Below are 72,089 nucleotides of genomic sequence, written 5' to 3'. Positions count from 1 at the left end.
GACAAAAGCTATTACGAATTCAGTGATGCTTTTACATGTATTTACAAATAACATGTATTTTAAGTAAGTAACGTATATGTGAGAGACATTGTATTTATGTAATCTACAACTTGGAGTGTAAGTGGCTTAATTAATTCCTTGCAACAGTTCTGCAGCCTCCGATTGGCTGAAGCAGACAACTTGGGAACCAGAGCTCACTAGGATGAAGAGACGAAGCTCAGCAACATATTTCAAGGCCAGGTTTTACTTTGCAGACAGTCTTGCAGAATGAAGTCAGTTTCCAGCGCCAGTGTGTCTTGTTCCAAATGTATCCGTGGCGCTGCTACAGTTTGGTATGCAGCCAGCCAAGAAGTTAGGAGCTTACTGGTATAAAAAATCGAGAGGTAGAAGAGGGGAGCCATGCTATAATAATAGTCTAGTTTGGGGGGAAATAAGCTAGTTTTTTTTTTTAATCAAAAGACTTCCTTTATAAAAGGCTATAAGGAGAGTAGAAAAATAAACAAGAAAGAGTAAATTTCTTTCTCTAAAGGGTATTCTCCACTTACCAATATGTACAAGAGCTTGAAAACATCACTGGACAGTATTTCTGCAATTTTATCTAAAGATTACACTCTACATAACACAAGGGAACAGATGTCTAGTATATATTCTTAAGTCTCCCCAAAGGATTTTCCTTATTATTTATGAGTGTCAGTGTAATTTTGCACTTGCAATTGAGAGGACACATGTTTCTATGAAGACAACATTCCTGACTCACCATCAAAGGGACACAAGCTTTGTGCTCTTCTTCAGGAGAGAGTGTGGGGAGGCCTTAACTATGAGCCTTTGAAAGGGGGTCAATAGACCTGTTCCTTGGCATTATCATCTCAGTCACAAACAGGTATTCTGCAGCAAAGACCTTCATATTCCTTTCATCCTCTTTTACCTTTAACTTCCCCCCCCCCACCAAATTCTCTGAGCTCTATCTGAAAAATATGAAGGCACAAATGTGAAACAGCTTAATTTTGTATAAAGCATTTTAAAACTGGTTTATTTATAAAATACATAACATGTAATGTTTATGTACCTCTATTTACTTAGTATCTCTTCTTTTCATATCATAAAACAGATTGGTACAGAACAGTCTGTGAAAATCAGCTACCTAAGCAAAGACTTCAGGCTGTGAGTCAAAGACTTAAGAAAGCAAATCACCCTATTATTAGTTTCTTTCAAATTTTTACTTTATCTTAAAATAGTTAACATATATTTTTAGTTAAAATGAATTAAAATTCATGTGGCTAAGACATGATATCAATTGAAAAAAACTGAAGCTATTCTTAAGGCGTATAATGCCAATTTGGGGTATTTGCTCTTTCAAAATAATCCTTGGTTATATCTGGGTCACTCAGCTTTGTATTTCTAACGTCAAATACAGTGTCTGGTACAAAGAAAAAAATCAAAAGTAACAAAATGTTAATTTGAAGTGGCTTTCTTATAAAATTATTTCAGATTACTAAAAAAGAAGTACAAAAACCATCTTTTTGTTGACATGCTTATTTTGACTCTAATAAATTATGTTCTCCAAAAGCAAGATGCAGTATATAATCATATCATCATTACACGTGTTCTTTGTGAACACAGCTTCTGTCAAATGGAGAGGAAGCATTGTCAGCGTTCGGAAAATGCAAGAGTTCCAGAATTTTTTGTACAATCTTCAATTACTAGGAAGTTCCACTATTCAATTCTCTGTAAAGTCCTTTTCAATTAGAAAAAAACTCCAAGAATTTGAATCTTCTATTTACTTCTCGAACAAAATATATTTTTAAAAAGATTTTGTCCCCAAAGAAACTAACTTACAAGTTCGGCAGAAACTCCTTTTATCCCCTCTCTGTATCTTGGATAACTGAACATTGGTAACGAATGTGGGAGAAACTACAAAGCTTCAAATTGTTTGAAGAAAGAAGTAGGAAATTCAGAGAAGTTATTAGAAATTACCGTAGAAATTAGAAACCACAGAAGAATAATACTAAGGATAGTAAGTAGGAAGCAATCAGCAACTTTTTTTTGTCTATTACTAAATTCTAAAAAATGAAATACATAAAGACAACAAATGCTTTAGAACAACTGAATATGATATCCTCCTACTTGCAGATGATTACACTTGCCTCTCTAGATCCAAGGGTTTCATTTTGCCTTTGACCTTAATTCCATGTTAGTTTTGGGATCCCTGCAGTCACCTTGTCAGTCCATATCTGCTTCCTCAGAAAACAAATTCATTGTTGATGCATCCCTCCTTAAGACTTTACCACTTACGATAAGTTTAATTGCCTTCCGGAACCATGGGTAAAAGAAAGCATATATCAAGGGATTCATAGCTGAATTATAATACACACACCACACTAAAATCTCATAAACATAAGGAGGAGTTATAAAATTCATGTAAGCATCAATCACGGCATCGATAATGTATGGCAGCCAAGAGACAAGAAATGCTGCCATAGCAATACCCAACGTTTTTGCAGCTTTTCTCTCTCTCTTTGCTACTCGTTCCCTGTAACTCTCCGAAGACGACTGAGCTTGGCTGGCCGAACTTTCAATCTTCCTAGCCTGGTATCTGGCCACCAAAAAGATCTTACCGTATATAAACACCATGGCGACAGTGGGTATAAAGAATAGAAGGAAACAAAGTAGAACCCAATTTTGATTCAGTGGCGCCTGACAGCCTCCTACACAGGTGAGAGCAACTACTAAGTCCTCGATTCCTTCCTCATTGGCCCCAGTGTAAAAGATGGAAAAACTATAGGTGACAGAAAAGAACCAAGAGAGAACAATGCATATGCCTGACACGGAGACAGTAAACTTGGTGGGATAGGTCAGAGGATCAGTAACAGCAATGTATCTGTCAATAGAGATACAGCATAGATGAAATAAAGAAGCAAAACAGAAAGAAGTATCGAAACATGTATGAAATTTACAATAACTCTCCCCGAAGTACCAGCAGCTCTCCACAGACCTCACTGTGCTGAAGGGCATGACGGTCACTCCCACCAAGAAGTCAGCACAAGCCAGGGACGCGATCAGAAAGTTTGTAGGTGTGTGCAGCTGTTTGAAGTGAAGGATAGCAATAATGACCAGTAAGTTTCCAAACATGGCCAGCACAACCCCAAAACCGAGGACTGTGTACAGAATGGCTCGGGGACCCGGCGAGTACGCAGTTTTAACACAGGATCCATTCACGTTCTCATAGCAGAGCTCCACCGCGGCAGGTGGGGAGAGACTGTTCACCATTGCCCTCTTGTTGGAGTTATTTTAAAAGTGTCAAATTCCCTATGTCAGCAATTTAAAACAAGGAAATGTTAATTTCAAGAGCCTCTGGGAGTGGGGAGAAAACCTCCAGTTAAAATGAAAACTAGGAACTTTTCCACCAAGTGTTTTTTGGGTTTGTTTTTTTGTTTTTGTTTCTTTTTTTTTGCATTTTAACTATAACCTCTTGATCTTTCTAAAAAGTATCCCCAAGTTTTTAATATATCTAGAATGGGAACTTGTTACAGAAAGGCATTAAAATTATAGTCAAATTTTGTACAAAATAAGTAACTGGCAATGCATTTCGTCCAATGATATATATACATATAAGATATTAGATTAATATTCGATAATATTCGATTAATATATATTAGAATGTAATTGGCTCATCACTAGAGAATCCTTTTTTGTCATACTTTGCCTTTGGAAATCTCACCTGTAATCACCTGAGTTGAAAAATAATTGGGCTACCAAAGGTTGAGTTATATTTATGAAGTTATCTCCCCTGAGTGGCAGTAATGAGAAACTATACTTCATTTTTTCAAGAAGGAAAAAATAAATTACATCCCCTTCAAATTGTGACCTCAAAATCCCTATAGTATAGCATGTGAAGACCGAGGAAAGATTTAATCATAGCAGCTTGCTAAACTTATTTGGGTAATACAGTTCTTCTATTGCTTATATTTTCAGAGTTTTAGGGGTTTTTTTCCCCCTTTTTTAGTTACTCAGTTTGGACAGCTTGAGATGACTTGGAGAACTATTCTTACAAAGTGATACTAATATCATTTGTGTGTAAGTATTTTTCAGGCTAATGGCCAGTTTCAGATGTCTAAAATCAATAAGATTGATTCAAATAAGCAATAACTCCCCTAGGCCCTCACCTCCCCATTCTTAAAAAATAGTATAGTTTTAAACTTAGCACAAAGAAGGGGGGACCCTCTGGGTACACTGGAGGGATATTTCTAGATTCATCATGAAAGGAATGGATTCATGCTAAATTATCCAAAGTTCAAATAGAGAATGTTTGTTTCTCTAGTTATTTGAGGGTTATTCTTCTCCTGAGACACACAATCTTTTTTTCTTCTTCCATTTTTAAAAATTTAAACTAAATTAATTAACATACAATGTCTTATTGGCTTCAGAGGAAGAGGTCAGTGATTGGTCAGTCTTATATAACACCCAGTGCTCATTACATCACATGCCCCCGTTATGTCCATCACCCAGTTATCCCATCCTCCCACTTCCCTCCCCTCCAGCAACCCTCAGTTTGTTTCCTATGATTAGGAGTCTCTTATGGTTTGTCTCCCTCTCTGATTTCATCTTTTATTTTTTCCTCTTTTCCCCTATGATCCTCTGTTTTGTTTCTTCAATTCCACATACAAGTGAGATCATAGAATTGTCTTTCTCTGATTGACTTATTTTGCTTCGCATAATACCCTCTTGTTCCATCCATGTCATTACAAATGGCAAGATTTCACTTTTTGGATGGCTGAGTTGTATTCCATTGTATATATAAACCACATCTTCTTTATCCATTCATCTGTCGATGGACATCCAGGCCCTTTCCGCAGTTTGGCTATTGTGGACATTGCTGCTATAAACATGGGGGTGCAGGTGCCGAGGCACACAATCTTAAAGCAGTTTGCAGATCTCACCAAACAATGGTTGAATAATTAATTTTTATTTTATTTAACCATAAAAAAGTATAATCTTACAACTAATCTTAATTTTAATCTTTGAACTAGAGACTGGAGTACTTATATTGCCATTTTCCCATACCATAGGTTTGACCTTTGTCGAAAGTGCAGAATCCTAGAAAAAGCTATATGCACACACAGAGGTGTGGATACTCCCTGGGTAGTAGATTTCACTAGTCTGTACATTTTAAATGTTTGTGTGGGGGTGAGTGTGTGGTGGCTATGTATACACTTACGGTATTTTCAGGCTTTGCAATTCTATGAGTTTTAAATCAGTTCATTTTTACTTTTATTTCCCAGTTTCCTGCCTTACTTAGGCCCTCACAGGTTTGATGGCATAAATCTATGTCTCATGTTTACTCCTGGGATTCCCTACACGGATGCACCCATGTGCTCACAGGTCAGTTACCCAATAAAATCACCATTTGATAAGCCCAGCATTTTCTTCTTCTGCCTTGGTGCTCCTGATAAAGTCTGCCACATCTCCTATTTTATTCTCAGTCTGACTTAAGGAACCTTACCACTGCCACTGTAGATGGTGCCCTGCCTGAAAGTCTGAGTGTCTATGTTAAGGATATTGTCTCCCCAACCTTCAGATCTCCTCACTTCATTGGTGCCCAAGTAATGCTGTTATTGCATAAAAAAAAACCCAACCAAGCCCTTCCTCTGGTCTTCATACTTGGGCTTTAGAATAGCAGACTTCAGTCTTACAGAAGGTCTTAAAATGTGTCCTTCCCTAGAAGCAAAGACACTTGAGAAGTAATGAGCACTCCGAAGACCCGCATCTTGGTGTTCAATACCTTATACCAGTAAAATGAACTAGAGCTTCTCAAAGAAATGTTTCATCCAAGCAATGGGACAAGAAAAGTACAGGAAGAAACTGGAATATATTTTTATATCAGAAAATAAGAGATTTTTTTTAAATGTTGACATTTTACAAGGACACTGTTGCTAACTTGAATAGACTCCCACTAACCAAGTTTGGGATAATTCGTGTGCCAAAAATAGTGAGAGATAGTAAAAGGTTATATAGTGGAAGGGGGGGATCCGTGAGGTCATACTAATGATAGATGATAGATAGATAGATAGATAGATAGATAGATAGATAGATAGATAGATAATAGATGATAGATAGATAGAGGAGGGCCATTCCTTACAGCAGAATACCAAGCACAACTGATATTATATACGGAGAATGTGCTAGAGCTGGAACATCATAATTTTGGAAGCATCATATTAATATTGATTAAAGCAAGAATCATCAATTGATGCTAACTCTTATAATAGGAGAGGGGAATTTTGATGAGAGTCAGATATTTATATGGCATAAAACATCAACTCCCAGAGATTGCTTATTAGCTGCAAAAGAAAAAAATAGTAGCTATCCAGTGGAGAAATCAAATAAAACTTTGGGAATCAAATTAACATCATCCATGAGGAGGACGGGGCCACATATGCCCCTGGAGGGCTGCCCTGAGAAGCACACAATAAAACGTGTATATTATTCCAGCCAAGAACGCATAATTGGAATCTAATCATGAAGAAATTTCAGGCAAACCCAAGTTGAGACACATTCTATTTTTAAAAGGTGGGGAGGGGGTGGGTTATATACTTCAAAAATATTTATGTAATACAAGACTGAAGAACCTTTCCAGAACAAAGGAGACAGAAGGGCAAGACAACCAAAAGAAATATGGGATCTTAGAATGGAATGTATTACTGGGCCAATTGACAAAATCGGAATATGAATGGTAGATGGTAAAAGTACTGTGTCAGTATTAAATTACTGAAATATTAAGGGGTAAATGGCCGTGATGTATATAACTTACTCTCAGTTGGTTCAGAAAAAACATTACACACACACATTGATGAAGTTGGAGGAAAAGAACAAATGTCAAAGCAAATAGAGCAAAAGTTTAATAGGTGAACCCAGGTAAAGAGTACCTAAGTGTGGTTCACACAACTTTGCCCAACTTTTCTACGGGTTTAAAATGATTTCCAAATAAAAACTTTCTTTTGCAAAAAGCAATTTTGAAAATTTGGACCTTTAGTATCTTCATTTTTATTTTTTTTTTAAGATTTTATTTATTTGAGAGAGAGAGAGCAAGCACAGGAGGAGGGGTAGAGGGAGAGGGAGAAGCAGACTCCCTGATGAGCAGGGAGCCCGATGTGGGATTAGATCCCAGGAACCTGAGATCATGACCTGAGCCGAAGACAGTTGCTTAACCGACTGAGCCACCCAGGCGCCCCTGTATCTTCATTTTAAATCATCATCACGTGCAAGCCCCTCTCAAACCCCACCATCTGGCCCACAGAAAAGCTCTCCACAGCAGCGGTTTAGCTCCCTGCCTGTTAACCAACCGCTCCTGTCCCCACCACCGCTGTAACTGCAGAAAGCCTTGAGACACATGCCGTTTTAATATAAGGCTACTACCGTGGACACCCCCAAAGCATAACACTTCAAATCCGCATTCTGATTTCTGGCAATTTCATGATTTCTCTGGGAACAATAAAGGACATAAAATTACAGTCTTCCTGAGCGGCCACAGTTGTTGAATAGGGAAGAAGAGCTGGCCCCATCTGACAGTCTGGGCTGTGAATCATGGAGGAACTTAGGAAGCCGGAGAAAGGGAAATAGTAATTGTGCCTCCACCCCAAGTTAACTCTGAAGTGGTTTGGGGGTGCCCAGAATATAATCCCTCACCCACAGGACCCAAATCTCATGTAAGGAACCCAGGCGTTGTGGGGATATTCAGAGACCATACAGTGAAAGCCATTAGTAATTGCCAGAAAACAACCACATGTCATTGTTATAGCTGTAAAAAATTAAGACATTACCAGGAAAGAGTCCATAAGGAAGGCAGAAATGAGGTTCAAAGATGGAAAGATCTAGATGGAACATTCATGGACAGGCTTTTCCTTTAGAAAAAGAATTCAAAATTACAAAAGCCAAGTTAGTTATGCACATGAAGTTGGAAAAAAATCACAACAGTTTCTTAGCTTCTACCTAAGAACCTAGGTAAACTTGAGCCTATGTGTCGATCTTATTACCAAGCACCTGATGTGAGAAGTGCTTCCCATGACTATCCTCTTGAAGATTGTTTCTTCACGTAATAATAACTGTGGTCCTTGAGGGTTTAGTGGTGTATCATCCAGTGGAAGAATGCTTCCATATTAATTTCAACAAATTGAGCAATCATTTCATTGAATTTGAAGCTGAGATTGTTATCTGGTCATATTGGGCTCCTTTTTTTGTTTTGCTTCAAAGGTTTTATTTATTTATTTCAGTGAGAGAGCATGAGCTGGGGGAGCAGCAGGCAGAGGGAGAGGGAGAAGCAGACTCCCCACTGAGCAGGGAGCCTGATGCGGGGCTCGATCCCAGAACCCTGGGATCATGACCGGAGCCAAAGGCAGACGCTTAACCAACTGAGCCACCCAGGTGCCCCTCATATGCAAAGAAGCATAAAAGAAGGGCAGGGTATTCACTGCTGCAGTAATCACCCTGGGCCCTGCTGGGCGGTGAGCACAGTAAAGGGTGTGGCTGGAACCCTTGAACCAGGGGAAAATGTTAAAGGAATAACTTAGTCCAATAAAAGTGGGATTTCTAAAGGCTCAATTTTCTCAGAAATGAAGCACCGTCACTGAGGAGAGAAACCTAAGAAGCTAAGGTCGTGGCTGAAGGCAAAGGAAGATGGAATCAGTGGTGGGAAAGAAAGAAAAAAACAACTGTCAACCACATCCCTGTGACCAATTGTAGAAAAGGGGATAGTTTCGCTTAACCTAATTTTCCCAGCTTCTTAATTTTAAAATGTGTATTGTAAATTACTTTTTGCATTTCTTTATCTCCCTCTATTTCACTACTTTCTATAGGGTGTATTAGTGTTGTTTAACTTTATAATTTAGTCGGTAAGTTATTGACTATTGAGAGAGAATCATATGCCATCCAGACATCGTGAACTTGGAGCTGGAAGCAATAATTGGGAGGACTGCGTTGCCACTTGGGTAAGAGCTGAATGTGTGTTGGGTTATGTGAGGAGTATTATTTCAAAGAAGCACTTTGAAATATAAGTATGGGGAAAGGACAACGTTGACTATAGAGGACATGTATTAATTTGAATGCCCAGTATTCAAATATTCTTCCTATTGTGAAGATACCAAGCAAGGGGAACTCAAGACCCATGGTAAGATCGTCTCCCTACACACCATCTGAAGTGTTAATGCACGTATCCACTCAGAACTCGGGTGACAGAGTCTTCACAGCAGCCGCAGTGGAGTCAGCAGAGGGTGGTAATGTCGTCCCGGGTTCAAGGTGGCAGAGGTCAGCTGAGAGTGAAAGTTCTCCTGGTAGATTCTTCCTTTGCTTCCTCTGAACCTGGTTCTCCTGCCTTCCTGGAGATGGGGGCATCAACCCTAAACCTTTCTAATGAGCAAAATTACTGCATGAAACCATTTAAAAATGGATTCAATGTTACGAGTGAGAAAGAATGAGAATTCCAGGTTGATGACTTGCTTAGGGGCCAACATAACCCAGCGGAGGACGCGGTTTGGGTAGAGGTGGGGCGGGGAGAGGATTTTCAGGTGGGATTTGTTGAAGCTGAGATGTTCATGGATGATCAAACTGGGAACTGCCCAGCGGACAAATGGATAGATCCATGTAGAAGTGAAAGACTAGAAAATGTTTTTAGGGACCATCATATGTCATAATCAATCACTGAGGGAACTAACAGTGCTAAGGGAATGAATATTATGAATCAACTATGTGTCAGGCATTTACTGTCACTATAACACAATAAAATTGCAAGTCTGTGACTGACTTTACAATTCCATGTTATGGGATGAATAAAATTTTCCAAGATGCTGGATTTATTTTATAGAGCATTGAAAAAATTAGGTATAATAATGGTTCTGAAATTTCTGTTGTTAGATTCTTTGTTGACCAAAATCTTATTGATACAATATTTCCCGTCACAGAGTTCAAACAGTATTAGAGGTTTTTTTCAACAATTTAAGAAATTTCCCTTTCTTGACTAATCAGTGTCAAACATATCTTCACTTGGGATAGTTTCTTTGATTTTAAGAAGAAGCTATTTCTACACACTGTTTTCTTGGTTTTGAGAGAACCTAATTTATAATCTAGAAATCATATACTTTAATATAATATAATATAATATAATATAATATAATATAATATAATATATATTATGCTTGAAAATAAGATCCCCAAAATAATAGGTAAAAGCATGAAGGGGAAGGGGCAGATGTCTTCCTTACTGAACTATTTTAGAGGAAATGTCTCCGTTCTGTTTTATGACCCTGTATTTTTGAGTATGATTCTGCATTTTTACCCATACTCTGCTGCCCCTTAGTGGTCACTCTGAACACTACTGGGCTCACCAAACAAAAGCTAAGTAGGTAAATGCCCAGAAGGGAAGCGTCTATTTAAAAATGAGCTCCTTCTTCTCACAAAATTAGCTCCCTGCTCCCAAAAAATGAGCCCCACACCAAACACTTTGAAAGCATCAGTTAGGTGGCTATCTACTCTCTCCCTTCCAAGTCACCACTGCATAGAAACAGAAAATTTTTTCCAACTTGGGTCTTTATCAGAATCCCCTGAGGTTCTAAGTACTCCAGGCTCTCCGCCCAGAAGTTCTCACCTCTAGCACTGAAGTAAAAACCTGACGTGTGCTTTTCTAACCAAGCACCCCATTTGATTCTGTCATTCTTCTACAGGCTCCTTTTTGAGAAACACGGTTCCAGGGGAGTTAGCACAGTGATCAAGGACAGAACTCTAAACTTAGATCAGAAAATTTAGGTCTAGAACAGACGCCTGGGTGGCTCAGTCAGTTAAGCGTCTGTCTTTGACTCAGGGCATGATCCCAGGGCCCTGCGATCAAGTCCTGCATCAGGCTCCCTGCTCAGCGGAGAGCCTGCTTCTCCCCTTGCCTGCTGCTCCCCCTACTTGTGCACTCAAGCTCTCTCTCTCTGACAAATAAATAATCTTTAAAAAAGATCGAAAATTCAGGCCTGTTCATTCCACTCATACTTGCTGAGCACATTCTGCGGCCAGTTACCCATACTAGGTGCTAAGAATGCAGATAAAAGCCACAATCCCCGGCCTGAACAAGTTCATAGTCTAGTTTGGGAGGGGCCAAGTAAACAGTGCTCTGAGATAAGAACTCTGGAAAGAGGGAAGAGGAGTACTCTGAGAGATGAGGAGGGGGTGAGGGGAGGGCCCTGGGGAGAGCCAAATGTTAATGCTATTTACCAGGCGGAGCGTCTGAATTGCCTTCGCAAGGACAAGTGGCACTTCAGTTTCCCACTTCTGTGACCCTGCACACACACCTCCAGACTCTCTGAGCTTCTGCTGGTCGCTTGCATAAGAAAAGGACAGGTTATATGCCTGTGGATTTGTAACTGGGTGGGTGTTTCTGGTACTTTCCACTTTTTCTTGACAGCGTGCTTAGCAGTTTACAGTGTTTGCAGTGTGATAGGTAAAATAAAGGACCCCAAGATGCCGTTCACTGACTCCACACAGATCCCCCCACTGTTTCATGGTCCCATTCATACATGGACTCCAGATGCCTTAGAAAGAGCAACTGGCTATTCTTCCAACTAAAACAGGTAAGATCCTCACTGCTCACTGAATTTCCTTAATAACTTCACAATAATCTACCAAACAGAAAGCTGTAATGCATTTTTGCTTAGCCTTGTCATTGATCACAGAACTTCAGTTAAACCAAAGAAATGTTCAGATGGAAAATAGGATGAGACAGTGTGAGAGGAGAGGAAATGAGTGAAATAGAGTGAAGGGGAAAGGATAAAAGACAAAGGAAAGGATGGTCATTCTCCCCCCTTCACAGCCCCGCACGGCAACCACCTGCTCTTGAGGTCCCCCCTAAAGCAAGCTCACTATCCGTGCACGGTGGTTTTTCTTGCCCACAGCTCCGGTAACAATGCGAACCCTTGCTGAGCACGAATCCTGTGCTAGGCATTTGTCTGGAGACAAGGACTTCTCGGTGCCTTTTTATCTCTATCTTCCTCAATTCAGTGGCTTGTGAAAACGGAGGCAGGAAAATCATATTGATGACTTCAGGAAGAAAAAAAGGAAGTTGGAGGGGAAGTGGTTTAGCAAGTTTTGAGGACAAGAGTCATTGGAGCTTGTAACTGGGCATATCCAGAGCCAAGTCTCAGCTGATAATGTCCTACACTGTACCTAAGCTGACTGACTACTGCAGGAAGTTCTTTGCTATTTTTTAACATTCACACTTTTAAAAATAATCTTCAATAATCTATCATTCTGATCCTTAAGACTGTATTTTTTTAAATTGGGATATAATTGGCATTAAGATGGTTTTAATTCTAGGTATGCAACATATTGGCAATGAGAACTTTTAACATGCGCTCTCTTAGCAACTTTCAAATATACAATACGGCACTATTAACTATAGTCACCATGCTTCCCTGGACTTATTTATTTTCTAACTAGAAGTTGGTAACTTTTGACCACCTTCACTCATTTTCCCCACCTCCAACCCCCTGCCTCTGGCAACCACCCACCTGTTCTCTGTATCTACGAGTTTATTTTTCATTCTACATACAATTGACATCGCACAGTTTTTGCCTTTCTCTCTACGATTTATTTCATTTAGCAGAATGCCCTCAAGTTCCATCCATGTTGCAAATGGCAGAATTTCCTTCTTCATATGGTTAAATAATATTCCATTGTATATACACCACAATTTTTTATGCATTCACCTATCAGTGAACACTTCGGTCATTTCCATGTCTTGGCTATTATAAATAATGCTGCAGTGAACATGGGGGTACGGATATCTTTTCAAGCTAGCGATTTTGTTTCTGTCAGATAAATACCTGCAAGTAGAATCACTGGATCACACAGTGATGTTGTTTAATTTTTTGAGGAACCTCCATACTATTTTCCATAGTAGCTGCACCAATTTACATTCCCACCAACAGCGCAGGAAGGTGACCTTTCTCCACATCCTCACCAACACCTGTTATTTCTTGATTTTTGGTAATAGCCATTGGACCATGAACAAGGTGATATGTCCTGGTGGTTTTGATTGCATTTGCCTGATGATTAGCGATATTCAGCACTTCATGCACCTGCATCTTTGTCTTCTTTGGGAAAATGTATATTCAGATCCTCTGCACATTTTTAATTGGATTGTCTTTTTGCTATTGGCATATGAGTTCTTTGTATATTTTGATAACAACCCCCCCCTTTTTTTTTAAAGATTTTATTTACTTGACAGAGAGACAGCCAGCGAGAGAGGGAACACAAGCAGGGGGAGTGGGAGAGGAAGAAGCAGGCTCCCAGCAGAGGAGCCTGATGTGGGGCTCAATCTCAGAACCCCGGGATCATGCCCTGAGCCGAAGGCAGATGCTGAACGACTGCGCTACCCAGGCGCCCCTGATAATAACCCCTTGTCAAATATGTGACTTGCAAATATTTTCTCCCATTCCATAGGTTGCCTTTTCATTTTATTGATGGTATCTTTTGCTGTCCAGAAGCTTTTCAGTGTGATGCAGTTCCACTTGTTTATTTTTACTTTTGTCGTTTTTGGCATCAAATCCAAAAAAGTCATTGCCAAGACCGATGCCAAGGAGCTTACACCCGATGTTTTCTTCTAGAAGTTTTATGGTTTGAGGTCTTATGTTCAATCTTTCACATGTGGTTGCTCAGTTTACCCAACACAATTTATTGAAGAAACTACTTTTTCCTATTGTATATTCTTGGCTCCATTGTCATCAATTAATTGATCACATATGTATGGGTTTATTTCTGGGCTCTGTGTTCTCGTCCATTGATCTATGTGTCTGTTTTTATGACAATACCATACTGTTTTGATTACTATAGTTTTGTAATATATTTTGACATTTAAACATTTAAGGACTGTATTCTAGAGTAATCTCAGCACAAACCTGAATTTATGGAAGTCATTCTCTCTTCAACTTCAAAGACCAAAGAGTTATTACCCTACATTCAATTATAACCCCAAGCCATGGTATCCCCACGCTACCCTTTCCTATTCCTTGACTATCCACATACTTTTATTCATTTTTAAATAGGAGATGGCTTTATTTTTTCCCATAGATTTTGTTAAAATAAAAAATTGAATGGTTTAGAGGTATTAAGTAAAAAGTTAAAAACTTAAAATCTGCCTATGTGTATTTTCCCAGATATTATTGTTTCTCTCTCTCCCTTCCTCTATCTCTATATATTTCAAAACTGGTATCAAAACACATATCTCATTTTGTAACTAGATTTTCATACATGGCAAAGGTCTTGGATATCAGTAGTATAAATCTAGTCATACTAACCATACAGATACATTTCTATTAGAATATGGGCTCTGCATGCTAACACGTATTAAGTCATTTAATTTTTCCAATAAGCCTACAAGGTGGATACACATCTGTGTTTCCCAGGGGAGAAAACTGGGGCACAGAGAGTGACTTGCCCAAGATTACACATCTGTAATTGCTGGCACTGAGGTTGGAACCCAGGCAGCCTGATTCCGGAGAGCAGACTCATAATGGCCGCACTACTTTCTGCCTCTTCATTCTCTTCGTTAATGCTGCATTGCTATGTGTGTGCGAATATCCTTCACAAATCCCACTGATTGGTATTTATGTCATTCCGAAATGTTTGATACCTTAATTAATATTGTAATATATGTCCTTTCATTATAGTTATTCAAGTATTTCCTCAGTATAGATCTCTAAAGGTGAGGTTCATGGGCTGGAGAGTGAGTACCTTGCATTTAAACATTTGCAGAAAGGCTGTGTCCATCTGTAGAACCGCCACTTTGTGAGAGTGTCCATTCCCCCATATCCTACACCTGTCAGCACTGTGTCTTATCATTCTTTCTCGTATTGCCAGGTCTGGCAATGCTGGACTTGACCTGGGCTCTGTGATCCTGAAAACCAGTGATGCCTAAGGTCCTCACACCTTTTGGATTCTGGGAAATGACTTCCTGCAATGACCACCCTTCTTCCTATGACACAGATAAGGCTCACGAATTTTCCCCGTTTACCTAAGACAAGGCCAGAAAGAAAAGGTCAAATTCCCATTCTTTGCCTCATAAATGATTAGCTGAACTACTGGTCTCTACAGATCAATTGGAACAAAATGCTTCTTAACCAAACTTCGCTGAAAACTCTCTCCTTCCCCAGGGGCCTGAATGTGGGCGCACGCTTCGCCTGAGACAGCACACTGCCAGCCGCTCCTTAACGGCCTCTCTGGAGAAGAGACTGGCTTGAGAGTACAACATTTTCTGATCTTGTCATTGCTGTCCAGACCAAATATCCACACCCCCTTCTTTCTAGTCTTGCTGATTCCTGTCTATAAAAGAAAGATCCTATGGCCTAACTCCTGAGACATTTGCAGATCTCATATCAGAGGGTTCTCCCCATCACAAGAGTCTCTTTCTCTTATCGCAACAACTTCTAAGTTAAGGGTCTCCTTCCTAAATCCAGATTTGTTTTTTATTCAGCAGGTTGAAACAATGACAACAAAACAGGTTGTTTTATGTCACTTTTCTTTATGTAATTTTGTTTGCTTTTCAAGTGTGATTATTGGCTATTTCTTTTGGTGGCTTTTCATAAGTTTGTAAACCCTCCCAGATTTGCTCAGTCCCAGGTGACTGTAGCCATTTGTCCCCGGGAGATCCAGCCACTGGAGACAGTTCCACACTGCTGGGTCTCTTGCATGCTTAGCACGAGATTGCGTTTCTGCAGCGCCCTCACCACGTGCACTGAGCGCGCTACAGCAGCTCCAGGCCGCAGCGCCAAGTCAGGCCAATCCACGGAGGCCATGCTCGCTTTCCACTGTCTCCTTGAAACAACATACGGTTCTAAGTTTTGGATCTGACTTTCTAGAACCTGAGTAATACAACCTGAGCATGTAGGGGGACTTAATGCCCCGTGGGGTGAACTTTGATCCATGAGAAGCAAGAGGAGGAAGGGAAGCAAAAGTAAATATCCCTCCCTTCTCCGTCTTCCCTGGCACTGCTCCTGATTTGGTGCCAAGGCACAGCGGTTATCTGGACGGCCAATCTGGAAGATGTCCCAAGTCACTGGTCCTAACTGACCAAGCCATGGGGTGTCTGGGTGGCACAGTTGCTTGAACATCCGACTCTTAGTTTCAGCTCAGGTTGTGATCTCAGGGTCGTGAGATCGAGCCCCGCATCAAGCCCCACATGGGGGTACTCACTCAGCAGGGATTCTGCTTAAGACTCTCTCCCTTTCCCTCTGCCCCTCCCGCTCATACTCTCTCTCTCTCTCTCTCCCCCTCAAATAAATAAACAAATATTTCAATATGTATAACTGACCAAGCCATGCTTTCTTGGTGATATGCCGCTTTGTATTTGCTCTCCCTCCTTTCCTGCCTTGCTTCCCCTTTCACCTTGTACTTGCTGCCCTGGGATTACTGTAAAACTTCACTATGGGGGATTCGGGGAGTAGAAGAGATGTTGTTTAAAGGGACAAACGTGCAACTAGTAGATAAATAAGCCCTGGAGATCTAATGCACAGTATATTGATTATAGACAACAATATTGTATTGTAAACGTCAAACTTGCTATTAAGAAATGATCAAAGAAGACAATTTAAGTGACACAAAGACCCTCTATGTAACACTTCATTTAGTGGACATTCTCCTTTCAGAGAACTGCAAAGGGGGTAGAAGGAGAAAACTTTTATAAGATGAAGAGCAAAGAACAACGAAAAGGAAAACACAAAATATCTGATTGGCTGGGGCCACAGAGTCATTCTCGTTTGGGGTGAGGAGGCCCAGAGTTGGATTGGCATTTGGGGATTGGCTGGCTAGAAATACTGCTTTCCTGGTCAAGCAAAGCATATACAAGGACATGAAATTTAATGTAAATTTTGGTTTGCTGACATGGCATCCTGGGTAGGAGTGGCTTAATGTTGGGCTTAGAAATTTATTTCAACATTGTTAAGACACAAGATCTTTTTTTTTTTAAGGTTTTATTTATTTATTTGACAGAGACAGCCAGCGAGAGAGGGAACACAAGCAGGGGGAGTGGGAGAGGAAGAAGCAGGCTCCCAGCGGAAGAGCCTGATGTGGGGCTCAATCCCAGAACGCTGGGATCATGCCCTGAGCCAAAGGCAGATGCTTAACGACTGCGCCACCCAGGCACCCCATTAAGACACAGGATCTTAACTACTGGCACCACAAAAAAGAAATGGTAATTATGTGACATAATCCAGGTGTTAGCTAACAATACAATGGCAACCATATTGCATATATAATGTATCAAATTAACATGTTGTACATCTTAAACTTACACCACATTACATTTCAAATACATTTCAATTAAAAAAAGCTTTAGTATGTAAGATTTTTGCCTTAGGCTCTATTTTTTAGGAAATGTGAGCTAAAATACTTCCGTGAATCGTCTATTCTGAATTTTTGGTCATTTTTCTAGAGTGATGTGTCAGGTTGTTTCCTAAGCACAGAAACTGAAGTGGGGAACAAGACAGGTTGGGAAGAACACTCAGAGGAGAGGGGAATTAAGAAAGTCGGATGAGCAAGGAGAAAGCTAGGGAGGCTGTCTCCACTGGGGACTGGCTTCAGTCCCGTCCCCAGAGGGAAGATCAGGAACAGAGTCGGTTCCACCGCAAGCCCAGGAGTTGGTGTCAGTCAGTCTTTGCCAGAGTCTGTGGGTCGGGGAACACCGCCTCCTGAGTGGGGCAGCTCTCCCTCCCACCACAGTCAGTTCTGCGGAGAAGGCAACTGTGATTTGTTCTTAGCGATACAGCAAACACCGTTCGGTCACCACAGCAGATAAAGGGATCTGGCTGGGGTATCTGTAGCCTCTAATACACAAGATTTCTCTTTCTTACAAATCATAACAGGATGTAAACCATTTGTATTAGAGCCTGCAAATATTTTCTCTTCATTCATCATTCTCTTTTGCTTTGTTTATGATTTTAGTAAAGAAATTATACATTTTTGTGTGGAGAGGATTGGAATATGCCATTCCAAAATAGACCACTTTGGCATAAAGTTTGTTTTAAGCTGAAGATATCTGAGAGTCAACAGATGAAAAAAAACGCAGGGGGGTGCTTTTCAAAGCTTCTCTTATCTGACTAAAGGCAACAACTTTCGGGAAATTAGATTTCTGTAAAAAGGAGAACCAGAATATAACCTACCCAAATCCTTTCTTCAGGGGAGTTTTAAGACTGCTCAGACCTGTAGACAAACATTATCACAGACTTTCTTATCTCTAGTCGGTTCTCCTAAAAATCTATTTGTTTTTCCTAACTTACTTGTTTTTCTCGTAAGAAGAGTTTTCTCCTCTGTGCCTTTCCTCTACTAAGTTAGGTATATAAGCCCTCACCTCTATCCCTTTGACAAGCCAGCTAGTTCTTTCGTTGGCTCCTATATGCATGCAAAATCAACCTTTTTGCCCTGCTAATTTCTCTTTTATTGGTTTAATTCATAAGCCTCAGATACTGAACTTAAGAGAGTAGAGGAAAAGCTTTTTTTCCCCCCTCCCCTACAAGTGTCATAAACATAAATCATTCTCTAAGTTTTATGCTTTCCTTGCCTTTTTCACTCCAAGATGAAAAAAATCATTCAGGTGAAAAGAATGTGATATAGGTCATAAACTTGGATCTACAAGAAATGAAGAGATTCAGAAATAGAATTTATAAAGATAAAATAATTTTTTCTCTTATATTAAACTGCTCTAAAAGATGGATGATTTTATATCAGAAATAGAAAAATACCTTATGTTTTTATAGCATACGTAAAAGTAAAATGCATGACAGCAATAACATAAGAAATGAGGAGGACCTGGAAATACACCGTTACAATGTCTTCAGAAACACATTACTTGAAGGTAAATTCAGATTACTTTTTAAAAGAGGTATAAATTATTTCTTTAAAAAGGTATGTATAATGAATCAATAGAGGAGATAAAATAGAATTATTTAAAATGCAAAAGCAATTCAATGGAGAGAGGATAATTTTTTTGCATAAATGGTGCTAGAATAATTAGATATCCATAGGAAAAAAATAAATAAATAAGAACTTTGGTACAACCCTCATCCATTATACAAAAATTAATTCAAAATGGATTTTAGACCTAAATGTGAGATGTAAAAGTATAAAAGTTCAAGAAGAAAATATAAGAGAAAAATCTGTATAACTCTGGATTCGGTGATGAAAGATTGAACACTAAAAAAGCATAATCCACAAAAATTTGGCAAATTGGACTTTATCAAAATTAAAAATTTTTGTCTGTGAAAGACACTGTAAGGAAAACAAAAAGACAAGCTGTAAGATGAGGGAAATATTTGCAAATGACATATTTGATAGACACCAAAACATATGAAGAACTTTTAAAACTCAACAATAGGAAGACAACTCAACAACAACAAAAAATGGGCAGAAGATTTCAACAAACACCTCACTAAAAAATAAATATGGACTTCAATTATGCATATAAAAAGTTGATCAATATCATTATGAAAATGAAATTAAAACCACAACAGGATGCCACTACAACCTATTAGAATGTAAATTAAAATTAAATTAGAAATTTAAACAGAAAATCTAACAGTATCAAATGGTGACAAGCATTTAGAGCTACAAAAATCCTCATTCATTGCTGGTGGGAGTGCAAAAGGATATAGGCACTTTGGAAAACAATTTGGCAATTTCTTTTAAAATTAAACATATATGACCCAACAATCCTACTTTCTAGATACTTACCCAAGTGAATTGTTTTTTATCAACACCTGTATGCAAATATTTATAGAAGCTTTGTTAATAATTGCCAGAAGTTGTAGACAACTAATAAGTGAATGAATAAATAGCATTACAGTCAAACAAGGGAATACTACTCAGCCTTGAAAAAGAACAAACTATTGATTTATACAACAATGTGGATGTATTTAAAAGAATGCTGGTAGGTTGTGTGACATCTGTCACTCCACTGACCACCAGGGCTGGTTCAGCTGATCTGGCTGCCTTGGCGTGTGTCCCCTTCCTCCCTTACTGCTCCATGGGCATCTCTCTGGAAGCAGCACTCCGGGTTGAAGAATCTGACCTTCCCGAACAGAAGAGAACTGGTCTTGGTCAAAGGTATACAAGTAGCTGCACTCCCCTGCTAGAACCTCCATACAAGCTCTCAAGGTCCGTTTGTAGGAGAAAGTAGGAGGGTCAAGCTTCTAAGCATCCAGACCCAGCCAAATGAAGCAATGCAGATGGCAGGCTGCCTTTCTAAAAAGAAAAATTAAAAAATAATTTTAAAAATAAGAGAATTGTGCTAAATGAAAAAAGTCAGACTCAAAAGACTACTTATTCTGTGACTTAATTTATATTTTGGAAAACACAGAACTATAAGGACAGAAAACATAAGCAGTTGACAATGGTTGGGGAGGAGCTGACTAAAAGTTATAGCCAAAGGGAATTTTTAAGGAGACAAAATTGTTCTGATGGTACTGGGGCGACAGATACATGACTCCACGCATTTGGCAGAAATCCGTAGAACTGTATATCACAGAGAGTAAACCTGACTCAAATTTAAAATAAGAAAATCAACCAGTTTGTTTGGTGAATCCCAGGTGTAATGCAGACATGTGACAAATGAATCTAACTGCAACACAAATATAGTGTAACTTCGGTGAAGGGGGTGAGGAAAAAGAACTGATCTCGGTAATTTTGGAAAACATTGTTTTGACTCAATACTGTAAGAATAAAGACAAAAAGAATTTTCCATAAACACTGTACTCAACTTTTTCTCTCACAGAAGTATGGATTAAGAATTCTGAAACTAGGGGCACCTGGGTGGCTCGGTAGATTACATGGCCGACCCTTGATTTCGGCTCCAGTCATGATCTCAGGGTTGTGAGATCAAGCCCCGTATTGGGCTCTGCACTGGGCATGGAGCCTGTTTAACATTCTCTCTCTCTTTCTCCCTCTGCCCCTGCACCCCCTCCTGACTCTCTTTAAAAAAAAAATTCTGAAACTACATCATACAAGTAAATATTGAATTATAGATAAGAGCCAAGTTCTTCACTGTTAAAGAAATGTGCTATCAATAAGAAAACAGAGAAGGGTAGAAATAACCGTCTGATGTCAGATTAGTGTTGGAAATACTGATGTGAACTCATGTTGATAGATAGATAGATCCATATAAAATTATAGATACGTATGTATACATGACTTAATATACACAGATTTGCTAGCTCTGTCCACTGAGAGGGCATAGAAGTAATGATGCCCCGTACGAGAAGGCTAGCGCCCCAGTCTTGGTTTCTAAATATAATTTTCCCCTAAAAGGAACAATGGCTCCAAGTAAAATGATTGAGGCTGGAGCACCGTGTTGTATCAAGTAAGGAAGTGCTAGGAAAATAAATGGACACAGGAGCTAACCTAAAAATATTCCTAATGGTGAAAAGGTAACTTAATTATAACCTAAAGAATAAAATAAATATCCATAAATCCATACTGATATAAAGAAATTATTGAAAAAACAAATCAACTTGGGAGAAGTGATATTCTTTACAGAAGAAATAGAAAATCACCTTCAGAACACCGCAGTAATAACTGTTGTAGGCAAAACACACTGATGAATGCTAAAATCCGTGGGCAAGTCTTTAAGGAAAGATCAGATATGCCCATAGTCACAAAGCATCTCTCTCCAAATATTTATTAATTACTGTGGTCGTTTCAACATCTGTCCATAAATTTTTAATATTCCTCCCCTCTGGAGGTGGAACTCAATTCTCTTGATTACGAACCGGACTTGGTGATTCTCTGTTAATGAATATAGTATGGAAATGCAAAAATAATAACTTCAATTTGGAGAAAACTCACAGGCATCAGGTAATCAGGTAATCAAGGTTAACATCACCAGAAATAGACCCTGCTGATACCATGTACCCCACAAAATGATATAAAGAGGACACTCCACTTCCGTGGTATTCCTTCCAAAAATCTATAGCCCAGTCTAATCATTAGTGAGATCTAAACTGAGGCACATTCTACAAAATGTCTGACCAGTATTTTTAATATATATATTTAAGGTTTATTTTTATTTTAGAGAGAGAAAGAGAGCGGGGGGCGGGGGAGGGTGGATGGGGAGAGAATCCTAAGTAGACTAAGCGCTGAGTGAAGAGCCTGATTTGCGGCTCGATCCCACGACCCTGAGATCACGACCTGAGCCAAAACCAAGAGTTGGACGCTTAATCGACGGTGCCACCAGGCTCCCCAACTGACCAGTATTTTTAGAAGGTATCAAGGTCATGACAAAAATGGAAAGACAGAAAGCTGTCAAAGATTGGAAAAGACCATGGAAATATGCTCTGTAAATAAACTGTGGTATACCGGATTGGATCCTGGAACAGAAAATGAGCATCAGTGAAAAACTAGTGAAGTAAATCAAATCAATACTTTGGTTGCCACGACTAAACCAACACCAATTTCTTAGTTTTGACAAACGCACTGTCGTTATGTAAGATGTTCACGTTAGGAGAAACTGGGTACGGTATATATGGGAACTCTGAACCATCACTGCAACACTTCTGTAAGTCTGCAGTTATTCTAAAATAAAGAGTTTACTTAAAAAATGAGGAGGAAGAGAGAACATATTCTAGTTAAAGGGAACTGCCTGAGCAAAGCACAAAAATAAGAAAACCTCTGGTGTGTGGTTAGAGTGCTAGCAGGAAGGAGGTGGGAGCAGAAAAAGATGGAGTTCTTTAAGCTGGTGTATTCCAAAGCATAAATTTCAATGTAGGGAAAGGCAGGGTCCAGATCATGTAGGTCCTTATGTATGAGGTGACCGTATAATGTATCACCTGAGCTGAGACCCTTTTGAGAATAAAAGGGGGGGCTCAGCAGACAAAAGACTGAGACAACAAGCATAAACTGGGACTGTCCTAGGCAAACTGGACATCTGATCAATCACCCTATTTGTATACCGTGAGCAAGGGTTTGGACTTGATTTTGAGAGCAATGGTTTCCCTAATGTGTATTTTGAAGGTTTTCACAGCCATGAAACATAAAATTCTATCGTCAAATACATTCAGAAAAAACCGAGTTAAAGAAAGTTATACTTGTTACTTTGCTGAACCACATCTTCGAGCCTTTATACAAAAGCGTGCTGTGAATCTTCAAGACTGTATCATAATATGGTTTCCCATAGACGCCCTTTTCTGATTCCTTCTTCCAGCCTACACAACCTCCCAGGCCTACCCAGCCCAAGCACTTTTATTTTTAAGGAGTAAATTGGAGGCATACTGCAATCATGGGGATGGCATAAAGTCTGGAGTGATGTTTCCAGATCCATGCTTCTAATACTCAGGAGTGGCTTTGAGGAAAATAAACTTGATAAGAACTGAATATAGAGACACCGATGAGGAGGCTGCTGCCACGGACTGAGACGCTGACAGAGGGACATATCAACAATATGTAGGAGGCGAAATTAGCATGGCACATACCAATCATCCTACCATAATTGTTCACGTACGATTTCTACGGCATGCCTATTTATTACATGTGTTGAAAGTGAAAGCAGAATCTGTTCTGTGCTTGGCATATCACTAGGCATTTGCGTGGTTTTAGAAAACACAGCAGAGGTGCTTCAAAATAAGGCACAATAAACCAAACTCTTATTAATTAGATATTCATTCAAGCTGACTTTTAAACTAGCACAGATTTCTTAAAACAGCTGTGGTTTTTCCTCTGTATTATAAATAAAAATACACCTTTATAAGTCATCTTGTACCTCTCACTTATCAATAAATTCCTTGTCTTGCTATATTTTTATTTTTGTGTCTCTTACTTCTCTGGCTCTCCCACAAGATCATACTGTGGTCTTTTTAAAAATCATTTTTAGTTCATGGACTATTGAATGAACAGGCAACGATTCCTTTCCATTCACTGGAATTGCTCTTCCGAACACTGGAGCTAGAACAATGGGAGAGTTCCTCATCCCACATGACAGAGGTGGTATTTATATTAATAAGATCACAACAAATATGCTGATACAATTCCCACTTAAGGACTTCTAATTGCCCTTGAAAATCTTTCCAAGAAGACCCAAATCCCCAAAATTACTAGCTCTGGAAAAATCCAGATTTCGAGGCTTCACATATAAGTAACTCCCACAGTGTAAAGGATTTGTTTGAGAAGTGAAATGATTACTGATTAAATGGACAGAATTTTGAGCCCTACTGTGTTCAAGGCCGCCCACTGAATTTCTCTAAATAGCAGGCAGATGCTCAGATGGGATGCTACAAATGTCAGGAACCTTCTGGAATTCGTTTGCCCTCTGTGCCTCTAAATTTTGCAGGGCTTACTACAGTCTATGTATTTTTTTCCCATTTGAATACAAAGGGGTGGCATCTTATTAGGGTTCGAAGGGCCTGAAAGGAATCCATTCGTGACATATTTTAGAACATGAAAAAAAATGGAAAGAGCCCAGGAGGAGTATTCGGGCAGCTGAGCCTTGGTCCTGGTAAAGTCAGTAACTAGCAAGGGACCATGAAGAAGCCCCCAAGCCTCAGATTCTCTGTTGCATTGTACTTTCCCTTCCACAGCCCTGCGTTCTCTCAAAGGAAACAGGAAAGGATGTTTGAAAGATGCAATAGGCCTTATGCAGATATGAGTTCTTTTCATGATAGTTCCTTGAATGATTGAAATTCCCTTTCCTGTTCACCAACCACTTCCTAATTCTGAAGTCCAATGCACAACTTTTGGTTCTTAATTTACTTGAACTTTCTGTGACATGTGATATCATAGAGCATTTCCTCTTTTTGAAATGTTTTCCTTCATTCTCTCCTATAGCTTTTCTTGGTGTACTTCCCAGCTCTCTGATTACTCCTTTTCAGGATTTTTCTTTCTCAGCCCTCCCTGAAACACAGGAGTCCATAACATTCCATCCTTAGAGTTAATGACCTCATCTCTTCCCATAGCTCCAGCCAGAACTCTACCTTGAACTCCAGCTCACACTTTCAAAGTACCTGGAGGACACCTCAAACTGGATATCACTTCCCCAAAATCATAACTACAATACATCCAAAGCTTCACTTAATGTAGCTTTGCTCCCCCATTCTAGTACCTTCATCTTCAAACTGCAATCGCTCTATTATTATTAGCGATCTTAGATCTCCGATAGCTATGCCATGTTCAGCTTACATCCCAAAAATAGTAGTCATCTCTTCCATTCTTCATAACCAATTAATTTCCAAGTCTTCCTAAATATTTCTCAAAGCAGTCCTTCCCTTTTCTTTCCCAGTGCATTTGCCTTAAGACAGTCCTTCAACATCTCTGATACTGGGGAGACTCTAAATTGGGGTTGCACAACTGTTGTAACTACTGTTACACGGCCTTCTAAAATGGTTACAGTCTCTCTCTCTCTCTTCAGTCTCAGTGTAATTTCCTTTGAATATCCCCCATGTCTCCAGAGTTTTCTTCATAGCATAGAATTATGAGCACATCACACTTTTGTTTAAAATCCTTTAATAGTTTGACTCCTCTTAGATACTCATTTAACATGATATAGAAAAGGTTTTTCATTATATAAACTCCACTTGTGTTTCCAGTCTTATGCCCCTTCAATCCACCCACTGAGCTTCATCTAAATAAAATTATGTAGAGATCCCTAAGAGTTTGCACTTGCCTATGAATTTTTATGTGCTCTTCCTTTTGCCTGGAATGTCCTTTCCCATCTTGTCTTCCCAGGGAACTCTTACACATCTTTCAGGATTCTGTTAACACTTCCCCTTTGGGATGGTCCCTGACCACACAATAAGTCATCCTCATTCCTGGGCCTCCGCCATGTTGTGTATAAATCTTTATCACAGTATTTCTTACAGTATCCTGGGAAGGATCTCACTCCTTGCGTTCCTTGAGGGAAAATACTATACACCCCACAAATCTTGATACCTGCAGCTCCTGAAATAGTACCTGGCACATGGCAGCTTCTCAATAAATATTGGCTAAGTGGATGACATGACAGGAAGAACTAAAGATTCTGAATTAAGTCATCTGGACCTATGCTGCTCATAATTATTTGTGTACTTTTGATGAAGTTTCTTTTGTTTTCAGTTTCCTTAATTTACTTCCTAAGTGAGGAATTAGAGCTAGATTTCCTGTAAGGCCCCCTCCAGCTTTTTTTTTGTTTGTTTTTTTATACTCTATGTTTGAAACGATTGCCTACTACAGAAGCTGAAACACCTACTTTATTTGACAACAGAATGTTTTATAAAAATTTAAAAATATTGAAAAAAAAGGGATTTCACAAAGAAACCTGAATGTCCTAAAAGTACAATTGGTGTTAACTGAATCATGCTGCCTTTAGATGGGATGAATTCCTTCTGCTTGGCCAGCATGCCTACTCTATTCCTCCCTTTTTACAGGCAGAATATAAGTTGCTGTTTATTAAAACACTTGCACTGTAGTTTTCTTGAGGAAAGATGTGAAATAGGAAATATTTCTTGTTCCCATTTTTCTGTTAAAAGCAGAACAATTAAAAATAAACTGAGAGACCCTTGTGTTTCTTATTCCTGTCTGACCTCACTCACTTAGGTACATATGTATGTATACTACTAAGTAACCTAGAATTTGCTCAGGTGGTACCGATTCAAAATATTCTGGTTTTGGTTTTCTTTCACCTGAGTGCATCTGGACCTTTCATGTTCTGATGATCCTTTCAGAATAATAGTGTTGCCTTAATACAGGCAAAGGCCAAGCCATTCTATCTTCTAATTAATTTGCTGAGTATTTCTTTCACCCAAAGCAACCGATGCTTTTATCTAACAATTACATTGTTCAAATATTCACCATCAAAACATTCTCTGTTCTTTTCAAACCCTGTTAAAACTACTCCCTAACCTTCAAGGATGCTTAGAACGACCTTTTTGTGCTATGAAAACTCGTATACTAAATGGGCACACGAAGGTGACTCTTCACTTAGTCTATCATTGTTCCTGCTAGGATTGCATATTTGCGTTAGCATTTTTTAGTGGAGCTGTGAATACGTTCCACTGCAGAGTAAGGACAGGATGGGCAGGACCTGATGGGGCGGGCTGAAGACACGAGTCTAGAGAGGCCGCCATCACCCGATAAGGACAGATGCTCTCCATTCCTCCTCTTTGTTTTTTGGACGCTGGCCGTAAGTCGAGGCCTCAAAAAAACACCTCCCTTGCAATTTTCTTGGTACCTTATTCCTTAGCTTAGACTCAGAGGGGGCGGGGCAGTACGGCTGTCACTCGATCCCGCCGGCCAACGAGAGGGGAGCGAGCCCCGCCTCCTTCCCAGATCTGTTTTGCAGGCATGCGCACTGGGCGTCCCAGTGCCACCGCCCATCAGCTGAGAATCGTAGCTGGGGGCTCTGGGGCCCGTGGGTGCCCGCGGCCAGAGGAGGAGGAGGAAGCCGAGGAGGTTGGGGTAAGAGCAGTTTCGGGGGAGGGGAAGGGGTCCCTGGCCCGGCGGCCCAGAGGCGCGAAGTCCCCGCGGCTGCCGCGCCTCCTTGTTTGTGCGCGTTGTCAGGTGGCCGCCGCCTTGCGCTTTGCGGCTGTGGTCGGGAGGCGGAGGGCGGGCGCTGCCCCAGCCCCGGAGCACCACCGCTGCCCACGCCCCCGGTCAGGCAGGCCCCGCCGGCCCTACCGGCCCCGCCAGCCCCGCGCCCGCCTCGCCGCGCAGCAGCCCGGCCGGGGCGCTGGCTCCGGTGCACCGGCGGGCTGCGCGCACCCGGGCGGGGCGGGCGCGGGGCCCCGCTGGGGCGGAGCTCGGGAATCCTGCTTCTGCCTGGAGCGGGACAAGTGACCTCTTCCTCTTTGCGACTCATGGAGTTAGAAAACACACTTTAAAGTTCTCTTCCCGAATACAGAGGAACTGAGAATAGATGGCTGTAGTAAAGGAACCCTATACATTTATTCGGAGGCTCACTGTAGTTGGTTTTCTGTCTGGCTGGAAGGCAAGCTCACTTTCTTTGATCTCAGTACATGTCATTAATTGGCTTACATAAGGACCTTTACAAATACATAAAGTCTTTCAAGACTCTCCTACCCCCACCCACTCCTTGTTTTTTAGGTTGTTACTTTTTTAAAATTCAGACACAAAGAGAAGAATAACATTACCTTTCTGGTCAAATGCTGTATTTTTTTCCTCTCAAGTTTCTTGTATTTGCTTGGCTCTTCTGTACATACATTAATTTTTGTTAAATTCAGATCAGTGTATTTTGACTATATCTATGTATAATTTAAAACTTGGGCAGAATCTGGAAGAAAATGATTATGAAGTGCTGTGCCTGTTGAGTAATGTTGCAGGTGGAGGTTTCTTCTGGAAGCAGCCTTAGCCTCACCCTGGCAGAGACTTCTTAGTAATGTTCAGCAGTGTCTTGTGATGTGCACGGCCTCTGCTTTGAAGGCCGCTTTGAGAAGTTTGTCTGAAGACTGTGACTAATTAAGAATTATGCTCGTTTCAAACTTTTTGTAGAAGTTAATGTGATATCATAGCACCTCATTGATGTCTGCATCATTTTTCTTCAGATATTTTACTTCTGCTGCTCCCCATAACATTTTCTTGTTTTGGTTAGGATATCAAATTTTAGCTGAGTGCTGGGGGTGGAAAAATTAATTCTATAAAACATCAGCAGTAAGTCTGAGTAAAGTTTGCCACGATTACATTTAACTTGAAAGTTTGGTGTATGGAAGGGTGAAAAATAATCCTTGGTATTGTGAGTAAAACCAAATAGTATAATAGTTTAACAGATGGAAGATGCTGAGCTCAAGAATTCGGTTAATTTGGTTTAGATAGAGAATGCTCCCGTGCCTAGAATGATTGCCTTCACATTCATGGAACATCTGTGCACCTGATACTGTGGATTCTGCAAGGTTGACAAGGTCGTCTTGTGTTTATATCACCGAGGTAAGGATAGATAATAAGCAATTTACTGCCTAGATCATTTTAAATGGTGATTAGCACTATGATAAAGGAAGATAGATCAAGGGAGAGTGGCAGGGGTGGTGACTTCTCATTTCAGATCCAAGTATTCAACAAAGACTCGTCAGCATGCAGTCAGACTTTGCTGGGGTAAAGGAGCCAGTCACGTGGAGATCATGGGGAAAGCCTTCTAGGGATAAGAAGTGACACTCAGCAAAGACCCTAAGGCAATAATTAGCCCAGTACATTCAGGTCTGAAAGAAGACACTGGAATGTAATGTCTTAGGATTGGCAAATATTTATCCTCAGACTAGGTATGTGTTATAGGAAATAGGTGGATTTATTCATTCAGTCTACCTATATTTATTAAGCACCCATCATATAACCAGGTACTGAGACTAGAGTAGCACACAAAACAGACAAAACCTTGCCCTCCTGGGAGCTTACATTTTGGGGCATGGGGTGGAGGAAAGTCCAGTGTTTTATGCTAGTTCTCACAAGTAAGAAAGTGAAACTGACTATTTCTGTTGCTCTGTCCATGCTTGATTTATAGAGCGTGAGATTTATGCTTATTAGGAGTCTTGGGATTCTGCGGGGTGTCCAGTAGTAGTACCTGGGGGTAGTGTTTGACACTTAAGATTTCACAGTTCCCTTTGTTATTTGTGCTCTACAGAAGGTCTTGAGAATATCTTCATTAAGAGTATTGCACTTTGATCCTCTCTTTCCTTCTTTCCCTTTAGACTGTTTATATATTTTCATAGAAAGGTAATTGTTGAGATGTCTACATAAGCACTATTCAATAGAACTTCACGCTGTGATGGGAATGTTCTATACAAGAGCTGTACAAGCCACTGGCCTCACATGTGGTATTTGAATACTTGATAGAGCAGGTATAGATAGAGTTATTGTTATTCTGAGCAATAAAACTAAGAATTCTGAATGAGCTTTCAAAAATACTCATCAAGAGTTCATTGGTGCTTGTTAGGTCTGGGATAGGTGCTGGAGACTGATGTGGACAGCAGCTGTCAGAGTAACTTGGTTGATTCTAGTCTACATGCAAAGATCATAAACTTTTAAGTCATTTTATAGTTAGCTGTAACTGTAGTCTTTATGTATATATATTTTTGCAGTAAATTAGTGATTTGGCTCCTTTATTTCTCATATTTCATCATCAGAAGGGCCAACCATTGTTGTCTCCTAGAGATCACTATTAGCAGAATAAGAGAGAAAAGGACTAAGCTGTTCAGCTGTGTTACCTTGATCTACTCATGTAGCTATTCCAGGTCTGTTCCACATCCTAAAAGCAGAGTCTGCAGAAAGCTGGTAAATTTTTTGGTTTTTTTTTTTTTAATTGAGTGAGTTTACCTATCCTGAATTTTTGTTATATGTTGAAGTGTTTAGTGTTTTAAAAATACAGACTATAAAATGTAGTTTCAAATTTTAGCTCTTAGATTAAGCAAGTTACTTATTCTTGTGAAAAAACAGAATAACAAGCGTACCTACCTCAGAGGTTTGTTGTAAGAATCAACTGAGAAAATAAATGTAAAAGTCCTAAGCACAATGCTTTGGAAATGTAAGTTAGCCATTATTAATCTTGTTGACTTTTAATGTATCTTTGTCTTCCATCATTTGCAAATTTCTTCTCATTCTTCACTCAACACAGAGCTGAGGTGATAACTGCGGTGCCCTTTCTCTAAGGAGATTCCAGCCAATCCAGTGGCAGCAGCTCTTTGGATGAAGGAAGCCCAGTTATCTCAACAGCAGGAACTTTCAAGAATTTAGTTGCTTGAGTAAAGGGATGAGGAAAACTGGTAGTGTTTAAAGCTAACTGATTGATTCTCTGAAGAGGAAAAGAGGGGGCCTTGAAAAAAAACAGGGAGAGGGCTTAGGTTAGGCTCTCATGAATTTCGAGGGTTAAGGGAAGTGCTATAATACTATGTATGTGGAGGGAGGAGCCTCCTGAAGAGAGTAAATGAGAAACATTTCCTCATTTATTGTTTGTGTTGGCAGTGAGCCAGTTTTTCTAGAGATCTGGTTGATGAGGGAAAGGAAAAAGAAAGCTGTCAGTGAGCCGGAAGAAAATTGCCTCTATCCATCAGTGGAATATTATTTGGCAATGAAAAGGAATGATCTATTGATCATGCTACAGTATGGATGGACCTTGGCAACATGCTGAGAAAAAGAGTCCAGTCATGAAAGAACACACTGTGTGGTTTTATTCATAGGAAATGTACAGAATAGCAAACCCATGAAGACATAAAGTAGATTACTTTATTTATTATTTATTTATTTATTTATTAAAGTTTATTATATCAATATAATAAATTATATATAATATATTAATATAGATTATATTATATATTATAATATATAATATAGATTATATTATATATTATAATATATAATATAGATTATATTATATATTATTATAGATTATTATAGATTATTATTATAGATTATGCCTACAGTGGGAGAGATTGCAGCGACATGGAAAGTGACCATAGGATTGTACACTTTTTAATGTTCTTTGAACTTCTAATTCCAATACAGTTACCATACGGTGTTGTATTAGTTTTGATATGCAGGATTGTCCACTTTAAATGGGCAAATCATACAGTCGTGAATTATATCTCAAGCTTTTATTGAAAACAAGATGCAGAATTTAGAGATCTCATTGGTACTTTGTAGGATGTGTGTGATAGTGTTGGTTTCATTGACTCCCCAGGTCCAGTCTTGTTCTGTCTGGGCCCCAGCTCTTCAGGTGGCTGCAGGCCCAAGTCCAAGGCTGTCTGCCCCCCTGCTGAAGCACTTCTGCTGTCTGAGTTGAGAGTTAGGTCTATGTAGGACTAGGTGAGATCTGAAGGGCCCAGAATAGGTAAAGTGGACCTGTGCATCAATGAAGGATGAATGGAGAGCATCTAAAAGTTCCCAGGAATTCCAGGGTGGTCAGGGACTTTTCACATTGCACCAGAGTTTCAGATATGGAGCCAGTACTGTTCTGCCCGTCTCCACAGTTCTACAGGTGTACGTCCTGTCAGCACTGACCTTAAGAACAAAGACGCACATTTCCTTGTGCCCTCTTCTCCCCTACCAAGAATCTCCAGTGATTTCTTATTGCAACATATTAAAACTAAACCTAGCATTCAGGGCCCTCCCTCTTCCATGACCTCCCTCTTCCGTGACATTAGTTTTGTATGGTAGCACTCATGGGTGGCTTTGGAACCCAAACCCTGGGATTAAACCCCGCCTCCACATGGGAGGTGGGTTGGATTACCTTTACAGTTACTTAATCTTTATAAGCCCCAGTTTGCTCAAGGTTTATTTGCTATTATCTACTTTAGAGGGGAGGCCTTAAAAATTAAATTAGACAATCTATGTGAAATGTATTTCATTTCACACTTGGGCAATAAACGTTGGGTCATTTCTCTCTTTTCGTGTTGTCTCCCACTTATCCCAGCCATGAATCATCTGTTCCCAGGTAGACTGGCTTCCACCCCTGCCTTCAGAAATGACACACTGCGCATGCCCTGTACACACGTTCTGGGTCTACCCATCCCAGGCTTCACATCTTTGCCTTTGTCATTTTCCGTACCAGTCATGCCCAGGTCGTCACTTCTGTTTCTGTTTCATAAATTCTTTCTAGATAAGGGCAGTAGTGAAATTTCCTTTTCCTAACCTCGCACTTTTTCCTGGCACATGACCTTTTGCTGATTTATGTTGCTCTTGTTGTTTTAACTTACTAAGTCTCTCCGCTCTCCTAAATGACAAACGGAAATTGAGCAGACTCTTCACCTTTGTTGTGTTGTTTGCTTGCCCCCCCCCCCCCCAGTGCTTCATTTGATGCTGGTCATGTAGCGGACTCTCAGTAGAGAGTTGGTTTACAGATTGCCTGCCTACAGCTTGGCTGCAGTCTGTGCACTCCGTGAAAAGATGGGGGTGGGGTCGTTGAGAGCTTGAGTCTTTGCTGTGCCCAGTCCTGTATGCGGGGACACCCTTTCCGTCCTTCTTTGGAAACCCCGACGACACATGTGGTGTGGTGTGGATGGAGAAAGAGAACTCCCTCTTGCCTCCTTCCTGTGGCCGTGCCCGAGCTTTGCTTCCTGTCCTGATGCCAGCTTCTGGAAGAGGAGAGCTGTTCTCCTTGCTCGGGTGGCAAGGTGTGAAGAGCGTTTTATGGAGCATTCCTTTTTTTCCTCCCTTGTCGGCTGTGCCTCTCTCAAAGTTGACCTTTCCTGTTAAAATCAGAGACCCGTAAGTCCTACGTTCCTAAGCTGTTCCTGTGTGTGTTAAATTAGATACAGTGACATTTCTGGGGAACACCCTGAAGTCTATATACCATTTAATAAATATGTAAATATGAAGTCTATATACCATAATAAATATGCCAGGAATTGTTTAAATGTTGGAGAAAGAAAGGTACATAGCATGTGGGCCCTGCTTCATAGTTGCTTGCAGTTTAGTTAAGGAGAAAAATATACAAACAATTAAGATTATACACAGAAAAGGGAGTTGGTAACTCTTCCTTAGATCAAAGTTTTCAAAGGGAATGTACAATTTGAACCTTATTATAATTGTTTAACATGACTGTGTTCTTTAAAAGGCCAGTATTTTTGATAGCGATGAGAGTTTTACTGTTTGATGTGTCCCTTTGCTGTATTTCAACCCTGTTGGGTTAATCAACCTCCCAGATTGATATTTGGTAATTTGGAAAATGTAGGCCAATAACTTTAAAAGTACAATTATGTAACTTCTGTTTTTTAGGTGACTGCTTAGAAAACTGCCCAGCCCGCCAGCGTCTGATGAAATTAGTGAATAAGCAAATCAGCTATGTCTTACACTCCGGGAGTTGGTGGTGACCCTGCTCTGCTGGCCCAGCGCATCTCTTCTAACATCCAGAAGATCACACAATGTTGTAAGTTGAAATTTAAGTTGACTTCACTGTTTTCAGTTCTTAACTGAACGTGGAGGTTCGTAACAGGACAACTCCAGTGACTGAGAGAGGGAGGAGCAGTCCTCTAAAAACAGATTTTAAAAGGCTAGAACTCTTAAAATTAAAAACAAAACAAAACAAAACCTGAGAAAAAAGGAAGGCTAGAACTCTTTAGGGTGAATATGAGAGATAATTACATTAGAAGAGATAATATTTGCTGCATTTTTCTGTAGAGTGCCGTGCACATAATACATTATTTTATTAATGAAATAAAGATTTAAAAGGATATATATTTATATTTGCTTTAAAATCATCTGGTTCTGGATGAAAGAGACTTGTTGATTAAATCCCATAGGATTGGAACTGGGGAGCACCAAGAAGGGTTTACATTTATTAAAAATAAAGTTTTGTGAAGGGAAAAATACATGGTCCTTTATTAAAGAGCAGGGAGTAACTAATGAGGCAACATTTTAATCCATTGAGACAGATCTAGAAGATAATTCTCAGAGTTCCCACAGACTACCCATGCTACATCTACCAAAAACAGTCCTAGTAGACCAATCCCGTGCAGCATTTTATTGGAAATTATTACTCCTTAGGATATATATAGGTAGATAGATAAATTGTTTAAAAGATCATTGTAGCAGATTTGAGCCTAAAGTTTTTTTGTTTTACATCATTTCTGAATCATAGGTAATCATATATGTGGATTATTCTAGTCACCTTGTGGTGATGGGTATTTTGGCCCTTTGGGCATTACCTGAACTCTTTTTTTAGAGTATGTTAATACAGCATTATTCTTTTTTTTTTTTTTTAAGATTTTATTTTTTTGACAGAGACACAGCGAGAGAGGGAACACAAGCAGGGGGAGTGGGAGAGGGAGAAGCAGGCTTCCCGGTAATCAGAGAGCCTGATGGGGGGCTCTATCCCAGGATCATGATCCCATGGGATCATGACCTGAGCCGAAGGCAGATGCTTAAAGACTGAGCCACCCAGGCGCCCCAATACAGCATTATTCTGTAGCTTACTTTGTTAAGTCTCCTGTTCTCCGTACCAGAATGTGTTAACGCAGTGTGAAAATAAAGAACATTTTCAGATGACCAAACCATGTTTTCTTATCTAATCATTAACTTCCCAGAAGTTACTACTCTACCCAAATGATCTCAGTGAGATGTCAGCATGTTTCGGAGGCAAAAGGAATAAAAGTAGATTATAGATGGTTCTAAGAAAGTGCCCCTATGCACAGTGGTATAATGTAAAAGGCAAAGAAAACAAGATATTTTTCTTTCTTAGAAGTAGTGCTGGTCTGCCTCACGCTTATGTGTGAAAATTAAGAGAGGTTATAATTTTAATTTACATGTGTGGGAAAATCAGGACCTTTATGTAAGAAAGGAGGCCAGGAGGCCTTCCTCCAGAGGACAGGGCAGGTCTTTTGTGCTGGGAAAGGTGAACATGTTAGGAAGGCTGGGAGGAGCAGGAGGAATGAGTGTAGGCTGAGATTATAGAGGCAGTAAGCATCCGGTGGTATGATAGATACACAGGTTGGAGATGATGTGCAAGCTTGAACTGGAAGGAGGTAAGAGTTAACTTAAGTCATGTCCCCTGAGAAAGAGATCAGTTGATACAACTGGATGAGAAGTGATACGTTGGGCCAGAGTTGCATACTCATGGTATAACTGATAACTAAGTATGTGACTGCGTTCTGTGATTCAGGACAGTTTTGGAGTGTGGGGGAGTGTGGTGGTAGGACCCACACCTCTGCCTTGTGGAAAGGGGTTAAGAAGACTAGGACTGGGGTCCCTGGGTGTCTCAGTTGGTTAAGCATCTGACTTGATTTCGGCTCAGGTCATGATCTCAGGGTCATGAGATCGAGCCCTGCATCAGGCTCCATGCTGGGTGTGGAGTCTGCTTGAGAGTCTCTCTCTCCCTCCCTCTGCCCTTTCCCCTGCTCACAGGCCCCCTCTCTTTCTCTCAACAAATAAAATCTTTAAAAAAAAAAAAAAAAGACTAGGATTGTTTAGCCATGAGAAGCTACAGTCACCACCTTCAAATACTGGAAACACTGTCTTGTGTAAAGTACTAAGAAAGGTATTCTACACGATCATGAAGGTCTCCACCAACGAATAGAAGCAACGGTAGCCAGACTTCAGCTCCAGAAGACTAGGGCTTTTGAATAATACTAGTTATTCAGGGATGGAATTGCCACGCTCAGGAGTGCAGTCCCTGTTACTAAGTGATGAGCATATGGTGGTCAGATACTATTTCTCAGGTCTGTTAGTAAGAGGTTTAAATACTGGAGTAATGGTTCAGACTGAGTGACTTGTAATTAGGATATTCTCTCTCTATTGGTTCAGCGAATAATTTATTGAGCACCTACTGCTTGCTAGTCATGGTACCAGACCCTGGGAGTCCAAAAGTAAGCAAGATCCCCAAGGGCCTGTTCTGTCCTGTTCTCATGTAGTTTATAGCGTAAGAAGAAACCAATGATAAAAAAAAATTAATGGGGATGGGAGGGTGGGGTAACCAGGTGATGGGCATTAAGGAGGGCACGTGATATAATGAGCACTGGATGCTGTGTACAACTGATGAATCACTGAACTGTACCTCTGAAACTAATAATACACTATATGCTAATTAATTGAACTTAAATAAAATTTTTTAAAAAGTAAAAAAAAAAAAAAAAAAACCATTAATGAACCACATAGTGTCCTGTGATGAAAATGAGAGTGCTATGAGAGCAGGTGCCTGGGACGGGGGGCGGGGGGGAAGCTGCCTTAGCCGAGATGGTCCCCTAAGTGCGCATGAGAAGGGCCCGAGAATGAGAAGATAAAGGACAAGAGCATTTAGAAGCAGCCAGTAGCTGGTATTAAAATCCTGAAGCAGTCCAGAGCTTGGGGTGTTCAGAAAATAGGCAAGAAAGAGAAGCCCAGTGTAGCTGAAACACAGCAGTTGGGGCAAGAGTGGCTGGAGATAAAATCAGAGAGGAGGCCAAGCAGGCCATCCTGGGCCTTGGAGGCTGTCGGGGGAGTTTAGATTTCATTCTAAGAAGAAGGACACACAATCAGATCTGTGCTTTGGAAAGATTGCTTTGGCTGCCGCTGCTTAGAAAGAAGACTTTGGGGAATTTGAGGAGGGGACACGTTGGCCATCGCAGAGGTCTGGTGAGGGAAATGTTGGCTTGTACCAGCGTGGTGGCAATGGGGACAGAGAGAACTGATGGATGTTCTTTGGAGGCAGTGTCAGCAAGACTTGCTGACGAATGTGGGTGGATTGAGAGAGAGAGAGGGGGAGTCCAGGGTGGCTCCTTGGTTTTCGCGTTGAGCAACCGAGTGCATGGTGGTAAGTATATACTGAGGTGGGGAAGGACTGTAGTTCAGAAACAGAGAGAATTTTGTTTTGGTCAAGTAAAGTTTGAGATGTCTTTTAAACATCTAAGCGGAGATGTCAAATATCTAGTTTAGATATATGAATTTGGAGATCAGAGTGTCATCAGAGAATAAATGGTATTTGAAACCATAGGTCTAAAATAACCACAAAGGAGTAAGAGCAGAGAGCTGGAGCATTAAAACATGTAGAAGTCAGGAAGGCAGGGAGAAAGCATAAAGAATCAGGGTGACCAGTGAAGTAAGAAGAAAATCAGGATCTGGTGGATTTCCAGAAATCAAAATTGTTTCAAGACCAAGTGAGGCATCATCTGTGTCTAATGCTGCCAAGAGACTAAAAAGCAGAGAATTGGATCTGGCAAACTGGTCACTTCAAAAAGAATGGTCTCAGGGCTGCCTGGGTGCCGCAGTAGGTTAAGTGTCTGCCTTTGGCTCAGGTCATGATCTCAGGGTCCTGGGCTCGAGCCACGCATCCTTGCTCAGCGAGGAGCCTGCTTCTCCCTCTGCCCTCTGCTCCCCCATCTGTCTCTCTCTCTGTCAAATAAATAAATAAAATCTTATAAAAAAAAAAAAAGGAAAGAAAAGAATGGTCTCATATTCAAGTTCTGAGTGTAGATGGAGAAAAGGAGAGAGAAGGACTGACCTTTTTTCAGCTAAAGAGACTTCCTAGAATCCTGCTTACCTCTGCTTGTATCATTGACCAGAGTTTACATATGGTCACATGGCTACACCTAGCTGCCAGGAAGGCTGGATAGCACTATGCTCACTAAAATTGGAGCTTGCTCCACTTAAGAAGGGGAAAATCAGTATTTAGTAGGTAACTGGAAGATTCTACCATTAAGTAGAAAGAGGGTCAAAGAAAAGGTTGCATTTTTCCACTACACAAGAGAGTGTCTAGTGAGAGTATAATTGCAAAAGAAAGGTCTCTGAAGGTGAGAGGGGGAGGGGAATGGGTCACCAGTGCCCAGTTTGCTTTTCAACCACTGTACAGAGCCCAGGCAGAGTGTGGCGCGGACAGTAAACATGGTGGGCAAAAATGGAGGAGTTCCTGTCTGAGTGGGCTGGTTTTAAGTGAAATAGGAGGCAAACGCATTAGACAGAGAACGGGATGGAAGGCTGTGGGAAGTTTATGGAAAGAAGAGAAAGTGATTAGTTGTAGTTTTGACAATGGAGAGGATTGACATACCTCAGAATGAAGGGTTGTTTGGCAGGTTGAGTACTCATTTGAGACTTGGGGTCATGAATTTAGTGAAACCAATCATCACTATGTATTTTTTCTAATTCTGAGATTCAGTGTCTGAATGAAGGGAAGTTTAGATGAGGTAGAGTTAGTTATTGTTAAAGACCTAACCTGCCCCGTGTGCATCACCGAGACGGATATGAAGAAATCACGTGGAAGTGAAAGGCAGAAGTGTGAAATTTCAGTTCATTTTTCCCCATCTGCTAGTGCTAATAATACTGGATGTGATTAAATAGGATGGTACTTTGCACCACATTTAGGTGTTTCTCTTCACACTGCATTTGCATCTTTTAGATTTGTGTCAGTACAAATTATCTAGCTGTACAAAAGAAATCTAAAGCAAAGATGCTATAAGTAAGGTAATACCCTTGTTAGAATATGTGCATCTGTTCAACTAAAGCTGAGGTCTTCCTAAATATTGCAGTGGGAAAAATTTATTTTCATATTAGTTTCGATTAAGATCAGTGAAAACTTATAAAATATTAATTTGTATGGTTTATACCAAAAAAGAAAATAGCAATCAAAGAGATTTTTGATTCTTGGAGAGACCCAAGAATAACATTTATTAAGATAAGAATTTTTTCTTTAACTAGTGTTATATTCTGGCAGTTCTGTTTTGCAAAGAGTAGAATAGATGAAACAAGATATTTTTAAGCTTTTTTTTGTTTTAAGATACTTTTTGTTAAAAATAATTTGTAGTCTTACTCAATTTGCTTTATTAGTGAATTACTTAAACTGTATTACAATAATATAATTTATGTTAAATGAAATATTTAAATATTGTGAATACGTAAATATAAAATAGAAATAGATTATATTAACATGACTTTTTAAGAATGACTGGTAAGCTTAACAGACTAGAACTTTGTTAGGGATTACTCTGTGGAGCATTTAAAATAGTAAAGAAAATATATATTTTTTTGTCTTAATGGAACTATTTATTTGAAAATTTTCCTGAATATGGAATGTTATTGACAGATCGAATGTAAGACAGTGGGGCAGGGGTGGGGATGGAGGTGGAAGAACGAGGAAAGTTATTTAGATCCCAATGTGATCTTGATTAGGAAAATATTTTTATCCTATGAGATGACTGTCACGAGTCAGCAAGGTGTTTGTGCCCCAACTGCTCCATCTTTTGCCCATGGCATAGACAATATTCTGTTGATGGCCCTACCCTGGCATCCAGTCTTTCTCAACCCAGTGCTCCAGGCAACCATTCCCAATAGACTGGAGTTGGCATGTAAATAAAAGCATTTGTTATCCCAGGTCTAGAAGATCATTATGCATCAAAGAAGTGCTTACACTTAATGCTCAAGCTTTGGCTTGAGATGTTTACAAGTAATGTTTCTATGAGTAGCATCTGGAAATGAGATATACACCCATTTACCCTTTATCATCTGTCTGTATTGTCTTTAAAACAAACTCCTACCAGTGATGTGTAATACAAGGATGAACAACCCTTGTGAGTTGAAATGGCTGAGCCTATTACATAAGGTAAACCAGAGTAGGATATTTTCACTGGACCACTCGTCCTTGTGCAAGCACACAGAAAAATGTATTCAGGACACCCAGAACACACAGAAGTAGCTCATGTTTTTGAAAGAAACAGAATAAATATATAGAAATCCATCACATGGTTGAAGACTTTTTGTAATCTTTAAAAAATAGAACTATAATATATAGAGAGTAGTACACCCGTTATTAATGTATAGCTCAATAAATCATCTGTTACAACACCGCACATATGAAGAAGTAGAACATTGCCAGCCCCCCAAAGCCCTTCTCATGTTTTTCCCACTCCGTACTTTCTAAAGGTAAACCTCTAACATGACTGATTAATATTCCCAGTCTTTCTTAACTTTAATAGAGTCAGGTATTATGTTTTATGTTGGACTTCTTTCTCCCATTATGTTTGCGCAGTTCATCCGTGTTGTTGCGTGTAGCTGTAGGTCATTTGTGTTCATTATTGTATAGTATTCCATATTCAACCAGACCACGATCTATTTGTTCTTTCTATTGTTTATGTACATTTGGAATGTCTCTGGGTTTTTGTTTTTGTTTTTTGCTATTATGAACAATGCTGAACATTTTCACATGGTCTTTTGTCTCATGTATGTACCTAAGAGTTAAGTTGCTGAGTTACAGGGTGTGTGTATGTTTAGCTGTGTACCAAAAGTAGTTGTACCAAGTTGTACTCCCACCAACCAGTGTTATCAGAGTTCATTTTGTTCCAAATCCTTGCCAACATTTGACATTTACAGTCTTAAATTTTACCCTGTTAGCCGTAGTTCTATCTCATTGTGACTTATATTGCAATTCCCTGATTAGAATCAGACTTTTTAGAATCCCTAGTTAGGAAAATCAACGAGACGATAGGAAAGGTTTCTAATTAAGCAAGCTCTCTGTGAGTGTGTGCACACTTCCTGAAATCAGATCTGGGTAGCAGTGTGACCTTGAGTAAGCTCTTTCCTTCCTAGGACGTGATTTTCTTACATATATTTTCTGTGGACTGGATTATGGTCTCTTTCGACTTTAACAAGCTGTAATTGTAACCAAAGTTTTAAAGAATCTTGAAAGCTCTTCCAACATATGTAGGATTATTCTCTTTGTTACTAAGAGACCAATTTCCATGTCTGGATTCATAACACATACTTTTAAAATTCCATAATTGAAATAGTCTTTACAAGACCAGCTAGAGTTCCACTAAGACTTGTGTATTATTTCTAAGTATTAGAAGATGGGAGAGTTGCAGTCACAAGGGATTCTGGTGTGAATCATGTCTGAATTAATTAAGGTATGAATTGAAGGAAACTGATAAGTAGAAATATAAGCAGCTGACCATGAAATATAGTCATTGAGGGGACACCTGGGTGGCTCAGTTGGTTAAGTTCTGCCATGAGCTCAGGTCATGACCCTGGGGTCCTGGGATTGAGTCGCTGATTCCTTGCTCAGTGGGGAGCCTGCTTCTCCCTCTGCCTGCTGCTCCCTCTGCTTGTGCTCGCTCTCTTTCTCTGACAAATAAATAAATAAAATCTTAAAAAAAAAAGAAAGAAACAGTCATTGAAATAAAATTTTCCCATGTGTACAAATAGTAAGTCTTACCCCTGATGCTAATGAGAATTCTGGCATTTGAGTATTTTTTAAAAAGAATAATCTGAAAGAGAAAGAGAATGGCTAAAAGTTAACCTATGGAAAATGAACGAATTAGATCCATTGGTAACATAAAATATTACTCAGCCACATTTATGAATGCCGAAGTTTTCTGCTAAAATATGCATAACATGTCATATGTTTTTAAAACTTTGTCTTTAAACATATGTCTTTAAAACTTTAAAACTTTGGTTACATGTGTGTTCATTACAGAGGATTTGGGAAAGCAGAACCTTCTAGAGAGGCATAAAATGTGTGAACTTAAACCCGTGTTGTAAAGTTGAAGAGAAGGTGACTGGAAAATGTTTATGTTGAATCTTCATTGTTTCATTTTTTATCATTTATCTCCTGTAGATAGTTCAACACGGACTTGTTTAGAGTTGCAAAAATACTATTGTGTTGTAATTAGCTCTCATTCTGTATGGGTCCTTTCCTTATTAATATAAAGGATCAGTGCTTGCCTCTTGTCCTCATAAGGTTCCTAGGACTTTGAGATGAAATATAAAGTCTATATAAACGTGTGAGTCCTTTTGTTACTTTTGAGAATGAATACAGTTCTTTTCATTAGAGTCTGGTGAAGGGGACCCTTGTTTTTGCATCTCAACACATGACTAAACCAAAGGGAAGCAGTATCATTGACTTCTCTTTTTTTGATGCCAGGGCCAACTTTTCTTTAAAAAAGAGCTCCAGTCCTGAGAAATTAGTAAATTTACTGGAACTGTGTATTTACCCAGGAATTAGGGATGTTTCTTTCTTTTTCTGGGGTGCATTCTGTTGGTGACTATTGGTGGATCGGAAGGTGGTTTATGGAGGAAAAAGAGATGAAAACTTGTTTTCTCCCCCCCAAAATGCTATTTGATACATCTACTTTTAACATCACACATCTGAAAATATCTGATTGGATTCTTTTCCCCTTGAGCAGAAAAACTTTAGTAGCTTTGATCTCATTGCTGTAATTCTCCTCATGCCCAGGGTGCTGACACAGCATAGATACAGGTGTGGGAACTAATGCCTTATCCAAGAGAACTTTAACAGAGCGACAACTTTTTTATTCCTCTCCGGTGGCTTTTCCTACATGACAGAACATGAGTGCTGTTTATAACGGAACGTGAATCTAATGGCTACAGAAATATGTACACATAATTATATTCTGTCTCTTTTTTCTGAAAACAAGGTCATACTATACTTTTTTTTTCTGCTTGCTTTTTTAGTCTTCTATGTTGGCCAAATACTTTTCCATTATATGAGTGTGTCACACATCATTTAACCAAACCTCTGTTAACAGACATTTTATCCTAAGATTATATGTTTAAAAGTGGGGAACTTACCATTTACACTGCCTCCACACGTGAGTCCTCCTGCGTTCTGTGTCCATTAGGTATGGTGCTGATTATATGATAAAAATTCTTATGTACGTTTCCACACCGAGTTATATAAAAACATTATAATTATTATTAGATTTTTCACTATAAATATGTTCAATGTGCTTAGCATTTGTGTATCACAGAGTAGCTTCTCTTTCGTTAAAATAAAGCTTGTAGTTAGTTGTGTAACAACCTCCCAACTGCCCTGTGGTGCTGCCTGTCTGTATGTCTTAGTTGCTCTGTGTTGATGTGGGAGCCAGACAGCAGATGTTAGGCTAGGTTGTTTAGTTTGGGTTTCCTGTAATAGTTTGGACAATTCTTGTCCTCCTGTCTTTGACTCTTTTATGTTGTTTTTCACCAGTTACTGAGTAATATTTTCCATTGAAGAGTAATTACCTTTTATACTCATTCCGGACTGGATTTTTTTTTTTTAGCAGTTATTAATTGATTTGCCTGTTAATTTATTTGGAAGAACCTAAAAGTCTTACAAAATAGTGTTCTATGAGTTTTGGTACATTTATTTTTCCCGGGCTTTTTTCTTGTTGCGGTGTCATTATCTTGGTCAGTGTTTGAAGAAACCATTGTTGGGGTAGATCGTGAGTATGGCCAGCTGCTTCCCTGGGGATAGCTTGGTCGTTGTCCTATCTAAAGTCCAAGAGAATGCCTACAGACATCAGCAAGAGTCCTTCCTAGCCTGTGGACTATTATCTTCTTAGTGAGCACTATGAAAACTGTTAGCTAAAAATCCACCTAAGGCCTGCTTATTTGTGAATATCCAGAGCACTGTCTTGCTGTTGGGGCTTGGGAGGAGAGCTGGGCAGGATGGCGCAAATACATCCAGTGATTTTAGTTGTATAGTATTGGCAGTACACCCTGCTTTATTCAAAAGTCTTCAGAAGGCGTGTAAGTTAGTATCTTTTAACTATGGGCATACCTTGGAGATTTTGTGGGTTTGGTTGCAGACCAATAAAGTAAGTTAAATTTTCAGTTTCCCAGTGCATATGAAGTTATATTTATATTATACTGTAGCCTACTAAATGTACAGTAGCTTTATGTTTAAAGGAACAATGTATATGCTTTAACTAAAAAATACTTTATTGCTAAACCGTGCTGACCATCATCTGAGCTTTCAGGGAGTCATAATCTTTTTGCTCCTGGAGGGTCTTGCATCCGTGTCGATGCCTGCTGACTGAGCAGGGTGGTGGTTGCTGAAGGTTGGGGGGCAGCTGTGGCAATTTCTTAAAATAAGACAAAGGTGATGTTTATGGCATCAGTTGCCTCTTCCCTTCGTGAACAATTTCTCTGTAGCGTATGGTGCTGTTTTGTAGCATTTTACCTACAGAACTTCTTTAAAAATTGGAGTGAATCCTCTTAAACCCTGCCCAGCTAAGTTTATGTGATATTCTAAGTCCTCTGTTGTCATTTCAGCAGTCTTTACAGCAGCTTTATCGCAAGTAGATTCCATCTCAAGAAACCACTTTCTTCGGGAAGCAACTCCCCAGCCACTAAAGTTTTATCGTGAAATTGCAGCAATTCAGTCCCATCTTCAGGCTCCACTTTTAATCCTAGTCCTCTTGGTATGACCGCCACATCTGTAGTTTCTTCCTCCGCCAGAGGCTTGAGCCTCTCAGAGTCATCCATAACGGATGGAATTGACTTCTTTTAAACCCCTGTGAATGTTGATGTTTTGACCTCTTCTCAGGAATCATGAATGTTCTTAATGGCATCTAGACTGGTGACTCCTTTCCAGAGATTTTAAATTTATTTTTCCCAGACCCATCAGAGGAATCACTATTTGTGACAGCTGTAGCCGTATGAAATGCTGCAACTTCATGATAAAACTTTAGTGGCTGAGGAATTGCTTCCTGAAGACTTGAAAGTTGAAATGACTCCTTGATCCATTGACTGCAGAATGGGTGTTGTGTTAGCAGGCATGAAGACAATAGTAATCTTGTTGAACTTCTCCATCAGAGTCCTTGGGTGACTAGGTGCATTGTCAATGAGCAATAATATTTTCTTAAAGATTTCATTTATTTGAGAGAGAGTGGAGGGAGGAACAGAGGGAGATGGACAAGCAGACTCTGTGCTGAGCTCAGAGCCTGATGCGGGGCTCGATCTTACGACCCTGAGATCATGACCTGACGAAATCAAGAGTTGATTGCCTAACTGACTGAGCCACCCAGGCACCCCTGAGCAGTAATATTTTGAAAGGAATCTTTTTTCTGAACAGTAGGTCTCAACAGTGGGCTTAAGATATTCACTAAACCATGTTGTAAACAGATGTGCTGTCATGCAGACTTCGTTGTTCATCTCTGGAGCACAGGAAGGGTAGATTTAGCATAATTCTTAAACGCCCTGGGATTTTTGGAATGGTAAATGAGCACTGTCTTCTACTAAAAGTCATTAGCTTCATCACCCTGTAACAAGAGAGCCAGCTTGTCCTTTGGAGTTTTGAAGCCAGGAATTGACTTCTCTCTAGCTATGAAAGTCCTGGATGGCATCTTCTTCCAACAATATAAGGCCGTTTCATCTACATGGAAGATCTGTTGTTTAGTTTAGCCACATTCATTAATTATCCTAGCTAGATCTTCTGGATCTTGGGAAAGAATGTTCTAGATGGGAAGTAACAATACAAGGGCCTTGCGGTGGCAGCGGGACTGGGGAAATGGTGAGGAGGCCAGTGTGCACAGAGCACAGAGAGGGGAGAATAGGAGCTGGGATGGGGTTGGTGAGGCCTTGTGGGCCACTGTAAGGACTTGGGGTTTTATTCCCAGTAGAACAAGGGTTTTGAGCATTTAAATAAATGGAGTGCAGAAACAGATCTGAGAATTTTATCATGCAGTCAGCATCACACTCTATTTGGTATATGTAGAACTCAGAATGATACATTTGTGAAGTCAGCATAAGTGGTAAGTTCCCCAGCTTTTTTAAACACATAATCTTAGTATAAAATGTCGATTAACAGAGGTTAGATTAAATGCTGTACAGCACATTGGTCTAATAGGGGAGGCACTGTGTTGGGCTCAAGCAGAGTTCTGGCTTTGTCAAGTGGTTAAGATAAATGAAGAGAGGGCTGGAAGAGGATCTGTTCTAGAGAGTGAATATGATAACTGACCATAGAGTTTAGGTTGGGTGAGGAGGCGATTGAAGACATGGGAGGACAGGGAGGCTGTGTGAGGATGGAAGGTCCTGGTAGATCAGAGGCTTGTTGTTGGAGCCAGGGTACCAGTGGGAGTGAGTAGGACATACAGGAGGTGGTGGGTTGTAAATCGTGCGCATGAGAGTAAGATGGCGGAAGAGTTAACAGTTATTGGCACTGAGCAAGCATTTGATAGGATGTTGGAGCATGTGACTAAGGTGGATGGGGGATGAGGTCTTTGGGTAGGAGCATGCAAAGAACTGAGTCCAGATTGGTGGAAGGGTCCTCATCAACATGTGTATTGAAATCAGGGAGAATGGAGGCAGGAGCTCAACCTGTCAGTAGGTGAGGGGGCGTGGCCAAAGAACACAAAGTGATCTCAGCTGTATTGGGTAGTGGTGGCAGGATCGAGGCTTTCTCTGTGTCCATTCTTTCTTGTGCTCCTTGTCACCTAGTGTTCCCTTCTGAATTTGCCTTTTTCTTTCCTAAGTTCCTCAAGTTTCTCCTTCCCCAATGCCTACTATCTAGCCATCTTGTCTATGAGTTTTTTTTGTGCCCTAACTTTAAAATTGCAATTGCCTCATTGAGTTTAAAAAAAAAAAATTGTGGTGCTATTTTGGGCTATAATTTTCACCCTATCCAGTGTGTGGCCACATTTTTTCCTGCTGTGTTTTCTTCGAAGGGAGTTTTGCCGTTCTTTTCCATAACTGTTATGGCCTTTTTTGTGGTTGCTCTATCTGTGCTTTTTCTGTTATTCAGCGGAATGAGTTTGGTTTTCCTGGCAGGGGAGTCCTGTGAAGGGAGGAGTGCTGTCTTTCTGTTCAGGGGCTCATTTCTCTCTGTCTTGCCCTGAGGCACTGTTTCTTTCCCCTCTGCCTCTGAAAACCTAGTCTTGTGTGGAAGATCCTCCCCCTCCAGTCCTCAGAGGCCCCCATCACTCTGCGGGCCCCAAGACGCACAGCTGCCTTTTTGTGAGGCATCTGTCTGCTCTTAAGGAAAGATGTACTTTCCGAAGTCAGCAGCCCATGGGTCCCGAGCGTGGCCTGATCTCCTCCTTCCTCCTCCCCCAGGAGGGTGGCCAGTTCCTTGTCAGCCTTGCTCTTAGTCCCACTCAGGGTGTGATCATCTTCTTCTGGAAGCGAGTACTCGCTGCTGACAGCTTGGAGCTCTGCCTCCCTTACACCTCTCTGCAGCCCCCCTTACTCCCTACCCTACCCATATGGCTTCCCACTCAGGATCTGCTCTTTGCTGTTGCTTTTGGCCCCATGTATGTATTTTTAAGAAGTTCTGATTCTAGACTCCCTAGAGTAGTAGGTAAACTGAGTAGATCCATGTGATAAAATGTTAGCACTGAATATCTTTGCTAAGAGAGTTTGTAATGTTCCAGCCATTTTAGAAATCCAAAGTATTGTTTATGTACAGTTTTCACATGGCTTGATATTTTTACATACCATACCCTCAGATTTAACTCTTTTAATCTACAGTAGCTTTAAAATACCCTACATTTCTACTTTGTTAATCTATATCCTTCCTACCTTTGAAATATCTGGGAAGAAAAACCAGTGAGAAATTTAAAATGAAATCTGTTCAGTGTTCGAGATCGCTTTGTGGAAGAGGCTGTGGGTGCCGGTGTGCTGGTTAATTCTGGAAGGAGAGCACAGCCAACCAGTGCGCTTGGCCTCTGGAGGCGCAGACTCCATCACGGAGTCTCAGCTCGAGACTCATCCTTTGGAAGATCCTTCATCTCGCTCTTACCCCTTTTCCTTTCCACAGTTTGCTTCAATTCTTTCACCCACAAAGAAGATAAGCTGCCTACCCAGGTCACAAGACAGAGCACGAGATAGAGAGCATATTGGAAAAAAGCCCATAATTATTTTAGTAGCTGTCTTTCAGATTCTCTGGGGGTTTTCCCAGCTAGTGCTTTTTAGAATTACAATACACTTCTCATGGTTTTTCTTGATATATGAAATAGCGTAATTTCACTCGATTTTTTTCCTTAGAACCTTTTTGTGTTGATACTTTTTTTCAACTCACTGATAAGATTTTTTTAATGATATACTGTGCACCTTGTACTCTGTAATGAACCTAACCTAATGGTTCTAACTCGAATTATAGTAAACTTACCAGTAATAGCATCTTTCATTCTTAAAGAGGTCTGTGCCGTTCCAGAATGTTTTCATATATATCATCCCCTGTAATACTCCAAACCATTCTTTAAAACATGTAGAGGGATTAATCGACAGATGAGAAAAGAGTGGAGGCTAAAACAGAATTAGTTTCTTTCAACATTTCATTGTTTTCTAGTTCAGTTTCCATTATATGATTTGTACACAACTGCTAGGTACTTGTCAGTGTTAGCAACAGCTAACTCTTCCCTTATGATGATGGAGCATAACTATTGTGTCAGTTGGTATTTATCATCATCTCTGCAGTTCTTGTAACTATATCAGAGATGATGTAGTTTCAGTGCATGGTTCACATTAGTTAGCTAAGATACGTTAATAAGAATATTCTTTGGGGCCCCTGGGTGGCACAGTTAAGCACCTGACCCTTGATTTCGGCTCAGGTCGTGATCTCAGGGTCCTGAGATTGAGCGCCATGTTGGGCTCTGCGATCAGCGAGGAGCCTTCTTAAGGTTCTCTCTCTCCGTCTGCCACCCCCCTCTGCTCACTCGTTTGCTCGCATGCTCACTCTCTCTTTCTTAAAAAAGAAAAGAATATTCTTATTGTTCATTTCTGACTTTCAGAAGAAAGACATAAACCACTTCACACCATTAGCTCCCATTTATTGAGCTCTTTCTTACAATATCCAGTGCAAGGTGTTTACATACACGGTTCGCAGTTCAATATCATAACTGAGAAAGAGGTGATTTTCTCTCCATTTGACTACTGAGGCAGTTATAGCTTGGAGAGATTAGGTAAATTGCCGGAGGTCAGCAGCTAGGAAGAAGTGAGGTCAGGTTTCCATGTCCGGCCGTCTGGCTCCAAGGCTGCTTGCTGGTCAGCATTATACTTCTTCTGCGGTGTGATATGACTGACGCTGAGTCAGAGAGGCTCAGAATCACCTGCCCGAGGGGTTTCCTAACTATTATTTGTTTTCTGTGATTGGTTATTACAATTCAGAGTTACTCAGGGGGATTGAGCAACAGAGATGTTTAGTGTTTAGAAGATAGCTGTATTCTGTTCTGTTTTCTGGAGGTAATTCTTTGAAGGCTCTGTGTGCCTGGTAGGGCCGGCCCAGGTGCCCCGCATGCTGGCCGCTCTCACTGGTCACACAGCATCTCCCCAAACCCCCAGTGAACTATGACAGGTTGGAACATTACATAGCCCCTGTACTAGCTGCTGCCTACCTACGATTTTATGGCCAAAAAACCCCCAAAACATTCTTTGCAATGAAGCCTTTTTTCCAAGGAATCCACTAGATGGCAGCAGACCCATGTGGAATAGAATGGGTCTTCGTCCCTGAAGGTAAGAGCCAGAAAGGGGACTGCTTTGTTTCTGAGAAAATAGTAATGCACCATTTTGGGTGTGTAGGAAATAGAGTTCTCTTTATGTTATGAAAAATGTTATGTGTTCTTTAAAGTCACCTCTAAAGAAGGATAATGGTGCAAATAGTTCAAAATTACAGGTCATCCAAAAATAATTTGTTCATTGTATTCTTGTAGAAGTGCATCTGGATTTAACCCTACTTCCATGTATTAGGTGAATTTTTCTTCAGGACACTGTTTATGGTAATGTAAAGAATTTGTTCCTCAATTTTCATGTTTCATGGGTTTTTTTTTTTCCTTGAAGTTAGGCATATGCCAATTAGAAGTGAATATAACTATCCTATGAATTTACAATACCCCAGACTAGATAATGAAGTGAAACCATAAAGAACCTGACTTGGGAGAAACTAGGAATGCTTATCAATTTTTTCGTATCACCAATCTGCTTGTCATCTACGCAGAGACCTTATTTTGTCTCCCTTTCTGTAAGCTCATCTTTACTCAGCATTTTTGAACATGGTCAACTTGGGTATGGCAAAAGAGCCTATGGACCACTATCCTACTGTTCTAATCTGCCAGAAGAAAAAGAACTAGGAGATCGTGAAAAACTGGAGAGTAATAAAATAAGAGAGTGGTAGCAATACAACAGTTACCCTACAAAAATGTTCAGCCATTAGACAACGAGGTAACTGTAATTCTGTTTCTAAATTAAGGTGAAAGAGCAACCTATCAAGCCAGCACCTGTGATGTACTGATTATGTATTCTTTCTGAAAGTATACATGCCTGGTTGGTGAAAAATTTGCACCATTGTTAAATATTGTACACGTTGGTGTAGTAACGTAGTGAGTACTGAAGTAACACTGAGTCAGGGTTTGTGAACACAAAGTTTTAGTAATTTTTACTAATTTAGGACAGGGGTTAGCCAACTTTTTCTGTAAAGGGACAAATAGTAAATATTTTAGGCTTCGTGGACACATCTGGTCTCTTGCATATTCTTCTTTTTTGTTGTTTGTTTCTTAATTCTTCAAAAATGTAACAACTGTTTTTAGCTCGAAGGCTGTACAAGGCAGGCCATAATTTCTGACCCTGTTGTAAAAGTGTAACAACCAGTCATGTAAAATGATGTCCCTGGAATCTTGCCAGTTCATAAGATCTGAAGAAAGGACAGGCATTTATTTCCTGAACAATTTCAGCCAGGCTGAAGGGTCCTTGTGATCCACTGGTGAGCCATGAAATTTACAGCTCAATTCTTTATCCCAAGTTAGCATACACTTATTTGTCCCTTATTTGCTTTGGCAAACATACACCTAAATTATGAAATAATCCTTTAAAAAATCTGTTACTGGGGCGCCTGGGTGGCTCAGAAGGTTAAGCATCTGCCTTCAGGTCCTCAGCAGGGAGTCTGCTTCTCCCTCTGCGTCTTCCCCTGCTTGTGCTCTGTCTCACTCTCTCAAATGAATAAATAAGATCTTTAAATAAATAAATAAAATAAAATAAAAATAAAAAGTCTGTTACTTTTAGCCCTTGTAGTACACTGAAAAATATTGGTTTGAAAACTCAGAAATCTACATTTTTAATCCTAGCTCTCCTACTAAGTAACTGATTTCTTGGATAAGTCAGTTATTCTGTCTGGTTCTCAACTTCTTTGTTTATAAAATAGGATCGAATGAATGCCATATAATTTTTCTTCTAAACTTGATTCAGTAATTTCAGAAATATGTTTCATAAGCCCTTTGTCAGATACCTTTAGATGAGCCCCAAATTTAGAGCTACAGAAATTAAAAGAACACAGTTGAGTCAGTGTTGATGTACAAAACCTCTCCCACAGTGCCGGAAACATAGTGGATGCTCAGTAAATGTTTGCTGAGTGAATGAATAGTTGAGCACACTTGCCTCTCAACTCTATTCTTATATATGCCTTTTATTTTAGAAATACATATCCTTCCTTACATAAGGTTTGATCTTTCTAATGCCGTTTTGTCGTTCACCTTTTAAAATACCCATCGAGCGTCAACCACATGATGGGTTCTAAGATACAAAAGTAAGACTAGTTTTTGCCTTTATAAAGAGTTTACTTTCAAGTCAGAGAGACAAGTAATTTAATTATTTCAATTTATATGCTAATACGGTATTAGAGATTTGAATGCCAAGCTGAAGTGTCCTGTTTCTTATACTTTGAAACCATTACAAATACCACCTCCATTTAGGCTTTTTGGATTGCCCTCCAATACAGGACCAATATTATAGCTCCTTACGTGAAGCATTTTTATGGCACTTAATGCTCCTGCTTCCTCTTTGGGTTTATATGATGTGCTTTCCTTCCCTTTTTTTTTTTTTAGGAAACTATAAGAGGCCTTATTTTACTTATATTTTCATGAAAAAGCATTCATGAAAAGCATCTAGCACTCAGTTAAATGCATTCTGTTAGGCAATGTAACTTAATGGGAGCATTCCTAATAAAGATCATTCTATAAGATACTGTGATACCAAAAAATTGTTTCCAAGTGAGAAGGTCATCAGCCAAAGCATTTCACTTGTGAGGAACTTCAGCATCTATACAATCTAAATAGTACTAAGTAAATCTAGCTTTTGTTTACAGCTAGCTTGTTTAAGAGTCTCCCTTTCTCTTTGGGATTGCTGCTAGGTCTCTTTACTATTCACCACCTTTATCACTCCGAGTGGAGGTAAGCAAAATGCAGAGCCTCTTAGAACAGTTGTAGTGCTTTAACAACCAGAATTACTTTTCTCCTAAGACTGGATGTGTGATGATCCTTCTCAGTGGTCATGGTGTTACAACCAAGAAGATCTGGATATAATTAAGAAGTCTAGGTATTAGGTGGCCAAAAATAAATACCCGTTATAGTTCATCCCTTTTGTTTCCTACAGTGAACATATTTTTTTTTTTGGTACGTTAGCTTTAAAAAAAAAAAAAAAAAAACCCCTGCCAGATACTGCGCTACTGTCTCAAACCACCAGAATTCCTCTCCCATTTCCACAAAAGGGGAAAACCAAGGTCTGTTCAGTTCTTGCATCCAGCGCCAAGTCTTGAGGGTGATTTCCAGTCCGTTCCTCCGTTTCAGCAAGATCGAATCACAGTACTCCTTAGCCAGTGGACCAGAGAGCACGTGCAACCACCACCACACACCCTGTATAAAACAGTGGAGGATGTGGGCAGGACGGAGACAGACAGTTTAAACACCTAAATAGGTACATTGCAGAACAAGGAAGAAAACACTGAAGGTGCTACAGTTGCCTCTCTACAGCTGGAAACACGGCTGTGGTTCACATTAATAATTTTCTCTCCTTTAGTAGCCATCCCACGTTCCTTTTGCCTTCGTTCTATGCCTCGTCTGTTCGGAGTAACCTGGACTGTCAAACCTGCGTCCTTGTTGCTCCTTCTCCGGTGCTTTGTGATTAGAGATGGCGGTATTAACAAGTTCTCCCCAGCTAATCTCCAGGGATATGTTTCCACTCCTCTTTCTCACTTGAGTGTGGACACACTCTTACATCCCTTTAACAGTTACCTGCACTGATACTGTGCTATCCTGGCTTCCAGTGGCTGCGTGGAATCTCAGCTTCTGCTCAGGTAGAAACATGGTTGTATCCCTCACTTGAATATTGTCTCTAAATTAACCTTCAGACATGGAAGAAAATTGGCAAATGGATAATTAGGTGTAAACGTGAATTATTCCTTTTCATTTCACCACTTAGTTCCCAATCTAAGTTTTCTTCCTGGCTCTGGGTAAAACAGCACCCTGGAGCGGTTGTTCTTTTTTTTTAAAAAAAAAAGATTTATTTATTTATTTATTTGACAGTGATAGAGACAGCCAGCGAGAGAGGGAACACAAGCAGGGGGAGTGGGAGAGGAAGAAGCAGGCTCATAGCGGAGGAGCCTGATGTGGGGCTCGATGCCATAACGCCCGGGATCACGCCCTGAGCCGAAGGCAGACGCTTAACAACTGCACCGCCCAGGCTCCCCTGGAGTGGTTGTTCTTTGAGAGCATGAAGATCCTCCTGTAGGACAGAGTTTCACCCTCCCAGGATACTGTCTCCCAAGTGACACCATGATTGAGTCTAAAATGGGCCAGTAAACATTCTAGAAAGTCCAGCAGGTTCTAGATAATGGAGTACTAGCAAACCAGTGAACTCCATTGTCTTTGGAAGATCTGTCCTTTTTTTTTTTTTCTCTGTAAAGTGGGTATCTTAATCAGAAACTCTGATGTGTGGAGCACCATGATTGTGACTAATGCATGGATTAGGAAGCTGGTAGAAGCTTGGAGGAAGGGAGTAGAGGAAGCACACCAAAATCCATAATCACTACTTCAGTGAACATAAAATTCTGTCTCATTCAAAATCCAAGAAGCATAATTATTTTGTCAGTGGGTGGCCTGCTAATACTCCCAAGAATGGCACCATATCACAGGTTTACTTTTGGTTGCTTTTGCTACGGATTGGTACATGGCATTGCCAGTAACCCTGATAGTCTCAGTAAGGGGAAATCCATGTTGGTGAGCCTGTATGTGGCTTTTATTCCTACACCATAGCTAGTTTACTGTTACTGAGTAAGTGCTGTAGGAGTTGGGGCAAGGGATAGGCTGACTGACATAGAACAAAATACAGAAAGAGATACACCAACAAGATAAAATAACACCTAATCCGGCTGGTAGGCAACTTAAGTCACTTGGTCACCTGGTACACCATTGTTTCCTTTTTATAGGAGGTTCAGTAGCAAGACTAGAACTATTCCTCAGAAGGATAACATTGTTTGCAAAGAGAGGATGATCTTGCTTCAGGATTCTAAAGGACACCTCTGTTTGTTCTATTGGGACTTGCAACTCGTTTTATAGAGTAGCCTGATATTGCACGGGCATTTAAGTTGCCATTTGATCAACTGAGTCATTAAAACCAAGTATAGAGCTGCTTGTACCAGCACTTGAGCTAGCTAGCTGCATAGCCTTTTCTTTTGAGGAGTTAAAACCGCAGCTGGTAACCCTTCGGGACATTCAGTAAAATGGGAGCCGCTCGCATAAAAGTCTCACCAGGCTCAACAGATGTTCCCCGCTTGTCTTTGAGACCGCAGAGAAAGCAGTCTGTCCTTTACTTTGCTGAGCTATGTCTACAGTCCATACAGATTAATGGACCAGGAGGAGGCAGGGCCCTATAGTTTCATGGAATTTATCTTCTACCTGCTGGCATGCTTAACATCCTTCCAGGCACCTAAGAGTGTATGGTCACTTCTTGCTTTTTCAGGTCCTAAAAGCAAATGTAAGCAGTGTATTGGCCTGTTGTAATGTTCTGTAGGAGGAGTTGATCAGTATCTGTGAAAACTAAACAGGAGTACAGAGGCAAAGAGTGTATGTAAACCTGAGATAAGACTGTGAAGTCTCACTCCTGTCCCATCCAATTGAACAGGACCCCTTCCCCTGTTCTCATTTATGAGATAGAACAGAAAGTGTTTACCAAATCAGCAGATATATACAAGGAGCCAGAGATTGTGGTGGTCTGTTCTAGAAACAGATCACATTTTGGAGATCTTTGGAATTGGAGCTACCATCTGAATAAGCTTCTGCTAAACTATCTTGACTATTTGTATCTCCAGGTGGGCCAGTTAAATGAGAATAGGAGAGGCATTGCCCCTCTCAGCATGTGGTAGCATTTCTGAGCATTTCCAGGGGATGCTGTTCTCTCTTGGTTTTACTCCTGTTAGACTGCGGAGCCCCTAGGGGCTTCTGATTACTTTTTCCCCATAAGAGCCTTCACTCAGGGAGTAAGGGTAAAAGCTGGACTTGCTGAGTGTTTCTGTGAAAAACGCCAGGGAGACAACCACTTGGTGGATTTAGTTCCCACTGGGCCTCTCAGCAGTTCTACATAATTCTTTTTAATGCCTGGACAATTTTACATAGCATTCACACATTAGAGTTGCTGATGCTTTTTAAGACCGATAGGCTTGTTGGTCTTTTTTTGCTCTTCATTTATTCAGTGAATAATATTAAAGTCCGTCTTCTTGGCCCATTTTTGTACTGGCTTGTCTGACTTTTCTCAGTTATTTCTAGTTCTTCATATGTTTCGGGTATTGCTGCTTCTTAGATATATCTCTACCTTTTGTTTTTAAAGCTTTTGATGGTGATTGTATCTCTACTTGCTTATTTCTCTTAAGTTGTACCATTCCGAAACATGAAAAGTTATCAGTGAAGTTGAATTTCTCATATGTTTATTTGCTTGTTATAAATTTCATGGTGACATCTTTTATCCTTTTTGCACTGGACTATTTTTCTGTTACCGATTTATAGGAGTTTTCTTTTTCCTGTATTAAGGATCTTAACCCCTTTGCTTATCATATGTTGCAGATGTTTTCTCACACACACACACACACACACACACACATTATTTATATATATATATCTGTAATACAGATACACATTTTCATGTAGCATTAAAAAATTATTTGTGTTGTCAGGTTTGACATTTTCCTCCATGGTTTTTAGTTTTATATCATGCTTAGATAATATTTTATCCCTCACTTGAAGATCATAAAAGGATCATAATGATAAATTTGTTTATCATTTCATGTAGCAGTTTAATGGTTTCAGCTTTTAATATTTAACTTAATAATTGCAGATTTATTTTGTTGTATGAGGTAAGGTAGTTTTCTATTTTAATCCCAAATGATTAGTCAGTTTTCTGATGTCACTTATTGAATTTTCTGTTTTTTCTCAACTTAATATGACATTTTTTAATGACAGGAACCCTCTAGAGATGAGATAAATGCTCACACTACAGTTTGTCTTGCCAACATACTTAGTTTTGAAAATAAAAGCTTTAAACCCCTATAAGGCAGTCCAAGAAAACCTGTTGAGATTCAGAAGGAAATATATAACTAAGCAAACAGCCATAAGTTAAACACAGCAAACAAGATTTCTGTGCCCTACAAAAGAAAAATCTACTACCCCCCCCAAAAAAAGGCAAAAAGAAATTCTTTTGAAACTAGCTTATGCTATATGATTCCCTTCCAGCATTTATATTTTTCAGCTTCGACTTGAAAACTGTCATTACATCATCCTCAGTGAACCTTAAAAACATTTAAGCTATATAAATAAACCACTCATTTAAAATAAAAAGAATGGGTGAGTTGGATCATTTTTCTCTAGTTCTTGGAAATGTGCAAATTCTTTACTTTGGAGATAGATTTTCAGCTTCTACTTGACATTTTATTTGTCTACACACATGCATAGAGCTACAGGACCTCCCCTTTTGTGAAGAATAACCTTTTTATAAAAATTGCTGTGTTTATAGACTTTGGATTGTGAGCTTAGCCTGAATTTTAACTCTTCACTTTTAATTTTAAATATTTTAAACCTACAGAAAAGTATAGCACAGTGCACTTTTTGTATGCCTTTCACCTGGGTTCACCAGTTGTTGCCATTTTTCCATTTTTGTTTTGTATCTCTCTCCAAATTTGAATTTCAAAATCAAATTTAAGTGTCTTCAGTAGCCCCACATTTGTTTCATAGCATTTTTTTCCTTCTGATTTAGAATCCCAATCCAAACTCCTACATTGCTTTTGGGTATTTTAGTAATTTGGGCACTTTAGTTCTTTAATTTGGAAAGCTCCCCTGCTTTGTCTTTTTTTTTTTTTCCTCTTTCATGACATTGACATTTTAAAAAGCCCAGACCAGTTGTTTTGTAGATTGGTCCTGCAGTCTAGATTGGTCTGTTTTTTGTCCTTTCATGATTAGATTCAGGTTAAACATTTTGGCAAAAAAAAAAAAAAAATGTAGATCATATTGTGACTTTCTCATTGCATCATGTCAGGAAGCTCATCATGCCATTTTGTCTCGTTGGTGCTGCTAAATTTGATTATTTGTTCTGGAGGCACCTGGGTGGCTCAGTCCGTTAAGCGTTGGACTCTTGACTTCAGCTCAGGTCATGATCTCAGGGTTGTGAGATCGAGCCCTGAGTCAGACTCTATGCTGGGCATGGAACCTGCTTAAGGTTCTCTCTCTCCCTTTCCCCCCACCACGTGCACACATTCTCTCACTCTTTCTCTCTCTCTCTAAAATTAAAAACAAAAAAATTTGATCATTTGTGGTTTTTTTTTTTTTTAAAGATTGATTGATTTTAGAGAGAGTGAGCACATGTGCACACGTGGGGGGGGGGGCAGAGGGAGAGAAGCAGACTGTGCACTGAGCAGGAAGCCCAACCCTGGTCTCCATCTCATGACCCTGAGATCATGACCGGAGCTGAAATCAAGAGTCCAACGCTTAACGGACTGAGCCTTCCCAGTGTCCCGATCATTTGTTTTAATCAACAAATTTATCCAAGGTGAAGTTAGTTCTTTTATTAAGGTCATCCATGGCGATAATTTCGGATTCTGTGAATGTCCTATGGTTTCAGCATCCTCTGATGACACTTGCCTGGATCCATAATTACATGGAAAATTACAAATAACTGTTTCATCTTTATTATTCCTCCCTTGTTTATTGACAATCATTCGTTCACTTTGTATTCCACTGATTTATGTAACTGTTACAATTATTTTCCTTACAGTTTTTATGCCAGTAGTTAAGTGAAGGTCCATGTGCCATTGTGGTAAATGTTCTAGGATCTAGGGAGGAAAATAATATTTTTGGATCATAAGTGCAGTTTCACATGTTTACATCCCCCCACAATTCCTCTTGAAAATTAATGCATTATTGTACCTAATTAGATTTAAATAAACCACTTACTCATCATTTTTTCTCAGTTAACATTTTCTATATTCATCTCTTTGGGGTTTTTTTTCGTTTTCTAATTGTCCAATTGCCTGTATTACTTTCTAACTTAATTTCGGTTGCCTTAACATTTATAACAATTGTACGTTTATCTTTTCATCATAATAGCTGTGGAAATACAGAGGAGTCTGAATCAGCTTGGAACGCCTCAAGATTCACCTGAACTGAGGCAACAGCTGTAAGTATTTAATAATTTTAAAAAAATAAAAGGAAAAAAAATCATTTACTGCTTTGTCGCTTTGATGGCATGTAGTGTTAACGTTTACTGGAGAAACAATGGAAAATTAATAAGATTTTTCAGCTCCTTTATTTGGACCAAGCTTTTGTGTAGGTTTTTCCCTGTTCAGGGTAGGCAGCTATTTCTCTTTATTTTAAAGAGCCGGCTCACTCTATCTTTATTTTAAAGAGCCTTTCTTATGCTTATTGAATAGGTTGTTTTGATGGCTTTTGAAAAATGATATTTTAAGCTTCTCTGTTTTCGTGATTTACTGTTCATAGCTAACAATTACTTCAGTGACTGGATTTTTATTGGTTTAGATCCAATACATATTCAATATGAATTGCTATCCCTAAAAAACTTATACCTAAATCCTTGAATTTCAGAAAGCATTAGCCTTTGGTTAAGGAAAAAAAAAAGTTCTAGTGAATTTATATAGTACATGTTTCAGGAAATTAATGTGCTGTTAGAAGAACGGCATAATGCTTTGTGGTGTTACAGATTTTATAGTGTTTTTACACATTTTCTCATCTGAACCTTTGTCTAGATCAAAACAGTTATTTTCGGGGCACCTGGGTAGCTCAGTCTGTTAAGCATCTGCCTTCGGCTCAGGTCATGGTCCTAGGGTCCTGGGATCCGGCCCCACATCAGGCTCCCTGCTCAGGGGCAAGTCTGCTTCTCCCTCTCCCCTTCCCTGTGTGATCTCTCTCGCTCTCACTCGCTCTCAAATAAATAAATAAAAATCTTTAAAAAAAAGAAAACAATTATTTTCATTTTGTTCATAAGGAAAATATGTCTCATGAGGGTATGATGATTTGCCTAACATCATTGTGAACCTGAATCTTAAATCATAATTCAGTGTCATTACAGCCATATTTCTGGTAATATGTGATAAGTGATATTCCAAACACCATTAGCTATACAAGGAAAAATTACAAAAAGGAAGAAATTAAAAGATAGGTGATGGGAATTTATGTTTTTTATGAAGTACGTTTTGAAGAATAAATAGTTATGTCTAATTTATACTGACTTTTTCTGCAGTGGAGAGATATTGGGGTGGTAAAAATGCCCCAAGTCTAAATAATAAACCATCATTTGTTAAACTAAAATGGAATAGAGGGGCACCTGGGTGGCTCATTCGGTTAAGTGTCCGACACTTGATCTCAGGGTCATGAGAACGAGCCCCACATCAGGCTCCCCACTCAGTGTGGAGTCTGCTTCCCTCCCCCTCCCACTGCTTCTCCCCTCCATTTTGAGCACACACACACTCTCTCTCTCTCTTTCAAATAAATAAATAAATCTTTAAAAAAAAACTAAAATGGAATAGAAACACATAATTCTTAATAGATATAATATTTTGTTAAGGCTAGTAGTGGAGATTGTAAGTTGGTAGATATCAATAAAGTCTTCTTTTCAGAAATTTAGCTATCTTACATTTTCTAAAGATTTTAAAAGACATATTAAAGGTAGGGTACTCGGAAAATAGATAGTGGGTTATAATTCTTCCTTACCAATCAGATACAGATATCTGTACTTAAAAATACTCTTATACAATATCTCATTATTTTAAAAGCTCCTAAGTATGACTAATAGGTGTTTAAAATGAGATGGGGCGCCTGGGTGGCACAGTGGTTAAGCGTCTGCCTTCGGCTCAGGGCGTGATCCCGGCGTTATGGGATCGAGCCCCACGTCAGGCTCTTCTGCTATGAGCCTGCTTCTTCCTCTCCCACTCCCCCTGCTTGTGTTCCCTCTCTCACTGGCTGTCTCTATCTCTGTCAAATAAATAAATAAAATCTTTAAAAATAAATAAATAAATAAAATGAGAGATAATATATTTGGGAAGTACTGATACTGTAATTTGTAAAGCAGCACATTAATGTAGGCTTTTTTTTAGAGTAAAGTTCTTTAGTTAAAAGTCTGACTTTCTACTTTATAAGCTACCTAACAAGATAGATACAGATACTGTTATAATGTACTTCTTATATTGTGTTCTTTCTCTTTACAGAGAAATGGTATTATTTTTTCCATAGCAAACTTAAAAAATAGTAAATGTGTATTATTATTTATTACCCCTTCCCTCTTTTTTTTTTTTTAAGTGTCTATAAAGATATAAATGTCCAGATAGAGAAAGAAGAAAGGCTACATGTACCCCAAGCCCTGGGAACTGGACAAAGTCTCAGGGGACAAATCCTCTTCATTTATTCAACTGACCTCCCAATTGTGGGATGCAGACAAAAGGCTCCCACCACCCCACCCCCATATCTAAAACATCAGACATCCCACAGTTTGGCTTTGGCTTGAGTCATCCTCCTTTCTAAACGGCCGCTGAGATTTATTTCTCAAAGCTTGGTTGCCCCTTGTGAGTGAAGAACTTTCCATGTAATATTTGTTCAATATTTATCAAAAAATAGAATCTGAAACTTTTTTTTTTTAAGTGGACTCCACGCCCAATGTGGAGCTTGAACTCACAACCCTGAGTTTAAGAGTCCCATGTTCTACCAATTGAGCCAGCAGGTGCCCTGAAATTTTCGTTTTCATAGAGAAAATTTAGAGCCAGTCTATAATATAGTGATTTTTATCAAACTATTCATCAACTGGCAGAGTCGTAACTTAAATCTTTTCGTTCTTTCACTATAATGTGTGTTTTCACATTTTAGGCAACAGAAGCAGCAGTATACTAATCAACTTGCCAAAGAAACGGATAAGTACATTAAAGAGTTTGGATCTCTGCCCACCACCCCCAGTGAACAGGTATCGAGCCTTAAGGCATGTTGTTGATGAATTGAATGTGAAAGAAATCACATGCATTGTTGGGTCTTTGAACTGTTATGCTAGCAAGGAAATTAAGGGGGAAAAATTGTATTTGAGATTAGTTCACAGAACACAAAACTATATTTAATTGCCCAGGTAGTATCCTGTGGTTCAATAAAGCAAAAATTATTTCCATGCAGTTGCCCTGACCCATAATTAAGCAAGTGTTCAGAAAATGCTTCCTGAGTAATTGTTTCCTGGCCTTCCAGGGCTGACTCAGTGAGACATGCACACTCATTCAAGATGTGAGGTTTCCTAGGGGCGCGTATTTATTTCCTTGCTGATTATTTAGCGGAAGTTATTTCTTAGGTGAGAGTACAAGGTTTTATTTTCCTAAAACGAAAACACAAAGAACTACTTCAGAATAATCTCAAAATCATGGCCCAGTTTTTAGGATGAAAATTTGAGGTGAGAAATGCAACATTATGGACCTTTTGCCTCGAGATAGTAAATACACATAGCATTTGAACATGTTGTCAAAATGTTATTGAGATGTAATCAGTAGGGCCCGTAATTGGAGCGTGAGCGAGAATTTCAGAATAAAACGAAGAGCCAGCTAGTGGTGAAACAACTTTTGTGAGTTCTGTAGAACTTCACAGCTTGATTCTAATAGGTTTCTCCCCCTTTCCTCTAGCGTCAAAGGAAAATACAGAAGGATCGCTTAGTGGCTGAATTCACAACATCACTGACAAACTTTCAAAAGGTCCAGAGGCAAGCTGCAGAGAAAGAGAAAGAGTTTGTTGCTCGAGTAAGAGCCAGTTCCAGAGTCTCTGTAAGTATTTAACAAGGCGTTACACAGTGAATGTGATGTTCCCGTGAGAGACTACAGTAGCTTTTTTCTAAGTCATAAGGATCTGTGATGTCTTGGAAATCAAAATCTGAATATTTGTTTTCAGGTTTTTCTGCTCAATTTTAAGACAGATGGTAGTTATGTATTGCTGTGGTTATTTTCTCCATGTCATAGAACCAAAGATTACAGATTATTACATAAAAATATGGAAGCATGTTGTCAGAAAAGACTAGGGGTCAGACCCTGAGTGATACTCCCACATTGATTTGCACTAGGGCTCATGTAGGGAACACTACTCCTGGGTTATATGAAGATGACAGAAATGAACAGAGTCAATGTATTGTGGAATACTGAAAACGAGTACAAGCCTGGAGAAAATAAACAAAAGGATAACTTAAAGTGAAATTTTGAGTTAATCTAATTTTAAATTAGCTTCAAAACTATTGCAAGTTGTTTCCTTGTTCCTTAATGTAGAGATTCCAGGACTATCGTACATTTTAATCACGTAACAGTAATTATTTGGCCCTTGAGAATATGTAATGAATTCCTTCCTTCTCAGCTTAGGATACAATTCTGTTATTACTCGAAGCACTTGACCTAGAAAATGAGAACAAAAACATTTCTCTCTCTACATACACACACGTGCACATGTGTACATAAATCAGTTTAGATTGTTATAAGAGAAAAAGTGAGTGTTGGTGTTTTTTCTTTGCCCCTTCTCAATCCATTCTATTACTAAATTATTCAGGGTGGTTTTCCTGAGGACAGCTCAAAGGAAAGGAATCTTGTGTCCTGGGAAAGGTAAGAAATACAGAACATACAGATCAAAAGATAATTTTTCAAATGTATTTTATACGTTATGGTCCCTAGAACAGAATGAAAGCTTTCAGTTTATTATATTCATGACTATCCTAAGTTATTTATAAATAGAAAGCAATAAATTTGAAATTTTTTTCAAAATAATTATTCATGAAGTCTATAAATATATAAAATATTCCAATATAGCAGTAATACTTTGTAAATAATTATTTACCCAAGTAAATATGATTGACTAATAAATTATTTGATGGAGATTATTTCCTCCTGTGACGTTGAAGTCAACCACAAAGAAATACCCAGTTGCCAAATTAAATAATACCTAAAAAAAACCCACAATGAAATGAAACATGAATAAAGGTTGATTAATATTTCTGTTATATTCTTAAACTTTAAGAATATAAATAAGAAGTTAAAGCAATTCTCTAACTTCGAAGAAAAGATACTCTATTTCATGTTTCATAAATAAGGAAAGAAGTCCCGTTAGTTTAATACCATTCCTTTTTTTCCCCGTGTTCTGTTAGCCAAGCCCAACCGCAGGTGCAAGTGCAGGATGAAGAAATCACAGAGGACGACCTCCGCCTCATTCAGGAGAGAGAGTCTTCTATTAGGCAACTTGAAGTAAGCCTGACGTGGCAGTTGGAGGGCCACTCTGTTCTCCGCGTGTTTGTCCTCAAGATGCTTAGACGTGCTGGGGGAGGGGCTTGAGAAAGAAAACTAAATATATCAATGTGGCATTTTGTATAAATGAGAATAATTCCCTTTTTTAAAATAAATCATGTTAGAATTCGTGCTAAAATGAGAGAACATACATCCCTCATCTTTGACTTTTGGTTTTTATCCTGTCACATCATCTCAGGTCCTTAGCACGGAGAAAATCTCAGTCCAGACGTGTCTGCTCAGGGAGTCTAGACGGCTTCCGGAGCACATGGGGTACCTCAGAGCCGCATGGATAAGACATGACAGGGGTTTTACAAGTATTCGATTCTCTGTAGTATGTTCGGGACATCAGAGATCTGAAGGGTTAATAAGCCTTCGTTCTGTGGAACCTGCCTACTCCCTACCTACCTAGAAGGTGGGCTGTAGCAGCTCACCATAGCTACGATTTGTTGAGCGTTTTCAAGCACCGTGTGATAAATTCTTTGCATTATCTCATTTAGTCCTCCTAAAAACCATGAAGTAGTTAGCTGTGTCTTCATCATCACCATTTTATAGATGGGGAAACTAAGGCACAGGATGAATATGTAAATTGCCCCCCAAATAGAATATTTTAACTTTACTCTTTAATCGGGCAAAATAATAGTTACCATATATTATAGAAAAGTAAAGTTATAATTTATTCATTGCTTTTCCATTGCATAATCAAATTTATTAATGTGAGACTTTAAATTTATACCTGACGTTTTATACTTTTATAATGTCAAATTGATGTGTAAGTTTTTACTAGAAATAAATCATAACAGTGATATTTTATACTCTTAAGAGGAAATACTGCTAGTGATAACAAAACTATCAGATTACATAAACATAAACTCAGTGACCCAGGGCCCTTCTCTGTTATAGATTCCTGGTTTCCATGCTGCCTCACTTGGTATTTTTAATGTCACAAGCTTACTTTTAAAGAACTGGTTACAGTTATGAGTAACTGTAACCAGGGCATAAGGTCGTCTTACTTAGGATTGTTTCTAGTCAGTTTCCTGATATTTCTGAAATTTATAGATGCATTCTCACTTGTGTCTAAGTGGTGGTTTGGGTTGTTTGGTTTTGTTTTTGTTTTTTTTTAAATTTTCCCCTTTTGTGGATCGGGGGCTGAATTTCTGGTTATAGTAACACGTGCCTTTTTCTCTCAGGCTGATATTATGGATATCAATGAAATATTTAAAGATTTGGGAATGATGATCCATGAACAAGGAGATGTGATAGGTAAGCCCCACTGGGGTGGGAGCAGGCTACATGCAGTTTACCTGCGGTAACCTCTCAAGCAAGAGTAACCCCTGACTTTCTTGGACCCCCTCGAGTTAAAAGCACAGGCTCTACCAACAGACAAAGCCCCACTGTTGGCCTTATCTGAAACAGATCTCATCTTTGGCTCCCACTGATTGAATCAACCGGCTTCATTTATTTCTGAAGCCCCAGATCTCACCAGAGCCTGCTGTTGCTGAGACCGTGGAGGCAGCCCGTAGTCTCTCTGCCGCCTGTTTGCTGGACCCCTGGTTTCCATCTCAACCCCTGCTAATTCTCACCACACCAAGCACTTTCTGGGAAGCCTTGCTCTTCATAATTGTGCATGCTACCTTGTCTTTTAGATCAGAGGGAATAGGTAGCCGTTTGCCTGAACATGTATCCCAGGGTCTTTTCGGTACATTAATTTAGTATTACTTGGATGCGAAGCATTCTTTTACAAATTCTTTAAAAAAAAAAAAAAAATGAGTGACTAAGACTCCCTGTAAGTTTTAAATGTAATAGCTCTTCAGTTAAGGTGTAACTGTCAGCACTGATCAGTGTCCTGATCATTTTTATCATTTAGAAATATGAAGATATCAGTGGTTGTTTCTAAAGATAGATTTCATACATTTTCTGAATTTGGTTCATTGAAATACTTGGACCTGTATTTTACTATAACTATCATTTGTCCATTCTTACCCTTCTCTGTAGCCACAGTAGATCATGGGGTGAAATTTCAAAAACCGATTCATTCGTTCATCCGGTAAACATTTATTGAGTGCCTGCTATGCCCGGGCACAAATCTAGGCATTGGGGATTTAGCCGAAATTAAACAAGAGGTGAAAGACCCGGCCGTCATGAATCTTATAATCTAATTGGAGGAGAGAGAATTTTTGAAAGAAAAGCAAGTAAATGCTGATAAGTGCTATCGGGAAAATAAAGTGGGTAGTAGGATGGGGCTGCTGGTGGTAGAGAATGTTACTGCTTTACTAGGGTGGTCAAGTAAGACCTTATGTCAGGTAACATTTAGTGAAGACTTCATGGAATTAAGGGAACAAGTGAAAGAAAGTTTTCCAGGTAGAGCAAAGGGCAGGTGCAAAGGCCTTCAGGCAGAAGCACGTCTGATGTTTTTGGGGAGTGAAATGAGCAAGAGGGAGATGGAGATGACGGTTGTTTTTTTTGTACCCGTGTTCAGCTGCAAGGGTGCAGGTTGGGGTGTTGTCACGTACGTCTTACCAAGGTAGGTGGCAAGGGAGCCGAGGGTGAGCGCAAGAAGGCGTGGCTCAGTGGTGGCCCAGGGGATCTCAGCCGGGTGAGGAGGAAGGTGAGGGCGTGAGGTGTGTTGAGGGACAGTGAAACAGTGGTAGGGTCAGTGAGGTCGGGGTGTTGGAGGGCGAGTGCTAGACAGGTGGCAGGTGATGCTCAGAGTGAGGTTTGAAACTGTATAGAGAAGTTGAGGTGATCGGTAGTGACGAGGCTGGGATATGGTCATGGAGGTGGGTGGCCTGGGAAGGGAGAACAGGCAAAGTCATTGAAAAAGTGTGGTCAAGGCCTGGACGAAGGCAGGGTCTTAGCAGGTCAGCAGTTGGCTTGCAAAATTGCCGATTTATATAATGGAAGCTTCGAAGGGTCCATGAGTGAATCAGGGCTAAAATATACAAAGAGTGAAGGAAGGACCGTGGGGTCTATAAATGTCTGTTGCAGGGGCGTCTGCTACAGGGGGCTGGATGCCTTTGTGAGCGTGAGCTTTAAGCTGAGCGTTGGTGCGGAGAAGGGAAAGGCTGTGGTCTCAGGCTGCGGGGGCCACGGGTCCCACCTCTAGGCCAGAGCAGCGAGGGAGGGAGAACTGTTGCCACTGAAGACGGCTGCCTGAGTCCTCGGGAGGGCTCGGTTTTAGCACCAAAGTAGGTTGATGATGACCGCAGAGCAAAGGGTGGTTTCCGTACGCTGCATTGACTCTCAGGAAGAGTCGCTAGATGTTTGGGGCCGCACTGACCATCAGAGCACACAAACTCCATAGTACTTTCTGGAGGTTACTTTTTTTTAAAGCTTTTAAGGTTACAGTGTTTAATGTTTATCAAGTTAAATTTCTACAACTAGCAAGATAACATAGGAGCTACTAGGACTCAGATCGCATCCTAGGGAATATTTACTTGGCGATCCCAATGACACCACAAGCCAAACGACTCCCAGGGTTTCCTGTCTGTGGACTTTCTTCATTGCCACCTTTGCCCAGGTCATCTTGTTTCTCGTGGACCGCCATTGTGTCGTAATGAGGACGGTCCAATTTCTCTTCCGATATCTGTGTGTTTGGATCATTCGAAAAATAGTGTAAGGAAGACTCAGAGCCAGTTTAAAAAGAAATTCACCTTTGCCCAGATACTGCCAATGTTAACACTTGAATAGGGAACATGTTTGGTCTTATGTTGCATGAAATCTTGTGATTTAGACAGCTCTCTTGCTGGAGCATCGGCACACGTCTAACAGCTTTGTGTGCGTGTGTGTGTTTTATTTTAAAGACAGCATAGAAGCCAATGTGGAGAATGCAGACGTGCACGTCCAGCAAGCAAACCAGCAGCTGTCAAGGGCAGCAGAGTATCAGGTAATACTAACCTCAGTGAGTTGTCTTGTAACTTAGGCTTTCCAGTCTGTGTGTGTGTGTGTGTGTGTGTGTGTGTGTGTGTGAGAGAGAGAGAGAGAGAGAGAGAGAGAGAGAGAGAGAGAGAGGGATTGATCAGGTATAAAGTGGCTGGAGACATTAAAATTTAAAGTCCCATGGAAGAGAGGTCAGAGATCCGCTGGTCTGTTTAAGCTGGGGTTAGTCTGTTTCCTGTTTATTCTCAGGGTTGAACCAGAATTGTGGCCCCAGGGATGGGAAGTTCAGTGTCTCGAGTCCCGAGGGGAGCAGGAGACAAGACACCTGCAGGCATGTCTGCCAGCTGGTGGTCTCTGACACTATTGTGACCTTCCAACCCAGAAACCTCTTTGAGACTTTCTTTCTCTGTTTCTTTCACTGTTTCCTTCCACCTTTTCTTTCTTTTTTGTCTGGGGCACTTTGCAGTAAGAAGGCAAAGATCTTTGCTCTAGAGAGTTCTCATCAAGTCCTATGGAAATTACGTTCCCTTGGAGTGCCCTTGATAACTAGGTATTGTCAGCTTTCAGCAGACCCTTCATCAGGAATGAATGGATTTCTTCAGTGGATCAGGTTAATACAGGGAGTCTGTAGATGGGACAGGTATAAAGCACATCAGAGTACTACACAAATATTAGGACCATGAACTATGAATCTATCATACGATGTGTAGAAAATAAGAATGAGGCCAGGCTCTTTGGGAACCCCTAAATGCCACCATAGCATTTGATTTCCCTCTTAAAACTCTTTTTTGTTGTTCATAGTTATTATCTCAGACTGTGTTGCCTTTTTCTAAAATATCTAAGATAGATGTTTTCAGTTGCTTTTCACTTTTCTCATTCACCTCAGAAGTCCCCTTTCATTTCAGTGCCATTTTTCACCACACAAATCACTGCAGACTTAAGGATCCATAGAGGACGGTGGAGCCGCATAGAGATTGCTGGGTACGGCCAGCTGTACTCAGTGCCGTAGTAGCTGAGGCGCCTCTACCTTCTGTATGCCTGTGGTTCAGGTATGCAGCTGGTAGAATAATGTCACAGACAGTAGGTGTCATTCATGAGTAGTTGAACACACACACACACACACACACACACACACACACACGATAATCTATAAAGGCCAACAGCCATATCTGCTCAAACGTGGGGTTTCGCAGGATTTATCAGTAACTAGGTTTACGTGTTATTTTGTTTTGCTTTTGGAGTTTGGAGGGATGTAGCTATATCTGCAAGTTTTACTTTTCCCCTTCCCTTGGGGCAGGGCAAACCCTGCAGCCACCCTGGGGGAAAGGAGCACATCTTCCCAGGCCACACCTCCGTTTCTGGAGCTGCCCCGCACTAAATCCCACGGGGGAAAGTAGCTTCCCTGTAGTTCTCCTGGGAAGCCTTGATATTAAACTCATGCGTCTGCAAAATAGGCTGCTTCTAAATAGTTTGGGCGAACCATGAGTGGAAGGGAAGCTGATAGGTACTCTTATCATTGCAATCCCCTGGGACCTCACCACCCCACACTCGGGAGGGTGCCCTGCGCCTCAGATAACCTGTAGCGGGGGGATGCCTGAGATTGCTCTGACAGGTGTATTACACCTGTGTCTGTGGTACTCAGGGGGAGTCTGGGGAAACTATGTAGGCAGGATGATCCTGAAACTCTGGCGGAGCGGTGCTTCACGTAAGCAGTGTTCAGTTGAAAAAATTGCTGAATATGTGGTATACTGAAAGTCGTCATAGTTTTCAGGAGAATTTCCGAGTCAGAAATCTTTCCGTAAATTTTATGGTACTACTAGTTGACAAAAAAAATGTACACACTTCTCAACTTTGTAAGAAAAAGGATTCTGGGGCGCCTGGGTGGCTCAGTCAGTTAAGCGTCTGCCTCCGGCTCAGATCATGATCCCAGGGTCCTGGGATCCAGCCTGTCGTCAGGCTGCCTCTCCCTCTCGCCCCTCCTCCTGCCGTGCTTTTTTTGCTCTTTCTGTCAAATAAATAAATAAAATCTTAAAAAAGAAAAGAAAAAGAGAAAGGATTCCTGCATGTCGATGTGAGATATGCAAGCCTTGAAAAAAATACGGAAATCTACAGCTGGGCCAGGAATGAAGAGTGGAACAAAACTGTTAACCTCTGTATTTTAAATGAGTGCATTGTGATTTTTTAGCTCTTTGTTTTTTATTTGTATGTTGAGATTTTATTTATTTATTTTTTAAAGATTTTATTTATTTATTTGACAGAGATAGAGACAGCCAGCGAGAGAGGGAACACAAGCAGGAGGAGTGGGAGAGGAAGAAGCAGGCTCATAGCGGAGGAGCCTGATGTGGGGCTCGATCCCAGAATGCCGGGATCACGCCCTGAGCCGAAGGCAGACGCTTAATCACTGTGCCACCCAGGCGCCCCTGTATGTTGAGATTTTAAATGCAGTTTCCACTAATATTAAAGAATGGGAACTTTGGAAACTAATAAATTCACTTCAGGAAACATTGCCAAGCATTTACACTTGCTGATATTTTCAGAGAACTTATTTTGAAGAGCAGCTCTTTGATAAAAGTTAGCTTTTAAGCTGTTCATAGTTTCTATACACAGGCCTGCCTCAGTCTATCGCTTAAGTCAGTAACTTTCATTTCTCTGTGTCTCCTTTTTTAAGCCCCACCACACCCAGAAATATGACCAACAAAAGTTGAATAATTGGCCCCTGAATTACCTCATTAATTTCAAGAAGACTGTTTTTGAAAGACTAGGGCCACTTGTATTTGAAGAGAGTTTTGAGAAGCAAAAAAAAATACAGCCGAAAATTTGAGGGCGGTTAATTACTATTGATTTTGCTCTAGAAATGAAGCAAGTGGTTTTCAGTTGCTATAGAGACGCTCCAGTACATCTGTAAACGTGTTTTTTGTTTTTGCATCTGCAGCGCAAATCCAGAAAAACCCTGTGCATCATCATTTTCATCATTGTCATCGGAGTTGTAATTCTCGGGCTCATCATATGGAAAGTGAAAGGCTAAATTATGAAGGAGCGCACTACTGCACTACATTCTCTAAATTATGTAGGAGGGTTCCTGTAATCATGGATCGGGTTTTTTTTTATTATTATTTTAAAGGTACTCCATAAAGGATGGCTCCCATACTTTGTTATTTTCATTTGGTGGGGAAGTTTCCTTTGGATCCAATCTGATACGTTCTAACACTGAAAGTTTTTCTCAGTATGACTGCTGGCATTACGTTTGTCCACGTTGTATATGCCTTTCATGTGTAATTTATTTACCTGTTAACTTGGCTCTTGGAATTAGTAAACATAAAGGTGTGCGTGTGTTCCGTGTGCATCTGCCTCTCACAGAGAGATAGGCACCCAGATTGTTCCTTCAGTTAAAGCTCTCAAATTTAATCTCGATTTGGGTCAGCAGAGGAAATAGTCTCAATAACTTAAAAAAAAAATTATCGTACCTGTTTGTGATGTTTTTGGGTTTGTTTTTTTTTTCCTGGTTCAGAGCAGCACAAATTATCTATTTAACCTTTCTTTTGGTTTTCTCTTAAGACCCTTGTTTACTCTAAATAAAATCAGAGAATAATTTCCTAGAGTATCTCATACTCCCGATGTGTATATATTAAGCATTTGCTGTAGATTGCCTAGTAAAATACTAAGGATAAATTGTTTTTACATAGGCCCTGTTTAAGTCTGATGTTTGCTGGGGTATTTATAGTCACTATAAATGTTTAATGTAATTTGAAGGAAGAGTATGAAAAATCAGTACCTATCGCGTTATAAATCTGAAGATCCCAACTTCTTATTCTGCCATGTACTTCCACAGCTGTTACTGTGGAATTAATTACCTTCCCTTAAGTCCTTTAGAATAATGGCTACGTGTGTATCCTGGGGTCAGAATTACTTTGGGGGAGCAACTTTCCCAGAATTACGGTTCTGAGCACTAACACTGAAAATTTAATGTTTACCTTGCATACCATTTTGACCACCCTTCATTAGAAAACAGTTTGGATGTTTGCCAATTAACTCACTTGCTTTTTTAAATCAATGTTGTTTTAATGCACTAATCTCAATACTGTAAAGAGGATTATCTTCGTTTATAGTTTGTATTTTATAATGTTCTTACATAGCAGTTTGATCGTGAAGTCAGTGTTTTACATGGCAAAGCTATGAGACTTCAAATGGGAACAAATAAAATATTAAGTAAATTGTATCTTTGCAACCAAAATAAAGATGATTTTAAAAGCGTCTGGATAGTTCTGTTTCATGAGGACTCTGCTTCTGCGGGACCAACACTTGACATAATCACACAGCAGCCCTTCTGTCTTTCTGGAGTACTGGTTTATTCGGTGTTTTATTTTGGCAATCTTAGAAAGTTCTGCTGCTGGCAGAAGCTGTCTTGCATGTCAGCAAAACGCCATATTGTTTTTTTCTCCACCAGAGACTGTAGAGCCTGTTCTTGTGAGTGAGTGAGTGGAAACTTTGAGACTCGGTGTTCACCAAAGCAGTTTGCTGTAGT

The 72,089-nt window shown here is 39.9% G+C and overlaps 2 protein-coding genes across 3 annotated transcripts; one reads left to right on the top strand and one right to left on the bottom strand.

The window, feature by feature from the left end:
• Window positions 1–2,220: 2,220 nt before the first annotated feature.
• TAAR9 (trace amine associated receptor 9) lies at window positions 2,221–3,267 on the bottom strand. The gene has a single exon (XM_045805496.2). It carries the CDS (start codon window positions 3,265–3,267, stop codon window positions 2,221–2,223), a length of 1,047 nt encoding a protein of 348 aa, XP_045661452.2.
• A 24,055-nt stretch (window positions 3,268–27,322) lies between these two features.
• On the top strand, window positions 27,323–71,818 carry STX7 (syntaxin 7). Of its 2 annotated transcripts, XM_045805539.2 has the most exons (11): window positions 27,323–27,432; window positions 28,800–28,914; window positions 33,691–33,841; window positions 58,503–58,572; window positions 61,269–61,362; window positions 62,057–62,194; window positions 62,961–63,013; window positions 63,553–63,649; window positions 64,879–64,951; window positions 67,492–67,574; window positions 70,500–71,818. In XM_045805539.2, the coding sequence occupies exons 3-11, from the start codon at window positions 33,757–33,759 to the stop codon at window positions 70,590–70,592; spliced, it is 786 nt and encodes a 261-aa protein (XP_045661495.1). In that variant the 5' UTR covers window positions 27,323–27,432; window positions 28,800–28,914; window positions 33,691–33,756; the 3' UTR covers window positions 70,593–71,818. The 2 variants fall into 2 exon arrangements, with proteins under 2 accessions (XP_045661495.1, XP_045661496.1); XM_045805540.2 differs by lacking the exon at window positions 28,800–28,914.
• The last annotated feature ends 271 nt before the right edge of the window (window positions 71,819–72,089 follow it).

The sequence above is a fragment of the Ursus americanus genome, chromosome 11, assembly GCF_024610735.1.
Source record: "Ursus americanus isolate L20-20 chromosome 11, mUrsAme1.1.p, whole genome shotgun sequence".
In the NCBI taxonomy this organism is placed as follows: Eukaryota; Metazoa; Chordata; class Mammalia; order Carnivora; family Ursidae; genus Ursus; species Ursus americanus.
This window is presented reverse-complemented; position numbering and strand designations above follow the sequence as displayed.

What these genes read in the sequence shown, in the direction of transcription:
- TAAR9 (XM_045805496.2), bottom strand. Translation starts at nt 3,267, where the DNA reads ATGGTGAACAGTCTCTCCCCACCTGCCGCGGTGGAGCTCTGCTATGAG.
- STX7 (XM_045805540.2), top strand. Translation starts at nt 33,757, where the DNA reads ATGTCTTACACTCCGGGAGTTGGTGGTGACCCTGCTCTGCTGGCCCAG. An exon ending in CCAGAAGATCACACAATGTT is followed by an intron (nt 33,842 to 58,502) that starts GTAAGTTGAAAT and finishes TCATCATAATAG; the next exon opens with CTGTGGAAATACAGAGGAGT. An exon ending in CCTGAACTGAGGCAACAGCT is followed by an intron (nt 58,573 to 61,268) that starts GTAAGTATTTAA and finishes TTCACATTTTAG; the next exon opens with GCAACAGAAGCAGCAGTATA.